General features: G+C 35.4%; 2 protein-coding genes and 1 long non-coding RNA gene across 3 annotated transcripts; 1 reads left to right on the plus strand and 2 right to left on the minus strand.

Moving 5' to 3' along the window:
• Positions 1-23,144: 23,144 nt before the first annotated feature.
• Positions 23,145-23,567, minus strand: LOC145059752 (uncharacterized). Its single transcript, XM_079007544.1, has one exon. It carries the CDS (start codon positions 23,565-23,567, stop codon positions 23,145-23,147), a length of 423 nt encoding a protein of 140 aa, XP_078863670.1.
• An 8,744-nt stretch (positions 23,568-32,311) lies between these two features.
• LOC145058970 (uncharacterized) lies at positions 32,312-33,237 on the plus strand. The gene is made up of 4 exons (XR_013686591.1): positions 32,312-32,411; positions 32,547-32,657; positions 32,855-32,923; positions 33,013-33,237. It is a non-coding gene; the product is annotated as an uncharacterized LOC145058970 (long non-coding RNA).
• A 2,245-nt stretch (positions 33,238-35,482) lies between these two features.
• LOC145059753 (protein FAR1-RELATED SEQUENCE 5-like) lies at positions 35,483-40,148 on the minus strand. Its single transcript, XM_079007545.1, has 11 exons — positions 40,121-40,148; positions 39,939-40,027; positions 39,775-39,781; positions 39,155-39,189; positions 39,015-39,068; positions 38,504-38,606; positions 37,234-38,038; positions 36,926-37,121; positions 36,331-36,747; positions 35,899-36,023; positions 35,483-35,780 (listed from the first exon to the last, which is right to left on the minus strand). The coding sequence occupies exons 1-11, from the start codon at positions 40,146-40,148 to the stop codon at positions 35,483-35,485; spliced, it is 2,157 nt and encodes a 718-aa protein (XP_078863671.1).
• Between the last annotated feature and the right edge of the window lie 31,941 nt (positions 40,149-72,089).

Here is a 72,089-nt window from a genome sequence, read left to right on the forward strand (position 1 = left end):
TTTGTGATCCCTAGATATATTTTGATGCATATTATGATGGTTTATATGGTCTATTTTAAGTATGGTGACTCTTTAAGGTAAACCGGATGGTAGTTCTAGTGTTGGTAAGGGTTGGGCTAAGGTTCTAGAGCTAGGCAGTTGGATGATCAGACGAGGGAGTTCATTTCATCTAAGATTACGCGTTGCCTTGATATGGGTGCATTCATTGACCTTTATGGAGTTCCGGGCATGTGGGGCTCTGGAATACTATGGGGAGAAGGACTTGTTGAGAGCAGACAATGGTTAGCAGATGTCGCTAATGCATTCCACACCAGCAGTTATCCTGGGGGGGGAAAGGTCAGACTTGCTTCCTGTCATCTGAAAAGCAGAGCTCGAGACTAATGGGAGGAGGTTGGACGTTACGTTGGTGATGAGGCTATTGATTCGGTGACATGGGATGATTTTACAACTAGATTTAGGGTTGAGTTTGCACCAACGATTGAGGTGAAACAGTTGGCTCGAGAGTTTCAGGATCTCTGCCAAACTACTAAGATGATGGCTGAGATCACCGCAATGTTTCGAGAGAGGATGCTTTTGGTTACACGGTATGTGGTGGACGAGGAGTTGAAGAAGGCGAGGTATCACCAGATGCTGAGGAGGATATTTAACAGTTTGTGAGCCGATCCAATTGCAAGATATTGGACGATATGATAACAAGAGCCCGAGAGAGGGAGATTGATATTGATATGGAGAGGAAGGGGAAGCCGGATTTGGATCAGGTTTCAGGGGGATCAACAAAGAGGCTAAGGTTGAGGATTGAAGATCGAGGGGCCAACAGGGCTGGAGCAGTTGTAGGAAGTGCGGCAGGATAAACGAGCGACCGTGCAGGGTGGGTGGTTCTGGCTACTTCAAGTGCAGTCGGACGGGTCATTTTAGCAGGGATTGTACTATCACCACCACCACCCTAGGATATCACATGATTCGCTTCCATTGTAATCATAGGGCCCATAATAAGACCCAATGTTAGAGTTTGACTGCAGCACAGCCAGTGTCAGCACCCACTCCTGTGATTCTACGGATGAACGACGACCGCCAGGGTAAGGCGTATGCACTTGTGGTGAAGAGGGGATCTTTCCAGTTGACGGTGTGACATCCCCATTTTCACGGCCAGAAAAGACCGATTTTGTTTATGCTTTATAAAAATCAGAGTACCTCTTTTAATAAAAAATGTTGCGTAATTTGTTCCCAGTAAAACATGATAAATACGTTATCAAAGCATTTCCGAAGAAAAGTATTTTTAATTCATTTTAAAACATTTGGGATATCATCGTCAATACAGAAACATAAGCATAAACAGAACTTAGATTTATTTACACTAGTGATCTACATCTCTTTAATCTCTCAATGTAATGTGACTTCATCTCAACACCTGTAATATAAATAAACTGAGTGGGTCAGGTTGGGATACCTGGTGAGTACATAGGGTTTTCTACCCACAATAATATAATTATTATGTTTAAACAATCAAACAATCGACCCAATTACCCATCCCCATTATCATCTTTACTCTTAAGGATCTATCCTAAGAGTCATCTATCCCACATTTGTTCATTCTGAAGTCCTTTCCTTCCAGAGTTATAGGACTGGCACTAAATCCATAGCTATCAATGCTCGTTCGTAAAGCACTAATTCCATAGTTATTGGGTACTAAATCCATAGCTACCAGTGTTTATCTAATAGGTACTAAGTCCATAGCTACCAGTGTTTGTCTAATAGGCACTAAGTCCATAACTGTCGATGTTATTTGTTAGGCACTAAGTCTATAGTTGGCAATGTTTTCTCACATCATCTTTTATCTCTCATCATTCATCTACCCATCTCATACCCAACATACTTGTATATTTAAAATACGTATACAGTTCAAATCATTTAAAACATGTATAAAAAAACGTTCATCCAGCATAGACAGTGAGTATTCAGATAATATGCACACATAGCACGTAGTTTATATAAAATACATCAGATCTATGTGTAAGATGAAAGTAACTATGCACTCACCTAAGAAGGTGGTGACTCGGTACTCGGACAACGCTTCGTTTACTTTAAAATAATTTCCTTCGATGAAACCTAGTATTATTACCACTAGATTTTAGTCTAATATTTATCGTGACTAATTATTAGTCTTATTATTATTATTATTATTATTATTATTATTATTATTATTATTATTATTATTATTATATAAGCGTTTAAACAATAATTTCCAACCACTATGTACAGACAGGGGTCAGACATAAAACACCGTAGGGCAGGACCATTTTGGCGTATAGCACTTCTGAAATCCAACAACCCTATGCGGCCCTTTAAACCAGATTCCCCGTACCATGAGTAGTTAAAAAGATATTATAACGACACTTATATAAGTCATAATAATAGCTCAAATATTTATTATAAATTTATAATAACCATACTAATTTTAAATATAAACTATATTTAAAATAGGGTAAGCATAACTTACTTACAAGGGGATTTTACCTTGGAGTCGGGCTCTGCAGGGGCAGCACTTCATCGCTAAATCTTTCTAAGAAAGATTCGTGCAGCGCTTCAGTGCTCACCTTACTATACTAAAACTATAGAAAGAGAAGTCGAATCACGAGGGACCGAAATGCTCGGGGGATAAGGAGAGAAAGACTCTTGAATCAAGAGAATGGTGCAAGAAATATGAGAGCCTAAGGCTCTTATTTATACTAATTAAATTTTCAAAAACTACCCTCCATAATTACTTAGTGACATTTTAGTTATATAAACAACTAAACACCCATTTATAATACTATTTTAAATAGATTTAACGATATTTATACTAGACTAATGTCGAAAGAACTCAACATTAGTCTTATAATGACCGCATCGTCGATACCTTTCTAATGATATATACATATGTATATATATGTGTACGTATATATGATTTATACTTTGTTTTAATACGTAAATATGCTATTATAATTTATAACTCGTTCATACGAACTCTGTTTTTGACGTTATTTATATCCACGCGTAGGTTGAGACGTACTTTACAACTTTCGTTTAGACTCCTTCGGCTAATTTTGACTTTATTTTTAAAGTTATATTTTCAACAGGCCGGGACAAGATTAGTCCGTTAAAATCTCATAACTTCTTCATCCAATGTCCATTTTCGTCTGTCTTTTTATCTTTACGCTACTAATAACGAGATCTTCGATTCTCGTTCAGGTTGTGTCGGCTAAAAACTGCTCGATCTAATATTCGAATTTCGGGCTGTACACTGCTAATCCGAAACATCGAAAAATCATAACTTCCTCATACGAAGTCAGATTGGGCGTTCTTTTTATGCACGCTTTTGGTTTAACGTATTCTACGACTTTCGTTTAAATCGCTAAGGCTAAATCTCGCTCTATCGTAAATTCACTATTTACGTTTCCCGGTATCGTCTCGGTTCCGCGGTGAAACTTTGACCGGTCATAACTTCTTCGTTATAACTTGGATTTCGGCGGTATTTATATGTATGGGAACCTTGTAACATATACTACAACTTAGTTAAGATTATTTATTCTAAATAATATTTTGCCAAAAAGTCATTTTCGACACTTATTGCCTCTAAATTGACTAGCCCGGATCTACAGGCATTACAGACGGTCGTGGAGGCTTGCACGACACCTGATGTAATGACCGGTATCTATATTTTCTTTATCTATTTATTATATTGAAGTGTTTACTTATGATGGTATGTTTTATTTTAGGATCGTTCCTCGTGAACGATATTTCTACTTTGGTATTGTTTGATTCGGGGGCTACTTGATCCTTTGTATTGCTTGCGCTTAGCAAGAGGTTTGTCGGTGAAAGGTCTAGTATGCTTAAGAGTCATATTAAAGTGATATTGCTAATCGGCATATGATACTAATGGTTCACACTAACAACAACTTGATATAATTGATTATTTAATAGAAATTGATTTTAATAAATATTCAATAAAACTCTTATAATTAAATTGGAAATTATTTATTTCATGGAAATAATAATTTTCATTAGCAAGTAATATGACATATTATTTCATAATGTATGAATTAATAAGTAATGTACAACATTTTGGACTAGGTAAGTCTTTTGTCTTTTAGCAATAGAAAAAGTTTATATCTTATACACTTTGAGTTTATAAAATATAAACTTCCTTTTCTTTTTCATTCATGATGGCCGAAAATGAGGGAGACATAAAAAGGGATGGCTTTTCACTTAGTTTCCTAAAAAGAAAGGAAGCATGGTGCATGCATGGGGGACAAGTTGCTTTAGGGACATGCTTGTCTAAAGTGGAAGGAACTAATGGTTAAAGGCTTCACTTTAAGACAATATAAATTTGAGGCTTGCATACTTGAGTTTGTTGATCCATTCTAACTCCCCAAAACCATAACCTCCTAAGAGGAGGTTACTCTCGCCCTTTTGTTCTTGTTTTCTTGAAGATTGCTTTCATTTTCATGCCCTCGTTAAGTTCATATTGGTTATGAACTTAAAGCTTAAGGGTTTAAGAGTTTATAGACTAGCATCTGCATCAAGTTGAATCATTGTTGTTGTCTCAAAGGTTCCACATTCTTCATCAACTTCCAAGCCTCCCAAGAGGACCCAAAGAACAAAAAAGGTTGTTATTTCTTCGTTCTTTCTATGGTTGGTATTTTAATATTTTTATGACTTGCAAGATGATCCTTGGTGAGTATAAAATGTTATGTTATGTTCAAAATTTGAAGTCTTTAGTTGCCATGTTTCTCAAGTTTATGAAACTATTTTTGAACTAAACCCCAACAGTCAAAGCTCTGGTGGAGCTTGATTGTCCTTTAGATGTCGAGATTGCAGATGATCGAACTGTCTGGGTAGCGAGGGTTCATCCGGGATGTACTCTTCAGATGTTCAGCGAGCTATGTCTGGTTGATTTGGTTCCCATTCTTTTATGTGGGAACAAGGTTATTGTGGGTATGGATTTGTTGAGCCCTAATGGGGCAGTGATTGATTGTGAGCAACAGTTAGTTAAAATTCAAACCCCAAGTGGGAGAGAGTTAGTGGTTTAGGGAGAAAGAGCTCAACATGGGCCGATTTTGTGTTCAACAGCGAGGGCCAGCCGCTATATTAAGCAGGGTTGTTCTGGATTTGTTGCCTATGTTATGGATGCCTGGGATAAGGGTAAGGTGACTGTGGATGATGTGCCGATTGTATGGGAGTATCCGAACGTGTTCCTAGAGGATTTTTGTGGGGTGCCTCCAGAGAGGCAAGTTGAGTTTAGGATTGATCTGGTTCCGGGTGCGGCTCTAATAGCCAAAGCACCATATCGGTTGGCTCCTCCTGAGATGTGTGATTTCTCTACACAAGTGCAGGGTCTGTTAGACTAGGGATTCATTCGACCGAACAGTCCGCCATGGGGAGCACCGATCTTATTTTTGAAGAAAAAGGATGGGTCTCATCATACGTGAATTCACTAACAGGAGTTAAATAAGGTAACAGTGAAGAACCGTCATCCACTCACGAGGATTGATGATCTATCCGGCCAGATTCAGGGTGCATCTTGGTTTTCCAAGATTAATTTAGGTTTGGGTTATCATAGAATGAGGGTTAGAGACGAGTATGTATAGAAGACTGCATTCTAGACTCGTTATGGTCATTATGAGTTTGTGGTGATGCCTTTTGGGCTCACCAATGCTCCATCTATGTTCATGGATCTCATGAACCGCGTGTGCATGTCGGTGCTGGATCAGTCTGTGATTGTATTCATTGATGATATATTGATCTATTCGACAACCTAAGAATAAATTGAGGAGCATTTGAGGGAGGTGCTAGAGAATTTCAGGAGGGAGAGACTTTTTGCAAAGTTCTCCAAGTATGTGTTCTAGTTGCACGAGGTGCGGTTTATCGGGCACCTTGTCAATCAGAATGGTATTCTGGTCAATCCGGCCTAGGTCTATGTTGTGATGCGTTGGGAGGTTCCGAGGTCTCCGTATGAGATTCGAAGTTTCCTTGTTTTAGCAGGTTACTATCGGAGATTCATCCATGATTTCTCCAAGATAGTTGTTCCTTTGACTCGGTTGACAAAGAAGACGTTCACTTTTCGTTGGGGGCCTAGGCAGCAGGCATCGTTTGATACCTTGATACAGTGGTTGTGTGAGGCACCAATTTTGACCCTACCAGAGCGTGTTTAGGATTTTGTGGTTTATTATGATGTGTCAATCACGCGTTTGGGGGCTGTGTTGGTGCAGATGGATCGCATGATCGATTACGCTTCCAGGAAGTTGAAGCCTCATGAGGTGAATTATCCGACGCATGATTTGGAACTAGGAGCTGTGGTTTTCGAGCTTAAAATTTTGGCGGCATTACCTCTATGGGGTCCATTGTACCAGTTACATGGATGACAAGAGCCTAAGGTATTTGATAGATCAGCCAAATCGAAATCTGAGGCTGCGCCGATGGTTTGATGTGGTGAAGGATTATGATTGTGAGATCCTTTATCACCCGGAGAAGGCTAATGTGGAAGCCGATGCTCTCAGCCACAACGTGAACGCGGCTCCAATCAGGGATATATGTTTGAGTATGACCATGATTACTCCACTATTAGAGCGGATTTGTGAGGCTGAGATCGAGGCTATGAAGGAAGACTAACGGAAGAGCGAGCATATTGTGGGTCAGGTGGCTTCCTTCGATTATGATAGCTGTGGATTTTTGACACTTCATTGGAGAGTATGCGTATGGTACTCGGGCGGTGTGCATCTGGTTCGGATGGAGGATGCGCACAAGTCTAGGTTCTCCATTCATCCAGAGGTAACGAAGATGTATAGTGATCTTTATCTTGATTATTGATGGCCCTGCATGAAGAGCGATGTGGCTTGGTATGTGGAGCGGTGCTTGACTTGCAGGAAATTCAAGGCCGAGCATCAGTTACCTCACATCAAGATGCACCCGTTGGAGATTCCTGTATGAAAATGGGAGGAGATTACCATGGATTACATAACAAAATTTCCTCGGACTGCGTGCAGAGTGGATTTTATTTGGGTCATCGTAGATTGAATGACCAAGAGCGCGCATTTTGTCCTGATCCAGAAGAGTATCTCTGTGGAGAGGTTAGCTGAGGTTTACATAAGGGAGGTTGTGGCACAGCATGGGGTGTTAGTTTTCGTGGTTTCAAATAGGGATGTTAGGTTTACTTATAGGTTTTGTAAAAGGTTCCTTGACGAGTTGGGTACTCGTCTCCATTTCAGCACGACCTTCCATCCATAGACCGATGGTTAGCGTGAGTGGACCATTCAGACTCTAGAGGATATGTTGCAGGCATGTGTCTTGGACTTTGGTGGGAGTTGCGATATGTATCTAACGTTAGCGAAACTTTCGTATAACAACATTTATCACGCCAGCAATGATCAGCCTCCTTTTGAGATGCTTTATAGGAGGAAATATAGGACCTCGATATGTTGGGGTGATGTCGGCCAACGGGTTATGGGGAGTACCGAGGTGGTACTCAAGACTACCGAGTTGATCCAGTAGGTTCGGAGTAGGCTCTAGATAGCTCAGAGTCGGTAGAAAAGTTATGTTGACAAATGCCAGTCAAACTTAAAGTTCTAGGTGGGATATGGTTCTCCTGAAGATGTCACCTTGGAAAGGTGTCATCTGATATAGGAAGAGGCATAATTTGGGCCCCAGGTATATCATTCCCTTCAAGGTTTTGGCCCGGGCGGGCCGGGATGCATATTGCTTGGATCTTCTTGATGAGGTCATTCCGATCCATAGCATGTTTCATGTCTCTCTATTGTGGAAGTGCTTAGCGGATGATTTCGCAGTGGTACCGTTGGAGGATATTCAGGTGGATGACCAATTTACTTATAATGAGAGATCGGTGGTAATTCTTAACCGAAAGACGAAAACCTTCAGGAACAAGGTTGTGGAATTGGTGAAAGTTCAATGGAAGCATCACAAGGGTTTTGAGTGGACGTGGGAGCCAAAAGTTGAGATGAGGGAGCACTATCCGGAGTTATTTGAAGCAGAGGACACCGAGGACGAAGTCTGATTCAAGTGGGGGAAAATTGTAACATTCATATTCTAGTATGTCTCCTTTTAAACCCTAAAGTGAAAATTCTTTAAAAGAATTGTTCCATGGTTGGTACGTTGGGCGTACTCTTTGGGTATGCATAACGTACTAGTCTTAAGTTGGTCGCCGACATCACCCACGTACGTTGGGCGTACGTAGGAGTACGCTGGGTGTACACGCAGATTGAGGAAACCTTAATTTTAAGGGTTTACACCATATTTAAACCCCATTATATCCTCTTTTGGACATGTTTAACCAGCCTCTACCTTCCTTTTTCTAGAAATCGAAACCCTAATGTGTTTTTGAGAGTTTTGAACCATAAAGAGTGTTTGTTGGTGGTTTGTGAAGGAGAAGAAGAAGTGGACCACTTGGAGTTGTGCTTGGAGCTTGAGGATCAAGGATTAGCTCATCATTTGATAGCCTTTTGAGGTAAAAACCTCACGTCTTGCTAATCTTGATGCTAGATCTATTTATGTGGCTATTTTATGCTTTGTGAGTCCTTGGAGTGATTGATGAGCTTCTTAATTCACTCCAGAAGTGATTGATCGTAGATGTAGGTTTCTTTTAGTCTCTTTGTCCATAAAAATGCAAGCCTTGTGATGTTTACGGACTCATGCATGTGTTAAGACCCTTTGTTAAGCTCTTTTGAGCTCTAGGGCCCCATTAAGCCATGCATTCATGTAAAGTTGCCAACTTTACGTGATAAGTCACCCTAAGGAAGTCAGATCTGAGAGTTGGGTCGAGGTCTTAACCGAATAAGAGCTTAATGAAGAAAGTAAACAACTGAGGCGTACATTGGGTGTACAAGCTATGTATGCCTCGCGTACTTAGCATTGGGCTTCAAAATTTTGGGCTTTTCGGCTAGGGATTTTTTGGGCCATCATAATTCAATTTTTGGGTTGATGCTATTTTATTGGACTCTTTTGGTTTAAGGCCCATGAAGGGAGTTGTGCCCAATTTGGAAGATTAGGCCATATTTGGGCCTTTTGGATAGTTGGCTTAGGCCTTGGCCTTGGTCCAAGTTAGGTAAAAGGGTAAAAAGGTCTTTTATCGTAGTTTAGACTCTTAGTATGAGTCGGGATCCAATTATTAATTGGATGTTATGTTATGTTGATAGCACAAGGATTTTAGCAGACCAGCAGCCAAAGATTTATCTGTGAGATTCAGCTATTTGAGGTGTGTTAGCTCACTATATTTAGCGGGTCTCGATGACGGTTAAGTCCCGATGACTATATTATATGTTGTTATCTTTGTGATTATCGCATGTATTAGTATGATTATATGTTTATATGCTCATATGTGTATCGGACGATGCTCGATGTCAGGCAGGGCCTGGTGATTGACAAAGCTATGAACTGAGCGGGGCTGGATGTTGGGTGGGGTCCTATGGCTGGGTGGGACTTGATGTCGGACAGGGCCCGATGAAGGGTGGAGGCCCAGTATGTGTTTATTATGTATGGTATATGGTATTTTAGGGAACTGAAACATCCCAAAAATACAGTCCAAAAAATTCATTTTAAATCATTAATATAAACCATAAGTATCATTCATCATGATAAAATCATAAATCATGTGTCTCAAAAATATCATAACATCTGTCAATATATCAAAATCATATGTCAAAACATCATAGTAAATCCTCCCAGGCTAAAGCGTTGTGGTGTGTGCCATGCATTTATCCCGAGCTCTTCCCTTTACTAACGGAAGTACCTGAAACCAAAACTGAAAACTATAAGCATGAAGCTTAGTGAGTCTCCCCAAACTACCACATACCATGCACATAATCACATAATAGCATACATTGGGCCTTGCCTAATACATCAGGCCCTGCCCCGACATCGGACGAATCTGGCAACGGGCCCTGCCTAGTATCGAGCCCCGCCCGGCATCGGACCGAAGTCCGGCATTGGGCCCCACCGGCATCAGACCGAAGTCCGGTATACATATAACATATCAACAAGCATATAACATAAACACATAACATAAACATATAAACATTCCTTGGGCTTGCTCCGGCATCAGACCGAAGCCTGGAACATATAACAAATGACATATAAGCTAAACATTCATCGGACTTTCCCCGACATCGGACCGAAGCCTGGAACATATAAACATACACATGCAAGAATCACAATGACATCAAACGTACAAACATTCCTCAGGCTTGCCCCGACATCGGACCGAAGTCTGAAAACATATAATTTACATCGGGCTAACCCCCGTCATCGGACCTAAGTCCGGCATAAGCCAACATACATACACAAGCCGGAATTGGTGCTTTCGACCCGTTCCTACTAAAGGAAACTCTCCTTGCAAATCTGGCTATGAAATCTCGAGGTGAGGAATCTCTAACTGCCGCTCCAACGAATTCCCGACTATCATTATCACAATAACACTTAGTCAAAATTCAATAATCCTTCTTAGGTTAAAATGACCATTTTACCCCTAGTCAAGGTCAACAGTCTGGTTAAAGTCAACATTCCGAGTTGACTCAACTCGCCAAGTTGACCCATCAACTCATCGAGTTCCATAAATCAAAAACCCTAAAATCACGATCCAAGTTGTCGAGTCATCTCCCTGGCTCACCGAGTTCCCTAGCTAATCATAGTCGCGACTAGGCGAGTCAACTCATCAGGTCATCCTCAGACTTGTCGAGTTCTACCATATTCGGAATTGGGACAAATCGACTCAAATCATTAAGTTCCTACATGGACTCGACGAGTTCCTCTATCTGTTTGGTCCATCTTAATAGATTAAGCCCTACAGTTTAGATCTAAGCTTCTAGCTTCTCATACACATTGAAAACTTCCTTTTAAGGGTAAAGTTTCCAACTTTACCCGTTAATACTCTCATTTGACCGGTTTAGCTCAAACCCTAACTCTTTAGGACTTAGCTCTTGGTCCACAAGTCATCTATACTCCAAACTAAAGCATATAAACTGAGATCTAGGCCTTAGACATCATTTTAACACATAAAGCTTCCACCTTTCACTCCATGCATGGCCTTTTGGAGCTTAAAAGGCCAAAAATAACATCATATGGCTTGCATAGGCTTCAATAGACATAAAGTTTGTACCTTTATGCCATGAAAGCCCTTAATGATTCCAGATCTAATAGTTCACTCACTTGGGACGTCCATATCCCAAAAATCTAGCTTCTTGGACAAAAAAACTCAATAAAAATATGCTAAAGAGATTTAAGAAGCTACTAAGCAAGTTTGAGACTTGATTACCATAAAATGAAGAGGAAGAAACGAGGTTGCTGGATCTAGTATCTCCTTCTTCAGTCCTCAATCTTCTGTTTCCTTCACAAGCTTCAAAACACACAAGGTTTCACTCAAAGATGGCTTATAAGCTTACACAAGGCTCTAGGGTTTCGTGGCTAGGGTTTTGGGACTTGGAGGTTGTAAATGAGGCCGGCATGAGGGGATTAAGATGCTTAAATAGGGTGCAAAACCCCAAAATTAACGTTTCACTTTGGTGGTCCTACTCGTCGAGTTGGGGCTTCCAACTCGTCGAGTAGACTTCAAAACCCGCGTCCCAAATCCATTTCCTACTCGACAAGTTTGGGCCTCCAACTCGTCGAGTTCCTGACAAAAACGAATAAAATTATAATAAAATGCGTAATAGGAATCAGGCATTACAGGAACTCACTAGGCTTTGTGTTTATAGTTTTTAGTTTATGTTTCAGGTACTTCTAGATCGAAAGGGAAGAACCTGGAATGATTGCAGAGCATACACCACTTTATTCCGCATTTTGAGAATTACTCTGATATTTTGTGATGCAGAGATACATTTTGGTGTTTCTTGGTTGTATGAAAATGTATTGGATTACCGTTTTATTAATTTTAAAATGAGATTTTGGGTCATATTTTTGGGACGTTACAGTGAAACTTCACAATGGAAGACTTGAAGAAGAACAATCAGAAAACAAGCTAACTTATTCATATTTAAATTGTGTAGAAGGGATGTCGGTCATTGCGTCATTCGATGTTAAACTTGAGGTCTGAGGATTTAAAAACAATTACATTCTTACACGAACAATCTCAATCGATTAAGACCGACAGAAGGGTGTCGGCACTCGGCAACAGAAGTCAAACGACGGAAGAAGGAACGTGATGAGTAATGATGAGTTTCCATTCGGTCTTGGGTGGGAGATGGTCGATTTTGTTGATATAGCGTGTGTTGTGAATGTAAAGTGTAAAAGTTAGAAACCCTAAAACCAGAAAACTTATTATCTCTCTCTCTCTCTCTCTCTCTCTCTATATATATATATATATATATATATATATATATATATATATATATGTGTGTGTGTGTGTGTGTGTATACACAGACAAACGGGTCCCCTGCGGGAGTACAGGACGAAAATACCAACTCTCCACCCTGGTCCCAAAATATAATGGGGTCTAATCCAACCCCGCCCCCGCCCCCTATTTTTTTTTTCAAATTTGTCCCGTACGGAATCGGAGTCCCACAGGAATGGTGCCCCATATAAGTTTTTGACATAACCCTAGAAACTAGAAGAGTTTTAGGAGAGAGGATAATTTCTTCTATGCCTTTTTAGAGAGAGATAACCGAAAATTTGAGGTTTTATGACCCTTTATATAGTTGCATGGAAAACCTGAAAATCCTACATTTGAACATAAAATAATATTATTTCAAATTAGTAAATATCCAATTTTCTTATATCAATTACAGGCATCCAGAATCCCCTTGTAGAGAACTTCAAAACCATCCAACATAGGAAGGTTTTGGAACTCTCCATTGCTTAACTACTAAATAATTACAATTCTGTTCTTACACCTTTAATTAATTCCAAATAACCCAAAATAAATTTAAAATTAATTCTGATTAAAAATTAAATATTATACTTTCTAATTAATTTATTAACTATAATAAATCAAAAAATTATTTCCTTATTCTCCAAAAGTTATTCTATATCATTTCTAGCTATGAGGGAAACCCAAAAAGGATTTTGTTTTTAATTACATGAATATACCAATTTATTTATGAGCTTAGAGACTTTAATCCAAAAAGTAGTTTCCTTTTTCCTTCTCAAACGTGAACCTAGTGCTTCCATCCAATCAAATATCGTCTTGTTGGTTTCACTATCCCAGAGATATGTTGGTCCATTATGGCCAGCATAGCTATGATCTCGTTGTTTGAGACCATAATTGGTACTTCCTAGGTTGCACTTCATGAAAATTGGACTGGCGAGGATGTTAGGATTTCTCTTTTAGGGATATATTCACCCCTTATTTGTGAGGTGGTTGTTGGAGGTAGGGGAAGGTTCTGACCAGTTGAGATGGATGAAATTATACTAGAAATCGATTTTGGAAAAGAATGCATTTTTGGTGCAAAAATATGTACGCGATTGAAAATTTGAAAGAAGTTTTTCAAGTAATTTTAAAGAGGAAAATGTAATAACACCACTTGTCTCATGGATGATGCCAGATTGTTTTATTAAAATTTAAAAACCTAATTTCTTAACCAAATTAGTAAGTTGTGGTGTGATGTTAATTTTATGATGGTAAGAATTAGAGTGTTAAAGATAATAAAATACGCTGAAGATCTTGGGAGTGCCCAATATCCTATGAAAGCTAATGAAATTTATAAAACTATCAAATAGAATTGGAACTGTAAGCAAGTCTATTTTGGATAATTGGGGCAAAAACAGTATTGAGATGATTGTCAAGTGATTTATACTAAAAAAAATATCAAGATACCATAGGATATTGTGATAATTTAATGTGTAGATATACTAATAATCAAATAAGTGTGAAAAAAGTGTTGTGATCAATTAAACAATCATAAACAAGTAAAATCAAGATAGGAACAACGTGATATAGGAGAAAAACCCTTAATCCTTTCGGATCTCCGGCATAAAACATCGGGAGGTGATAAACTCACATGCCTTAGAACTTATATTAAATCAATAAAAATGGTTACATGTGCTAGCTGGTCTCCGAGAGAAAGTGTTTGTGATCAAGTGTCGAGAGAATCAACGAGAAAATGAGAAGTGAATGTGTTCGTGTGCGTGTGATCATCTAGTCTTTTATAGATAACGATAATAGCTAAAATTCCAAGAATCTTGGGATTCTCCTTGATCTTTGTTTGAGCCGGATTTCTCGACGGTCGTCAACGTTCTTTTAGTATTGACCACATGATATGACTTGGTCTTCTTCTTTTCAGTTAGGTATTAAGCCCCTGCATAAGATAACTAATTTAAATACATACAACATACAATCCATTTCTAACTTAAGCATTACACAGCAATATCGGGGAAACCCTGGTATAGCTCTAGATATTTCTTGTTTACATCCACAAATTGCATGTGAGAAGTACCTAACCAAACCTTAACGACAATCGGAAAAAGGTTCGTAACATTAGTACCTTTTGATTAAAATTACATTATATAGCAATGTTCCTTTCATAAAATCCAATTTTATATTTTTTGACTCGATCAAATTTTAAAATTAATATATTATATTAAAGTTTGACGTTTGAGCACTTAAGAAACATATATAAACTTTTTTAAAAAAACTTTCATTTAATTATCTAAGGTTTGGAGTTTGATAAGTCTCTAAAATCTCCATTTTAAACTTCGAAATTTAATATTTCAAAATTTGTGGTAATTAAGGTTTTTATAAAACACAAATGTTTTTATTTCAAAACGATAATATGTTACATCGTATGTTTATAAGTCAAACTTTGAAAACCAAACACCATGTAATGTTATTTATGTTAAAAAATTATTTAGCATGTGAAATCATATTAAACAACTACAACATAATATCAACATAAATATAAATAACACAAGCTTGTATAATTGCATAAATGAAGCCATGACCAAGTGAATGTTTGTGAGCCATCATACAAGTACTATGTCCTTTGCTAAAGGGATAAAATGGACCAAATGATTCCCATGTTGCTTTTTATCCTCCAACTTTTTTTGACACCTTCTTGTAACAAGAGTTCAAGATTTTATAAAATTGATAAAAACGTTTATAAAATCATGGGTACCACGTGTTTCTCCAAAATGGTTATCAACTTCATTTTGTTAAATTTTATATAAATAAACTAGTCTAATACTAATCTATTACTTACAGAATAATAAAGATGAAACTAACTATAATTTATATACTGTATGAATGAAAGAATATTACAACCATTTTATAAACTCAAACACATACAACAACACAAATGTTTCATGGCTTGTTTATGCAAACAATAATACATTAACATATAAAAATAACATTATTTTTCTAAGACAAATTTAATGACAAAATATGCATGTAAACTTTTGTCACATAAAATAATAATTATAAAGTTATCATATAAAATATGTATGAACTTATTTTTTTTGTAATAAAAACAAGTTATCTATATTTTCCAAAAAACAAATAGTATCCAAATAGTCAAATAATCTAACCAAGCTTGTATGCTGGCTCTGATACTAATTGTTGGGTTTATATTCAAAATTAGTTTCAAAAATTCAAGTTTAGCAATGGAAGTATTTTAAAACAAGTATCATAATTTATTTTCTACAAGGATCATCTTGTAATCAAATGAAAGATTAAGACAACCATAGAAAGAAAAGAATAACAGTCTTTTTAGAATTTGATTCCTCAAGGGGAGGCTTGAAAGTTGATAGAGATGCCAAGAGAGACTTAAAGTATAACTCCTCTACATGTATCCACCAAGTGTTAGCCACTAAAGATTCTAGTCTTCTCCTGTATTAAGTACTTCTTAAACCTCTAAAAACTAATACTAAATTATTCTTAAAAGAGGATCTTATTAAACACAATAATCTAGACAACTCTTTGTAAGAGAGAGGGTAGGGAAAGAGCTTATAAGCTCTTCAATTTCGTAGAGAGAAAATAGAAGAAGATATAGTAACAAATTAACTAGTTATTCATATCTTTATATACTTGCACGAATTTATCTTAAAACCATACTTCCATCAAGTCAAAGCATGGCTCTTGAAACAACGTTCAGGTGTAAGAGGTTGCTTCACAAGAAAACTCACCCATACTATGGGGGGTCTAAGGTTTTGACGACTAAAAGTCAAAGATATTTTGTCTTTTATTCCATATCTTATTTAACATGTACATATACATCATATTGGTGAATTCTAAATAGTCCAGTTAAATTACACAGCATATAAGTCATACCTTATGATTTACTAGTTGTTTTTCTTTCTTAAAAATGTTACTTTCATAAAATATAAATTTCCCAACTAAATACAAGAGATGATAATATTTATAACTAATCAAGTTCTAATAAATAACCAATAAGTATATACTTGCTATAAAGTGTGACCCTATAGGATCATATGTTATTACCAAATATCATTCTATATTGATTCTTCAAGAGCTTTCATTACTTTAATTTCTTTAGTTTTGATTATGAGCTAAGTTCTAAATATTTATGTTTAGAAGTAGATCAAGTTATTTATTATAGATTTATTCATTGAAAGGATATTAGAGTTTGTTTAATCTATTATGTTTTGGCTTGATTAAATATCCATGAATACTATGATTGATGTTTTTATATTTATGAAACTGAGATGCATGAGTTATATTGGCTTCGGATTATGTTGCTTGAATAATAGCTATGCTACCAACATAGGCAATTATAATTAGATGATGGTATGCCTAGGTTAGATATAAGTATGTTAATTTAATGTGGATGATACATAATCTAACAATGCTGTTTTTAGAGGTTATCTCTAGTGATGAGACCAATCACACTAATTAAGTCTTACATGATATGATTTAATAGAATGAATCCAGGAAAGTTATCATTGATGCTAGATAACTAAGAAACATATGATTAAGGATATTGATAATTAATCTATTCACTTTAGGAATCGGTGAACAACTGCTAGCATCTTTTACACTTCATTTGAATCAACAAAAATCATTAACGAATTCGAAATGTAAACAAAAGTATCTTTATTATTACTACCAAAAGTATCTTTATGAATACTATTATTTACTTTGTCTTTTACTTTTTAAATTTCATAATTAAATTCTCTTCTAAGATCTTTAAAACTAGTACAACCCTGTTCCCCTTGAGTTTGACACTCAGTCCTACCACTCCTATAATATTCATCGACTAGGTATACTTCATGGTGGTAACTAGTTTAAGTCTCGGTAATTAGCAAAATTAAAGGACTGTTGTTTAAAATTGCCTCAAATTTTTAAGTAGATTTCACCACATCAATAACATCATGATCTTAAATGTTCCATACATTTGGTCATGGTGGTTTAGACAAAATAGGAGGGGGGGGGGGAGAGTATGTATCATGTAAGGTGAGTCAAAGAAGAGAAATATATATATATATATATATATATATATATATATGGTAAGGGGATGTGCATAACTCTACAAATTTTTAGAATGGTAGGACGAAGGAGCTATATACCCTTAGGGGAAATATATTTGTCAAAAGAAACAGTATTTGAAAAGATGATTTTATTAGTGAAAATATCCAAGACCAATATACACAGCGACATTAAGGGTACCCCAAGAAATATGCACAATGTGGTGCAGGGTATTGATTTGTATAACATGGTAAGTTGAGGGTAACATAAGCACCCAAACATATGCAGGTGATCATCGGTAGGATGGGTCTGAAAAATATGAAAGATAGGAGTGTCATTGTTTATGGTGAAAAGCGATAGGGATTTAATATATAATTGCCAATGTGGAGAGCATTGACCCAAAAATAAGGAGATTGTCGTGAAAAATTAGACTGTGTATGGTATTATTGATTATACAAAGCATTTAAAAACGAAATTATATCCCATTGTGATTTTTGGAAAGATACATTATCATACTCACCGTTGTTGTCAAATTGGAATGATTTTATGTTTCAACAAAGTTGAGTTTATGTAAATGTACGAAAATGTTTAAATTTTGTGAGAACATCATATATGTAATTGAAAAAAAGTAGAAAATGGAGACATCTAAACATCCGAGTGGATAATCTAAAAAGGAACGAGACAAATAAATCAGACAAATAAAATGGAAGCCTAGTAAGTTTGCCTAGTTTACATGCTTGATAAGAAATACAAAACTAGTCATTATTATAAAAAATAAAATGACTAGACTACACCGTATGAAAGGCTCGATCACTAAGATGACTGAGTTATTCATGCCAAAAGAAGGATCTAGAATACATGAGAGATTTAGGAGTAGGAGATGTGACCAGATAAAGGTCATCCACACTATTATATCATAGAAGTATTTTTTTAGTCTAGTAGTCCATCATAAAAAACCAAACTCCTTAACTTTAATATAGCATTTGTTAGTAGAGTAAACTAACGAAAACAATAATGTTTTTTTATTATATTTGGGTAATAAGGACATTGTGTAGTGTATGGGTAGGTAAGGGATATGTATGTAAGAGTGCCCTAATCTTATAACAAGAGTCTTGGATATATTTCCAACTATTGAATGAAAAGGACTCTTATTGCAAAGCATATATATGATACCTTTGTTCAAGTAAAGGTTCAGGGTGGCACCCATGTTCATAAACCTATCATTTTCTAAGTAATCATGAAGGTTTATTAATTTGAGCATCTAAGGAAAGTTGTAGGTTGGTTAGGATGGGTTGCATAAACCATGTCCAAGGCGATGTAGGGCTAAAATAATAGGCTTGGGGGTGTATGTTGGCATGTACATGGGTTATGGGTTATACCTAGAGTGAACACATGGACGAGTCGATTGATCCCCACATACTGTTAAAATGATGCTCAATGGGGGAAAAGACGATGTAGCCCAAGGAGGGGCATAAGGTGTGTTAGCGTTGTCAGTAACCCTATTCTACATAGGTGGTTGTTATGTCAAGGTGAAGATCAACTGGCACTAACTATGGTAGTAGGTTTCTACTTTTTCGGGGCGACTATTGATAATTGTTTTCGTTGTTCAGTTGGCGGTCATTGGTTCTACCATGATTTAGACCATTTTCCCCATAAATATTCAGATTGGTCTTTGGGTTTTAGAATAGTTAGGGAGGAGGGTGAATCTATATGTAGGGATTGGCGTTCAACTAGAGACATTCTTTACTCTTTGAGGAGGAGGAAGGTTCTTCCTTCCAAAAACGTAGAAAGAGGGGACCGACGATGGATCAAGCTTGCAATATAATCATAATTAACGGTCAAACCATTTATCATGTATGTGATAATAATAAATTTAGAGGAATGAAATTGCTTCTTATTTTCTAAATAATAAAAAACGAATACAGGGAGTTCCTTATATAGGAGTAAAAGCTAAAGATAAGCTAAAGATAAGTATAAAGGTTAATAATTATCCTAACCCTTGTACAGCAAGAAACGAGTAAAAGAAGGAAATTAAAATTAATCTCAACACTCCCTCTCAAGTTGGACTGTGTAAATCACGAACACCCAACTTGCTGCAAAGAAACCGAAAACGATCCGCTCCCAAAGCTTTAGTAAATATGTTTGTAGTTTGAAATTCAGAACGTATAGCACAAGGTTTAATTTCGCCATTAGTTACTCGTTCTCTAACAAAATAGCAATCCATCTTTACGTGTTTTGTCCACTCATGATATACTGGATTGACAAAAATATGTCTAGCAGCTTCATTGGCACACATTAAGGGAGTTTCTCCTACTTGAGAAGCATCAAAATCTTCTAGAATCCATCGTAACCAAATCACCTCGCACACGATGCTAGCCATAGACCTATACTCTACTTCATTTGAATATCTAGCCACAACACTTTGTTTCTTCGTTCGCCATGAAACAGGAGATCCACCCAAACTAATAAAACAACATGTACAAGACTTTCTTGTAGATGGGCAAGTCAACCAGCTAGCATCGCAATACGCCACTAAGTTGAGGTTACCAGATGAGGTAAAAACAAACCTTGTCCTGGAGTGGTTTTCAGGTAACGTAACACCCTGTGTGCAGCATCCAAATGTGTTTTCCTTGGTTTGCTGAAAAACTGACTTAACTAGTTCACTGAAAAAGTTATATCTGGTCGGGTAACCGTGAGATAAAGCAATCTGCCCACCAATCTCCTATATTGTGTTGCATAAATTTCTGGACTTCCATCTTCTTTATGGAGACGTAAGTTTTGTTCCATGGGGAATAAGCTGGGATGACTTCCTTGAACACCACAATCGTTTAGTATATCAAGCATATATTTTCGTTGACTGATAACAAAACCTTCAGAAGAACGAGCTACTTCAATCCCAAGGAAATATTTTAGTGGTCCCAAGTTCTTGATGCTAAATTGCGACTGCAGGTATGTTTTTACTTCTTCCAACCTTTTCTCATCGTTTCCCATTAAAAGAAGATCATCCACGTATATGAGAGCTATGAGGTGAATGGACCCGTTTCGAAAGGTGAACATAGAGTGATCTTCCTTAGACTGCCGAAAACCAGTTCCAACAAGTGCATTGGTAAATTTTTGGTACCATTTTCTAGACGCTTGGCGCAAACCATATATCGATTTTTGAAGTTTACAAACTCGATCTTCACTTGGCCTAGAAAAACCTCGAGGGATTGTCATATAGACTTCCTCTTCTAAATCTCCATGTAAGAATGCGTTGTTTACATCCATTTGATGAACTAACCATTGTTTCTTGGATGCTATCGCCAAGGCACATCGAACTGTAACTAATTTTGCTACCGGAGCAAATGTCTCGTGAAAATCTACGCCTTCGACTTGTGTATACCCTTTTGCTACGAGACGGGCTTTGTATCGCTCAACTTTACCATCCGGCCTGTATTTTATCTTGTACAACCATTTTGAATCAATTAGTTTCTTTCCAGGAGGAAGAGAGGTAAGAACCCAAGTTCCATTATCTTCAAGAGCTTGAATTTCTTTACTCATTGCCTCTCTCCAATTTGGGTCAACAATTGCTTGAGAAAAGTGTTTAGGCTCATCATGTGAAGTCATGGCCGCTAGGAAGGCCTTGTGAGACTTAGAAAATTTATTATAAGAAACAAATTGAGATATAGAATGTATCGTTGAGGATTTTGATTCAGGAACATTGGCGGGAACAATGGTGGAATGCTCGAGTGAGGGTGGCAAATCAATGACAAACTCATTTAAATGCTTAGGTTTGGTTTTCATCCTTGTACTTCACCAATTTTATTTTTGTGGAGTCTCATTGATAGTCGATGGTCCAATCTCTTCATGATCTTCAACAATATTGTCACCGTGACTTTGCTCGTTATGTTCGTTTTCTGATGACTCATTTCTAGTTTCAGTCTGATCTGTGATCGGTTCTTCTTGAAAGGCATTTTTCTGGTCATCCCACTCATCTACTTCTCTTTGAATCTTGTTTAAATCTTTAGCAAAACTTGTTTCATTTAAGTCCTTATGACTCCCATAATCCTTTCCAAATGGAAAAATATTTTCTACAAAAGTGGCATTACGACTAACATAGAATTTTTCTTCCTTTAAATCGAAAAATTTATATCCTTTTTGTCCCATTGGGTAGCCTAAGAATACACACGGTTTTCCTCTTTCACCAAACTTTTCCTTATTTCCAACGTTGTCATGGACGTATGCCAAGCATCCAAACACCTTTAGATGATTGTAAGATGGGGTTTTTCCAAGTAGAATTTCATGTGGGGTTCTATTCTCAAGAACTTTTGTGGGTAACTTATTGATGATATATGCTGCCGTTAAAATGCAATCTCCCCAAAATTCTATTGGTAATGATGCTTGAAAACGTAGTGCCCTACCCATTTCCAAAAGATGTCTGTGTTTTCTTTCAACTACGCCATTTTGCTGTGGCGTATAAGGACATGAGTTTTCTAAAATAATTCATTGATCTCTATAGAATTCTATCATATATATATATACTTGAATTCTGAGCCATTGTCTGTTCTAATTCTTTTAACTCTTGTGTCAAATTGTGTCTTAGTCATGTTACAAAAAGATGTGAGTAAACGCCCGACCTCGGATTTATACCTCATTAAATAAACCCAAACTCCTCTACTATAATCATCAACAATTGACAAAAAATAGTGTTCTCCATTTATAGTAGCATTTTGGTACGGACCCCATATATCGACATGTATTAAATCAAAACTCTTTATTGTTTTAGAAAAACTAATGGGAAAAGGTAGTTTGGTTTGCTTTGCTCTAAGACATGAATCACAAAACTGATTACAATTATCTACATCTATTTGTTGTAACCTTTTCAATACTCCCTCTGAAGTGTGTCCCAATCTTCTATGACAAATCATCTCTTTATTTAAAGTTACCATCGCAACCCTACATTCCTTGAACGACTCTAAATAGTAAAATCCACCACGTTCCTTACCCGTCCCAATCAGGTTCCTCGAACATAAGTCCTATATATAACATGTTTTTGGAAGAAAGGTTAGTGAGCAATTTAAGTCATTCGAAAAACGACTTACTGGAAGTAGATTACAGTTGAAATTTGGAACATTCAACACATCTCTTAGCTCAAAGTTATATGAGAGATGTATATCACCAATATTTTCAATAAGGATAGATGTACCATTTGGTATGGTCACAAAACTACTATCTTTACTAGTTTTGGGATTTTTAACCATTCTTTATGTGGGGTTATATGCTCACTAGCCCCAGAATCAATGATCCAAGAATGTGGAGTTGTAATCTTACCATTAATGTAAGCTTTTAGGTTATTCTTACCACTCATGTTAGCCTTAGGAAGGTTATCACCAATTTTCGATGCCCTGAGCATTCTCAAAAGATCCTCATACTCTTCTTTTGTAATTGTAGAAGAGCATGTTTCTTCTACAACTACAGCAGCCTTAGCTTGCACCTTTTGTTTTCCAGCCTGGGTCTTTGCATTTGTGGATTTCGAGTTCCACCACTCCGGGTAGCCGATTAATTCAAAACAGCCTTCAACCATGTGACCGGTTTTGTGACAATGCATACACCATTTATCCTCAGTTCTTCTTCGATTTTCTTGTCTTATACTTGATTGTGGTCCAACTTTATTATTTTGGCGAGGTGCAGATCTTCCTGTTGTTTGGAACACAGACGAATTGGAGTTGTAATTTCGTGCAGTTCCAATCTGGCACTACTGTTCATCCTAGCTAACAAGGTGATAAGCCGCATTTAAAGTGGGCAAAGGGCTACTGCTAAGGATTTGGGTTCTTACAGCATTAAATTCCTCATTCAGCCCCATAAGGAAATCGTAAAGATGTTCTTTGTCATGGAGTCTAGCAATCTCTTTATTGATTTCGCATTTACATCCTTTACAAGAACACGTGGGAATCTGACTTATGGACCGAATCTCATCCCACACACCTCTTAATTTTGTGTAGTATGAGGAAACAGTCATGTTGCCTTGTTGTATGGTAGTGATAATTCTTCGCAATTCATACGCTCGTGAAGCGTTCTCTTTTCCAAACCTTTCTTTGAGATCAAGCCAGATCTCATGGGCAGTGACAACATATTTCACACTTCCTTTTATCTCGTTCTCCATGGCGCTCACAAGCCATCCACGCACCATGGCGTTACATCTCTTCTAGTTGCTCAAATCGGCTGAATCTTCTTGTGGCATGGGTAGAGTTCCGTCAACGAACCCGAATTTGTTTTTGGCATAGAGGGCATTCGACATCTCATTTTCCCAGTCACCATAATTTCCATCAAGTAAGAGATTTTCTCCCACAAAGTTTTGCCCTGGATGGTCTGAACTCACAAGAAAATAAGGAGAAGATACATCGAGTGCAGGCTTCTCTCCTTTGGACGATCCTGATGCGTCCGAGCCTGTCATCACAGATGAATACTAGGATTATATTCCCAGGTTTCACTCTGATACCATAATAAATTTAGAGGAATGAAATTGCTTCTTATTTTCTGAATAATAAAAAACGAATACAGGGAGCTCCTTATATAGGAGTAAAAGCTAAAGATAAGCTAAAAATAAGTATAAAGGTTAATAATTATCCTAACCCTTGTCCAGCAAGAAACGGGTAAAAGAAGGAAATTAAAATTAATCTCAACAGATAATGTTCTTTTCAAGAACTCTACACTCTATATTATTGAGCAAGTCGGATATAGCCTTGGTTTAGCGTATTAGGAGATTATATCATCACCAATCATGGTACTCTATTGTTCTTTATCAAGTTAAATCGACTTCACATCCTTCTTCATACATAACAAAATCCCCAAATTGAGGTAAATGGATTGGGGTGTAGAATTCTTCTTGAATATCATATGGTGAAGGGACCAAGAAATCGTCCTATAGATCCATAGATACCCAATGGAATCAATTTTTGTCCAATCAGGGGTTAGGAGGGTGAGACAACTAAGCATCACTAGAGCCATCAATTCGTTCAATTATGTTAAATCCGATACAATGGGTTTCAAAAAAATCTCTTTCAAACATCATAATTAAGACAGACGAGATCAAGAACAAGAGAGATGAAAGCCAATTGGAATTAGTGACCTTGTAGGGTTTTTATGTGGTACGAGACAACTTGGGTGAGGGGATGGAAGAATCATGGTTAGTCATGCAAGTCGAGGCATTGATCGATTGTGAGAAGGGTCAAAGGAGACAAAAATATAATAGAAACAAAAATAAGGCTAGGGTTTTAGGGCATTTCGCACAAAATACCACACAAAAATATTATTATCTTATGCAACTTACAACTTTGACCATTTTGATTAAATTTAATGATTAACCTTCTACATTTTGTTTTAGCTAGGTATATTTATTGTTATATGACGGGCAATATCAGTTACGAAATCCAACAAACATTTCTCTTTTGAATGAAGAAATTTACATTATTTGAAATGAGCCGATAGTTCAAACATGGTTACTTCTTATGTAAAAAGCATGTGTAAAATGATAATTGCTAGCAGTTATTGAGGGTCGTAAATGCCCACATGCCAATGTTAGTTGTTTCCCCTACGGCCCCTACCCAGCCAAATCGATCAGAAAGAGCCAACTAATTAGTCATATTCCTATTTATATCATTAGATGCTTCGACCAACTAACCACAACTTCGATTTTGTGTCTGTCAATTCGTTTAAAAAAAATAAATGTTTCGTTAAAATAATCAAAACAAGTACATATTTTTCCACATCGATTAAATCCGTCAAACCAATTAGTCCGTAGGAGTGGGGATTGGCCAAGTTCGGTATATATGAGGTGGAGGTTTTTTTTTTCTTTTATTTTTTTTAACAGTTAATTATAAATTTATTAAAAAAAAAATAAAAAACTCTAGTTAGGAACTAGAGCACAAAAACATTGTAAATAGTTTACAGTATATTGCCGAGCAAACCCATTTAAAAGCACATTTTTTATATCTACGAATAGAATCAAAAATATCTATTTTTTTTTATCTTATCACCTTCAAAAATTTTATCATTTCAAAATTACTACATATACCTATAAAATAGTGCACACAAAGGTGAAATAGAACTCGGCAAAGAGCAGAATATCGTCCTCTCACCACGGCATATTCCTCTCACCACGGTATGTCAAGTTTTTGTATGGAGCTCTATAGCATTTTGTCCTCTCTCTCTCTCTCTCTCTCTCTCTCTCTCTCTCTCTCTCTCTCTCTCTCTCTCTCTCTCTCTCTCTCTCTCTCTCTCTCTCTCTCTCTCTCTCTCTCTCTCTCTCTCTCTCTCTCTCTCTCTCTCTCTCCAGACAAAGACCAAAGCTAATATTGGGAGGGATCTCGACTGAGGTGGAACTCAGTATATTGGTATATTCTAAACCACACCCCTCAGCCTTAAAGTCAACTTCTTTGGATTGGTTTGATAGAGGGATGAGCATAAGGACCGGGGAACCGGCCGGAACCGGTATCGGTACTGGAACCGGTCGGGCCACGACCGGGACGTTATTTTTGTGGATTTTTGGAACCGGGAACCGGTAGGAACCGGAACCGATATAACTGAAACCAGTAGAACCGACAAAAACCAAAACCGTATGATGGTAATTTTCGATGACCGGTTCCAACATTTGAAGACACGACAAGAACCGGTATGAATCGGGAACCGGTAGAACCGCCGGGCCGGTTCGGTTCTTGATTTGGCCGAAGCCGGTTCCCGGATCGGGTCGGTTCCGATCAGTTCGGTCCTTTTGTTCATCCTTAGTTTGATAGTGTGACTAAATTTTTTGTTGGTCTAATATATAAAATCTGCAATGGAAATCGAATTGTTGTTGTTAGAAAAAGAAACCATCCAATATTATCTCTAAAAACAAGTTTATAACAAAAAGTTAATAGCAAGCTTACAATGGAGAAAATAAATAAGCAAGTTTATAACTCATAAAGCATAATAATGTAATATTATGCAATAGAAAAATACACATCGTCATAATCATTGAATTAGACAACTATTTAAAGTTCTACATCATTAGAAACTTGAGCAGTTTACTTTAAATCTAGAATATAAGGTCAGATAAAAGATAACGATGAGCAGCGAAACTGGGTATCCGTTTTCAGAATTGAAACCGTCGGTTCCGGAATCGAAACCTCCTTCGACGATTCACGTTTTTCATTTTTACGGAACCGCTACCCGTTGGGTACCCGCCAGTATATATATATATATATATATATATATATATATATATATATATATATATATATATATATATATGACAATCACATACCTTATAAGTATCCTCTTTAATAATATCATTTAAAATTCAACAATTTAAAATAATTTGTTTTGAACAAATGTACATATATAATTTTGGCTTTGAAATTAAACTATCTATTTTTAAAATAAATTTATAGATAATAAACATAAGTTACTGTTATTGTTATGTTCAAGTTAAATTCTAACTCATAGAAATATTTGTTTAGCTATGGATTTCAATTTCTTGAATGCCAACTCAAAGATATAATTTTAAATGTTTTAAAAAATTTAATAAAATTAACGAATCGCATACCTGCTAATGGAACTACTATCCGCCGATTTTGGTTCCAGTTCCAACATTTTAGGAACCGTCGTTTCCGTTTCTTGTTCCGGTTCCAAATAATTAATGCAATACGCTCATCCTTAATAAAAGATACCATTAGTGATGAAATACGAAAGAGAATTAAAGAATAAATCGAAGAGATTAGTTCGAATTCGCATATGAGTTCCACTTATATAAATTTAAATAATACTACAAAGCATAATGTAAATATATTTGTTAAGTCCGGCAGAAACATCCGGTTTAGTTCCAAACAACAAACCAGTCCATATCACACGCTTAAATAAAATCCAAATTAGTCATCCATTTCAATTATTATTAACTAATGTTATTTTATTTATTTATTTATTTATTTTGGCCAGCTTTCGCGCACCAACTAATCCTCGCTACAAATATAAAGCTTTGCGTCATGCCCTGAAACTACCGCAGACGAACTTCCATGGCCACAAGGCTGAGTGGTGCCAAGATTTGAACATTGGTCAATAGGCTATCCACCATATTATTAACTAAGTTTTTTTTGTCCGGAAACCCTCGTTAGTAAAGTCCCCTTTCCAAAAAAAACTTAGTTATTAACTGAGTTTTAACATGTAGAAGCTATGATTAACAAATTAAACGGATATTGATAGTTCAAAATCATAATTATTAATTAATTATTTTCAAATAATTATTAATTTATAGAGTTATATGATTTGCATGTATTTTATAATAGTTGATTAAAATTATAATATAAAATGTTGTGCATATACGGTTAATGTTCTTTATATGTATAAAAAGATAATGATAATGTATATTGAAATATAAAATTGAGTTAACTAAAAAATAACCAAAATCAATTATGTAAATGTAATTGTTATACGATAAATTCAAAGTTCACTTAATATATATATATATATATATATATATATATATATATATATATATATATATATATATATATATATATATATATATATATATATATATATAGGAGGGTTCAATTGAGAAAAAAAAGGTTGAGAATGGGAGAACCATTATCAGCCAATCATTTAATGAGCTTAAAAAATGCACGGTGACTAACTTGTAAATAATCCAAATACATTAATGAGCGGTGGCAAAATTGTAAATAATCAAAAAACATTAAACCGTCAGGGCACTTGAGTAATTTGATATCACGTCAAATATCGACAGAAAAGCACCATTTCCCTCTTCGATACACCATAACTCGAAAACCATTTGAAGAACAATCGACAAGAAGAAACACATTTGCAGAAGCATCAAATAACATAAACGAAGAAAAATGTCTTCCGATGAAAACATGAACGAGACCATTTCCTCACTCTTGACAATGAAAGGTAACCATCGGCGTTTTTTCTCGAGTTTTTAACGATTTCGAATCATTTCTAAAATTATCACTTGATTACTTGAAATTTCTCGTAATGTTCGAAAATTATTAGTTGATTTATAACTAAAAACATTGTTTTCACACTGTTCATTCTTCAAAAAAGGTTGTTTACTTCAATTTTACTTGAAATTTATGATACTCGTTCATTCTCGTAACCCTCCTTCGTTATTACTTTATTTACTTGAAATTTTTGTAAGAATCATTCATTATTATTTGATATATAAATGATTTTACATCATCTCTTAATTTTTCATCTTTATTCAAAACTATTCTGTCAAAATACAAACGTTACTTAACATTTTGCTTATGTTTTCCTAATATTAACTACTTACCCTTACAGAAACGACAACAACAGTGAAGAATACATATAAACGAAAACCAAAAACAAATCAAAAAGGTAAATAAAATATGTTCTGTTTACTTCTGAACACAAGCAAAACTAATATTCATTCGTGAATACGTATAGCTTGCTGCCATACATACATTATTAATATGTGAATACAACAAGAATTACTTACGTATGTTCTATTCACATATGAATATAACAAAACATATTCATATGTGAATAAAGAAAATATGAATACATATGTTTTATTCAAATATTCATTCATGAATATGTATGTTATATTAACATAGAACATAACTTACTGTCATACATACATTATTCATATGTGAATACAACAAGAATTACTTACATATGTTCTATTCACATATGAATATAAAAAAACATATTCATATGTGAATAAAAAAAATATGAATACATATGTTTTATTCAAATATTCATTCGTGAATATGTATGTTATATTCACATATGAATAGAACATAGCTTGCTGCCATACATACATTATTCAAATGCGAATACAACAAGAATCACTTACATATGTTCTATTCACATATGAATATAACAAAACATATTCATACGTGAATAAAAAAAATATGAATACATATGTTTTATTCAAATATTCATTCGTGAATATGTATGTTATATTCACATATGAATAGAACATAGCTTGCTGCCATACATACATTATTCAAATGCGAATACAACAAGAATCACTTACATATATTCTATTCACATATGAATATAACAAAACATATTCATACGTGAATAAAAAAATATGAATACATATGTTTTATTCAAATATTCATTCATGAATATGTATGTTATATTCACATATGAATAAAACATAGCTTGCTACCATACATACATTATTCAAATGTGAATACAACAAGAATCACTTACATATGTTCTATTCACATATGAATATAACAAAACATATTCATATGTGAATAAAAAAATATGAATACATATGTTTTATTCAAATATTCATTCGTAAATATCAAACTCATTTATCTTATACTTACTATTGAATGAATGTAAGAACACTAACATTTCCGATAAAGATTCACCAACAATGAGAGAAACAAGATCAATGCAGAAGAGGAAAAATGCGAAAGGTACAAAATTCCTATCATATCTAATATATTCATATATAATAAAATTGTGTGTATATATATATATATATATATATATATATATATATATATATATATATATTAGTTATATTTTTGAAATAAATAAATATTATTAAATCAACGAGCATATATCATATTCATATATCAGTAACTTATTCAAATATTATATATTTTCATTTCCCAGATAAAAAAGAAACAAAAGTACCAAAGAAAATGAAGCATCAAAGTAGGAAAAGTCCATCAAAAAGGAAAACTCCTGAAAAACAACCACTACAAGATTCAGACTTTGATTTTGAAAGTAGTCATCCATCGAAGAAGGCAAAAAAAAAAAGGAGTCACCAATCAAAAAAGACAAAAAAAACCAATGGTAAAAGAATTTTACTCAATGAAAAACAGATGTTCACTAGCAGTGGCGAGTCTAGAATAGAAAAACACATGGTTCACTAATTTTTATATAGTAAATTTTCTATATAAATTCAAAGATTTTATTGGTAAGGTAGGTCCTAAATTTTTCGTAAGATAGGTCAAAAAAAAAATTCAATAGAAATTTTGCATAAGTTAAAAAAATTAGGTGGGTCATTGGACCCACCTACCATGTGAATAGCCTCGCCACTGCACTAGAGGCATTACTATCTATAATCCTTGGGATGAGCAAAGAACAAAAAGAATCTGTAAGGTCTATGGGTTTTGGAGCTTTGTTAAAAATGAAAATCACGGATATACCACTGAAGCTGGGATTTTATGTTCTTCAAAAATTTGATTCTGAGAGAATGGTGATAGATATTGAAGGAAAGGAATTGAAAGTAACAGTAGAGTCTGTTCATGACATGTTAGGCATACCAATTGGTGGAACCAAACTTACACAACTGGATCAATGACCTAAGGATGATACAAGTTATGATGACTGGAAGCAACAATTTAAAAAAGATTCAATCATCCGACTGAGTGCAATCAAAAATGTTATTGTTTCTACCACACAAGCTGATTTCAATTTCAAATTGAACTTCTTAGTTCTTTTTGTCAACACTTTTTGCGAGTCAACATCAATGGGAAGATGCAACCTGTTTCCCTTGAGTTATATTTCAAGAAAAACAGATACCAGCAACATAGACTGGTGCAACTATGTTTTGGACTGTCTTGTCAGAACAAAAAACTCATACATACCATACTCAGATAACAGCTTCTTTGTTGGACCTTCAGCTTTCTTGGTGGTAAGTTATTATAATGTTTATACTCAATTTTTAATAATATTGATTATTCATAATCTAATAGCAAATATTCATATATGAATAAGAAAAATATATTTGTTCACACATAATGCTTTACATTACTTATTCATTTATGAATAAGTAAAAAATAATATTAGTTGTTCATATATGAATATCAATTAGTTATCATTTATGTGCAGTTGTTCTATGCTGATAACATCCACTCGGAAGCTTTAACAGTAACACGTAAACGTCCAACAATTTGTTATTAAAGTTCAGAGAAGATTAGATATCGAGAGACATTTGAACAAGAAAAAGGTAGATTTGGAGTTGGAGAATTAAACGAAGAATATGTTAATGAACAAAATGAAGGAGATACAGATCTCGAAGACAGTGATTCTGATAAAGATGAAGATCATTCTGTTGAGGTAGTTAGTTTTAACATGTTAATAATATATGATTACATTAAATTATTATATTAAATTCTAATCATATACTTCTTTTTGTTACATAGGCATATGAATCAAAAATATCAAAAATGATTAATAGTTTTGAGAGGATGAAGGAAAAGCTGAATTCAAAGCTTAATGATGCGATGACAAAGTTCCCTGAAAAGGAAAGTTTTAGAATTTTCAAAGAAAAGATGAAAAATATGATTGTTGAAGAAAAAACTAAAAGCACAACACTTTTTAATTTTCCAATTAATGAAATTGGAGTTGAAGGAATCAATTTGACACCAATAATGGGTCAAAAAACAAATGATCAAACAGAAAATGAAGATAAAGAGGGAAATGGTGAAGAAGACAGTGATAATGGTGCAAGTCAACCAGAAGTAGATTATTTGTTTGATTCAAATGAAGCAGATATTGAAGGAATAAGGAATGATGCAGATAAGAATCAAAAAGAAGGTGAAATTAGAGTAAAAGAGAAAGATGCAAAGAGGAATGAAAATCAGAATGATGAAGAAGAAAAAGATGATCATGCTGAGGAAACAAATAATCATGAAGAGACTATTCAACAAACTAAAAATCAAAATTTGTTGGATAAAGTTGTTGACAACATTGTGGACAATGTCCTTGGAATTAGAGTTTCAAGTTTAAATAGTCAAGAAGATGAAATCTGGAATCACCCTGAAATGAAAACTATTTTCGATAATATTGATATAGGTAAATTTTGTCTTAATTTTATTTTAAAAAAATATATAAAAATATCAATACACAATAAAAATTTTGTTTGTTAAATTATGACCAGGGTCACCAATGAGTACAGGTAAAACTAATACTCTTGCAGAAAAGGAAAAATTAGAAGGTGTCCATGAACAAGGAACAAAAGTTGAAAAAACAAAGGGAGATGATACAGGTAAATGAATGATTTAAAATATATTACAATATTTATATTGATTTTTTTAATAACATTGTTTATTCATAAATGAATAATATACTATATAAATGAATAAAAAATAAAAAATATTCATATATGATGTATATGTTTCAGGCAAGGAAAACTCTGAAGATAGAAATGAAGGAGGAACGGAAGCTAAGAACACGAAAGATGGATGTGAAGAAAAACAAACAGAAATTGAAAAAGGAAATGCAGAAGATAGAGGTAAATAGTTGATTCACTAATAAATGAATATAGTAAGTTTTATTATTCATAAATGAATAACACAATATATGAATAAATAAAAAATATAGTATTACTTATTCATAAATAATAATATGTATTACTTATTCATAAATGAATACATTACTTATTCACATATGATGATATGAATTACTTAATCACATTTCTTTATCTTTCAGGAAAGAAAAAGTCAGAAAATCAAAACAAGAAAGGAGAAAAAGCTGACAAGACAAAAGGAAATAAAGGAGGTAACAATTTGGATAAACATTTCAAAATATAAACTCAAATATTATAATTAACTTACAACTATTTGTATGATAAATCTCCTGGCATGCAGATACTCATCCAAGCTTTAGTCTAGGTCTCAGTCAAGATTCAGATCAAACTTCAAGTAAAAAATCTAATGAATCTTCACCAAAAAAAGCACTTACAAAGAAACAAATCAAAGACGACCATCAGAAGGTTGTTATCAGATTAGCAAAGAAAAATGTTCTTAATCCAAATCCAATCTCTGTATCAATTCCTACTGAAGTAGGACCATCAAAGCATGATCTGGATCAACCAAGAGAGAAGAAGTTTGCTGATGCTTTCAAATCACCTTTCAAATGCAGAATAACAAACACAAAACCCAAACTAACACATCAGGAGAGTATTGTCTGTGAATGGTTGTTTAACTTACAAGGCAATACATCGTAAGTAACTTTATTTTTTATATATATTCATATATGATTATTATATAGATAATAATCTATGACATTTTGATTATATATTTGCAGAGATGTGGTTGTCCAGACAAAATATGGTCAGATAGCAGAAATAGCAGTTATGGAAAGTCTATATGCAAACACAGAGATTTTTGGAGAAGTTTTAGACACTTGGTCTGATTTACTTAACCACCAACAACTGGAAAGGGATTTTGGAAATTCACCATACAGACTCTTCTTGAAAGTTGGAGTTTCTGTAAGTTTATGTTCTAACCTTAATTCCTTCCTTATTCATAAATGAATACACCAATATGATGTATTCATTTATGAATATTATATTTTTTACAACTTAAATTGACATATGATTATACAAATATGATGTATTCTTTAACATAATTATATATATTCAATCGAAATTCACATATGATTATATTGGTTACAGACTGCTTATCTAACTTCAACATTGTCTGATGAAAGAAAGTATGAAAAATTCAAGGAGAACTTTCATGACAGTACCAATGGGTACAAAAAAATCTTGAACATAAAAGATATTGACATGGTATGTTAATTAAAGTTGTTTTTTTATATATATATTTATCAACAAAATACTTACCATTATATACATAAAAACAGGTATTCTTTCCAGTTGTTAAAAGTGCTCACATTTTTGTGATTGTCTTCAACTTAAAGAAACCGTCAATTGAAATTCTAAACAATAGTGCAGTTGAGGGGGATTATGAAGGGAAATACGGAGTAATAATGAAACCTTTGGTATGTACCCAGTTCACAACAACATAAAAGAACCAATTTATTACATATCTAACTTTTATTTTATTTAATGATCAGAAAAATTTGTTTGTGAGATACTTTAAAGAAATAAACCATCCAAGAGCAAATGCAATCTCAAAATAAAGTATCAAACCCCAACGACTTGAAATGTCATTGAGAACAGTTAAAAACAAAGTTGATTGTGGGGTCTTTGCAATGAGACATATGGAGACCTATATGGGACAACCACTCTCAAAGTGGAAACCAGGTCTTCATAAAGAAAGTGCAGTTCAGCAAACTACTTTAGAGAAGCTCAGGCAAAGATATGCACACATAATGCTAACTTCTGAAATTAACATGTTGAAGGCTAAGGTGTTGGATCTTGCAGAAAAATATCAAAAAGTTGAATTCAAAGTGCGTACTGATCATGCATACAAAGCTATGCAAGCAATTCAAAAAAGGTTAAAAGAATATTAATGATTGCTTGTGAAGATGAAAGAATGTTGAAGTGTGATGCTATAGAACAGTTTGTGTTGAAGATGAATGGATTTGAAGTACATGTAAGATGATTCTACGAAACAAGTTTTAAATGGTTTGTTAAATATTGTTGAACATCGTTTTAATATTTTGTGAAAGTCTTATGAACAACTTTTATTATCTTGTGTTGAATGATTATGTAATAGAAACAACTTCGTTTATTTCTGTCAGTTTTTTATATTTAAATATTTTCAAATTTTATTTATGTTTATTCATAAATGAATACGAATATGATATCTTCATTTATGATTAAATTAGGAGTAATATGTCAGTATAACAAAGTTCATATATGAATATAACAAATTTCATATATGAATATAACTAACTTATTAGTAGAAACAAGTTTGCTTATTTATGTCATTTTTTTATATTCAAATATTTTCAAAATTTATTTTTATTTATTCATAAATGAATACGAATATGATATATTCATTTATGAATAAGTTCAAAGTAATATGTTAGTATAACAAAGTTCAGATATTAACATAAAAAAGTTCATATATGAACATTACTTATTTATTAGTATAACAAATTTCACATATTTATATTCATTTATAAATAATTCACAATATCAATATAACTTATTTTATAGTAATTTAAAAAACAAATATCAACATATCAATTTACCATATCAATATAAATGTGTATTATTCATACATGAATATTATTGTTTATTGTTTTTATCTGCATATATTCATAAATGAATAAAAAAAATCCCTAACTGTCTTTTGCTGATTTAGCAGCTCCAACTCTTTCTGGACAAGTACGTAAATTGTGTGGAACTCGCTTTCCACATCCTCAACACATTCTATGTTCTTTTTTAGAATTTTCATATGCTACTTCACCTGCACTTGGAATTCTTTTCTTGATTCCAGTACCTTTATTGCTTTGAACTTCAGGAACATGAATATTAATCTCTTCTGGAATAGGAATAGTAACACCCAAAAGCTTGCATACGACTTCACCATCTGTCTTGCTTTTCAATCCAGGAGAAATATAATCACTCTCAAATTCCTTCAACAACATTTGTTGTTTCTCAGCAAACAAAGTCAATCTCTTTTTGTCATCTCTTACAATATCCAAACATGATTCAAAACTATAATATGAATCATTGACTAGCTTTACATTTTTCACAATCACCTGAATCGGATTGAACAGAACTAAAACGATAATTTTTTGATATCACATCCTTTCTCCATCTCTTCAAAATGTACCTTTCATGAATTTCTTTAACACCACATCTCATCATTATTGTAAAAGCATGTCTGCATAAAACACTCATACACTTAAAATGTTCACAACTGCAATTTATTTCTTTCTCTTCAGCTTTTATTTCAACCTGATACAAAAACAAAATTTACACATTTACATTCATATAAGACTACTCATATCAACACTCATATATATTCATATATTCATATAATATTCATATATTCATATAATATTCATATATGAATATTATTACATTTTTCATAAAAAACAAGTAAAATTACCTTAAATTCATTTTTAAAATCACTTTTACTATTGTTGTGCTGCACAATGTAAACTTCCCGACCATCTTCAATACCAACATATGAGTACGTACAGAAAAAACATGCTTTATATATTTGTTTTTGCACCTCAAAAAATAATGTACTTGTATAAACCTTTGATGCTTGCAGTTCTATTTCTCGAGGTGTTTGCATTTTATATGATGCTTTCTTTGATGCCCTATCAAGCTCTCGTTGAGTATTCCTTTGCTTTTGAATGGCAGTGTCGTAATTCATCATGAAATTCAAAAGTAAGTTCCCACTTTCTGAATATGTATTAAAGAATGAATTCATACTCTCTGACCTCGATGTAGTCTTCATCAAACCACACATTGTAATATCACTAAAATATCCAGGTATCCATGAATCACGTATTGTAAACATGTCTTTAAACCATCTTGTGTCTTCAAGATTGAATTCCTTTATAAGCAAACCCCACTTCACCTCAAAAACATCAGGTTTCATATTAATGTCCCAAACAAGCTTCGAAAACCTTTTTCTAAAGTCTGTGTTTGTAAATAAATCATCTGATATCTGTATTAAAACAAAAATATTCATAAATGAATAAATAATAATAAGTAAAATAACAATCAATATTCATAAATGAATATACTAATAAGTAATATATTTCAAATATATTAAAATAATACCTTTTTTTCAACTTTTTCATTATATGCCACATACATAATCGGTGCTTTGAATTACGAAACACATTCTCAACAGCTTGTTTTATTGCAGCATCTTGATCAGTTAAAACAAGTGTTGGTTCTTTCCCATGAGTTTTAAGAAATGCTTTAAGCAACCAAGAGTAAGACTCAATGCTTTCATTGCTTAGCAACCCAGATCCAACAGTAACCGATTTTTTATGATGGTCAATAGCAGTAAACGGAACAAAAACCATTCGATACCTAACACACAAAAAAAATGTTCATTAGAGTCAATTTTTGATGTATTAATAAGTGAATATAAAAATATTTATATATGAATAAGCTATAAACAAAAGTAGATAAAATAACTTACTTGTTTGTTCGGAAAGTCGCATCAAACGAGATAACATCACCAAATTCAGCATAATATGCCTTCTCCATTTCATCAGCCCAAAACATACAGTCCAAAACATCATCTTGACAATTAAACTCAAATGAGTAATTTGGATAGTGAGCTCGACGGTCATTCATTGTGTTTACTATCATTTGGGCATCTTTATAACCAATAACCCTGTTGATATCTCTCCTTAAATTTTTATAGTCAACTACTTTGGGCTTTACAAACTCATACCCACCTCTCAGACTTGCCCTCAACTTATGAGCCATAGTTGGACCTATTTTTGATGTGGAAGCACGCACAATAAACTCTTTTTCTGAATATGACATTTGTCTCGCCTTTTTTAAATCGCTTCTCTTCTCAAGTGGATGTTTGTGAAGTTCATCAAACTGAAAAACTTTATAATCTGGAGTTCCATACACAGATTCAAATATAATCTTTGCTTGACAACCAATAGCTCTTGAATTTGAATTTCGTTTCCTCCTAACACCACTTGTACCTAATGTTTCACAAGATTTCTTTTTCTGTTTACCACCATGATTACATATAACATGTTTCTTCTTTATAATCTTGTTATCAAACCTTGACTGTGTGCTCAGTCTAACATCAAAACCACCAATTTCAGCATACTCAGAATACATTTTGATAGCCAACTTTAATGATTTGAAGATTAAACCCTTAAAAGGAATAAGTTGAACAGGTACATCTGGCTTATAGACATGTTCTCCAATTATATCATCAAAATATTGTGCATCATGTACTGAACTTGAAGATTCACCACCTAAAATAATAATGCATGAATAAAACAATAATATATATATATATATATATATATATATATATATATATATATATATGAATACATAAAACTCATATAAATAAAACAAAAAACATTCATATATGAATACATAAAATTCATGAGGATTCAAAATATATATAATAAAACATAACTTATTCATATATGAATAAAACGAAAAAAATAATAAATTCAAAATTACAATTAATACACGTTTATTCATAATATGAATAAGACAACAATTTATTCATTTTAACATATTCATATGTAAATAAAACATAACTAATTCATATATGAATAAAACGAAAAAATAATAAATTTGAAATTACAATTATCACACGTTTATTCATATATGAATAAGACAACAATTTATTCATATTAACATATTCATATGTAAATAAATGATAATCAATAAAATTAAAAACAACAAAATAATTCAATAACTGATACCTTCAAAAAATGAGTTCTCAACATCTTCTTCTTCACTCTCACTCATAGAAGAATACAAATCACCGTCAATAACACTAGAATTCGACATAATACACCAAATGATCTATATAAATAAACAAAAACAATTTTAATATCGAATATATCAAATATATCTCACAAAAAAAGTCGTAAATATGAAAACCTGGTTAATTTCGAATATATCTCACCTCAACGTACAAAATATCTGAAAGAAACTTAAATCATATATGATCATATGATGTAATTAAGCAATCTCTCTCAGTATAGAACGTAAAAACTACAACGATATAACTGATGGAATAAATATATGAAACTACTTAACAAAAATCAGGTGAAATAACTCCAATACATATTCGAAACTTGATAATCTTGATAATGAACTCCGATGAAACAACTCCAAAAGGAATATAATAATCGTAATTCAAAATAAATTATAAAAAGCAATAATCTTGATAATGAACTCCGATCTATCCGATTCAAACGATATACATACCTGATCAAATCGAAAACTCAAAACGAAGTAGAAAACTGAAACACAGATGCGAAACTTCACAATTAATTGAATGAAAACGTATAATTGCTAACGAGTTATATAAATAACTCCGATCTATCCGATTCAAACGATATACATACCTGATCAAATCGGAAGCTGATAAAGAAGTAGAAAACTGAAACACAGATGCAAAACTTCACGATTAATGGAATGAAAACGTATAATAGCTAACGAGTTATATAAAGAAAATAATCTTGATAATGAATTCCTCATATTCGATTCAAACGATATAAAGATATCATCAAATTGGAACTTGATAACACGAACATGTAAGTTCTATGTAAAAAAGTTACTAATTTACAAATATACCCTTAATGAAAATGGACACGCGTATTTTTTTAATTTGAACATGTTAGATAAATGATTGGCTGAGAATGATTCCCCCATTCTCAACCTTTTTTATTTTCTCAATTGAACCCACCTCTCTCTCTCTCTCTATATATATATATATATATATATATATATATATATATATATATATATATATATATATATATATATATATATATATATATATATATATATATATATATGGAGTGGTTCAAATGAGAACCACAAAAGATTAAGAACCCTAAAAACTCACATTTAATAAGTAATATGTATTGTGAATATTACTAAATATATTAAAATCTTAATTTTTGTCTGTTTGTTAAGTAAATGGCAAAATCATGTTTTTTAAGTCTAATATTTTCATTCATACCATCATTCTATATTTTTAACCCAAAATTTATGTAAAATGCAAATTTACACAGTCCATTTACAGTATAATAGACAAAATTCACAACTTAATACTATCTATTTTACACTAATTCACAAATTTAATGAATTCAAACCCAAACTTTACCACCACCACCATTAGCACACGCTGACACCGACCACTTTTGCCAACATTGCAACTATCTTTCCTTGAAAATCTGATCTGCATATATAGTCATGCAATGAGAGGGTAAATACTACATTCATAATTTAATAAACGTTTTAATTCACTCATATTGAATTTAATACAAAACAATTAAAAAAACTAATGCATTCTTACGTACTTATACAGCACAAAAAATAAACATATTCTAACATTAATACAGAAGTTCATTCATATATTTTAACAAAAAACTTAAAAAAAATCACTTAAAGTTGCAATCAGTTCACAAGTTAATATAACCAATTACCGTTTAATATATAAAATTCATAGCTTAATATATTAAATTAACAATTTGATACACTAAAATGTCATATTCTTATCTTAAAACTTACATTTACACTTTCAGATATCAGTTCACAGGTTAATATAATCAATTACCGTTTAATACATACAATTCACAACTTAATATAATTAATTCACTGTTTAAACAAAAAATTCATAGCTTAACGCAGTGAATTTAAAGTCTTATACACAAAAATCACAGTTTAATACACAAAATTAGGAGCTTAATATAGTCAATTCACAGTTTAAACAAAAAATTCACAACTTAATGTAGTTAATTCACAGTTGAAAACACAAAAATCATAGCTTAATACATAAAATTTATAAATTATTACAATAAATTCACAACTTAATAAACAAAAAGTATAAAATTCACAGTCATATTATCAACTTAAAACTCTTAATACAATCAATCATAAGTTTAATACATAAAATTCACAGATTAATACACAAAAACTATATATTCACATCCATATTATCAAATTAAAGTTTACATTTATACGTTCATATATGGAAGTATGTCTATGTATTAATTTGTGAATTTAATATAGCTTAAAATATAAAAAATTGCAATTTAATACAATATATCCATAGCTCATTTACAAGTATAATACAGTTAATTCACTGTTTAATAGCCAAAATTCACAACTTAATATAACAAATTCACGGTTTAATACACAAAATTCACAGCTTAATATAACATTACCGGAAAATCACTTCTTGTAAATCTAACATTTTGTTTTTAACGATAACGCTTGAAAACCACATGAAATGATTGCCAGAACATATCTCTGCCGAAACTCGTGACCAAAAAGCACACATAGTCGTGTTGAACTCACCGGGACGCGTAAACAGTAGTTAGAAAAGATTTGGCAACGATGAAAGAAGTCGCCGGAAGAGAAGAGGGGGAAGAGATCTTGCAGAAATCTTAGATCAAATTTCGTTGGCAATATGAGGACGTGATCCAGATCTGATACATTCGAGATCTACCGTATTTTAGTAAAAATCTGGTGGTTTTGGCGGCTGTCTAGAGCAGATCTGAAGAAAAAGTGGTGGCTCGTCGGAGCAGATCTGTCATCGAAGGAGGACACAGCGACGACTGTGGTGGTTCACCATAACAACGACAAAGAGGAGGGTTCCAGATCTGAAACTTCGATGACGTATTTAAGTGTTATCGCCGATGGTCGGAGGCTGGGATGTGGAGGCGTCGTCATCGGCAGTAACAGTGGTGAAGCGGCCGTCGACAATGGTGGATGTGGTGGTGTTCATCGGAGATGGTTGAAGGAGGTGAGAGGATATTTATTTTGTCTCGGGAGAATAATGAAGAAATGGTATCAGATCTAACATATATAATATGAGTGGTTCTTAGGTTCTTAACCTTTAGTGGTTCTCATTTGAAGATATATATATATATATATATATATATATATATATATATATATATATATATATATACTATCTTATAAAACAAATCTCACTATTTCTAAAAATAGATTGAATAAAATAATAATATTTTTTTTAAGATGTCCAAATCATTAAGCTAATTGTACAACTAATCACTAATAAAATAATATTTAAATTTAAACAAACTCTTATAAATCTTCTCTTCCAAGGTTATGACCAGATTTTTTTTCATCCAAATAAATACACAACACCCTATAATTTGGTCATTTCATGAATTTTCTTTATTTTTAATATGACATGTTTCCTAAAACAAACTAATGATTGAATTAAAAATCAAGTGTGTTGTAATAATAATAAATAAAAGATGTTATAAAAATCAAGAATCGTGCTAAGCATATTTTTTTTTCTTTTGTTAAAAGCATATAATAAATAAAAATTAAAGATTTTCTTAGTTTTTTATATATTTTTTTGCTCAACTAGATTTGACTTTTTAAAATTTTTGGCCAGTCATTTTTTTGTTTTGAAAATTTTTGTAATAAGAAATATAATTCAATATAGGATCTTATAAAGTATGATGCTACATAATTTAGAAAGTATGATGTTATTTCTTTCATTTAGCCCTTAGACAATCTATAAGAAATCTTATAGTGAAAAAAATTAGTAGTAATTGGTACTAATATTTTGGCCAATGTTATAGATTTTTATCACATTCATACGATTTACATATTTAACTATGCATCATTTTTATCTCAAAAAAATAAGATAAAGACTTTCTTAAAATAAATTTGAATCAAACTACTTGCAATGAACACAAACAATTAAGCATATTCGATTCAGAAGTTCATTAACACAAATTAAGATTCTTTTTTTTTTTTCACATAAAATCATCAGACATCTAGAAAAGAACATCAAAAAATAGATGTTGAATTTTCAACAACTTTTGGCTAATTTTCTTGGCACCTGACTAACTTCAACACTTATATTAGTCCTAAGTGGAAACCAAAAGAAGATGCTAATCACTTTCACCTCTAACTTATCTTTGTAATTTACAATCATTTTGCAAGCTTACCCAAAACTTTATGATTTTCAATGCAAGGCATGTTACATTCTTTATGAACATTCTGTTATAGAGCAATTAATCCAACTTCAACCTCGTCTTCATCTGATCATTTAAATAATAAACTAACCTGTGAAAAATGTTACAAATGAGATATATTAAAAGTATTTGACACATCAACCCGTATATTCATAATATGTTAAACTTAACCCAAATTTTGAACTGTATTTAAAAGAGTAAGATAAACAAGAGAGTATTTAAGTAATATTTTGACCTGGACACTCCAGCAAAAAAAACATGTCAATAATTATCAATCTTTTATTCTACCTTTTGCAGCTCAATTAAGATGCAACTATGATAAATATTTACCAATCTTTAGACTAATTTGTTAACATAACTTCTAACAAAAAGAATAAAATAAAAAACTTTTCAAATGGATGCACAGACACATACTCAGATAAAAATTAATAAAATTGAGGAATCAACACTGTATGAAGCTCTCCTTGAACTTGCAATATTAGCAAATGGTTATGAATGAAGTTGACGCACTCGATTGAACCTGCAACATTAGCAAATCTTTTCGACATTCTTACATCCTAACTTTCAATTCAAAATATCAAGTTTTGAAGCAAAATAAAAGCTAACCTCTTGAAATCTAAACATGTCAATAATTATCAATCTTTTATTCTACCTTTTGCAGCTCAATTAAGATGCAACTATGATAAATATTTACCAATCTTTAGACTAATTTGTTAACATAACTTCTAACAAAAAGAATAAAATAAAAAACTTTTCAAATTGATGCACATACACATACTTAGATAAAAATTAATAAAATTAAGGAATCAACACTATATGAAGCTCTCCTTGAACTTGCAATATTAGCAAATGGTTATGAATGAAGTTGACGCACTCGATTGAACCTGCAACATAACATGTCAATAATTATCAATCTTTTATTCTACCTTTTGCAGCTCAATTAAGATGCAACTATGATAAATATTTACCAATCTTTAGACTAATTTGTTAACATAACTTCTAACAAAAAGAATAAAATAAAAAACTTTTCAAATGGATGCACAGACACATACTCAGATAAAAATTAATAAAATTGAGGAATCAACACTGTATGAAGCTCTCCTTGAACTTGCAATATTAGAAAATGGTTATGAATGAAGTTGACGCACTCGATTGAACCTGCAACATTAGCAAATCTTTTCGACATTCTTACATCCTAACTTTCAATTCAAAATATCAAGTTTTGAAGCAAAATAAAAGCTAACCTCTTGAAATCTAACTGTTAGTTGGCCATATTTCAATCATGCTAGATGAGGAATTTAATTCCACTGGGTTCCTATGGGTTCTTATGAATCGCATCATTCATGGAGTTCAACATTCCTTCTAAGACTAAAGGGAATTCAATTCCATTCATTTCCTTATTTGTTAAAACACCAAAATAGCACCATTATAAAAGAAATGTTAGTTGTATCAAATAAAAACAAGGAAACCATGCATGTCCCCTTATACAACATCTTTCATTTAACATAAAATTTATGTATGCCCTTTTCTTAACATCAATTCTTTTTTTTTTCTCTCTCAACAAAATCTCGATAGGAACCAACCTAAAGAACTTAGGTATTTTTTTGTTTTATTAATTAATTGTAAGCAATGTTCAACATGTTTTGCCCTAAATTTGCAGGTGACGTAGAACTAAAATAATTAGGATTTTATTTTTTGTTTTCTTGAAATAGTCATTTAATAATTTCAAGAGAAGCATCAGGTTTCTATCGAAATTACCAAACCAAGAAGGAGAAAAAGAGAAGAGTGGAGAGGAATTGTAGCAAAAAAGAATACCTACAGAAGATGAAAACGAACTCAACGATTGGCATTTTATGGAAGCGGTGTGCCATTGTTATGCTCCAAGTAGGAGAAACACACAATCAAAGGGTTTGCGAAGCTATGGGTTTAGAGAGAAAACTAGAGATAAGGAGCATAATCTTCTTCACAATGCAACCATTGATAACTAGGAAATAAAGTATTAAGGTTTAAGAATAGCGAAGAAAGATAAGGGATTGGCGAGATTTATTGTTTCTACAAGCAACAAACCAGCGGGATTTATGGATGTGAGAACTAACAATATCGTAAATAAGTGTGATTTTAATGGATTTCAGATGAATTTCTTCAAGATTAATTTGCATTATACATAGAAATACCAAAATTAGGGGATAAATGAGAGAGAAAATAAAAGATATACGCATGACTGGTAAAAGTAATTAGCAGGGAACTAAAATAGTGACACGTGATAGAATGGATTCTATAAAATTGCCAAGTTGAAGAATGAGGATTCTTTTATTAGGATAGTGTTAACGTATCCCTCTAGGAATACATTAAAAATAACAAAACTACTATCTTTAGGATGGCCTAGTTAACGATCGCTACCCGTCCTAGTGCCTAATTCGGGCCCTTGCTCTTGTGGTCTAGCATTAGGACCTTGCTATTTGGCACTCTCACGCTCAAGTCCAATTCCAAACGATAATCTTTGGTCTATAATAAGCCAAAACACAGATGGTCACTTCCGAGAGTGACAAGTGTAGCGCTTAGAGCGCGGTCCTCTGTCTCATCTACACCAATAACAAATGATCACTAGCGGTGCAAGATCGACCAATAGGAGTCCTCCACATCATGTCGGCCCACACATGACAAAGGATATTGTTGGGATCATGCTCTAAAGATGACAGGTATAAAAGGAACCATTATCCTCCAGAGGAAGGGATCACCTCCTTCCATCGAAAACCCTAATCTCTATATACCCACAAACACGCTCATACTAACTAGACTGTCGGAGCTTCGTCCCAGGACCACCTTCCAAACATCGAATGACGTTGCTTCTTCATTGTTGTGATTACAAGGCTTAACCCAGACAGAACCACCATGATACGACGTTAAGCTTGGAGTACATATCAAAACATTTGGTGCTATTTGCGCATGTACTCAAAGTTACACAAACTTGATACAATATTAGATGTCGGCAATGACGGGAGAAGGACATGTGGCACCCGTTGGAGGAGAGATATGTCTGCTCAGGTCTATATCGTTGCTCGACGGAACACACACATCTACATCAGACGGATAAGCCTCCATCCAAATGTCAATTGTACAAGCACCAGGATCCACGGCGGGCACTAAAGTGGCGTCAATAGTTGCCTTATGGTGAATGCTGTTGGATTAATGTCTAAGTCCATAACTATAATTGGTAAGACTTGACCCGACCCGGCATGGTCCATTTGGGTTGCATGGCATCATGCATTTGGATAGACTATAATGAGAGAAATAAGACACTTATGGTTATTAATATATTATAAGTTCTAGTATATTAATAATAAGAATAATAAGATTATTTAATTAGCATTGATCAAGAATTAATCTAGGATCAATTAAGTAATCAAAAGAAGACTAATTAAATATATGGGTTAATTGTGTAAATCATCTATACTTATATAATGGGCTAATGCTCCATGGATTATCTAGTTGGGCTAAAACCCATATGATGCTCTATGGTGCTTTTGTACCCATAGATCATGGAAATGAAAGGCCATGCCAATTAGGGTTTAGATGGTGTAACCCTAACTATATATGCATCTTATTCTTGACCAAAATCGCCACTAGTATCATGCTAGAGAGGGCTAGCCGATTTTCATGAAGTGTAGAATTCTCTCAAGTTATTCCAAGTGTATTTGGTGTTTTGTGAACCATTTGAGGTGTCACACTTGAGGCACTTGGCAATCAAGCTTCATGAAGACTTTCTACATGAAAGAGGTATGTATTCTATCTTGTTATATTCATTGTTTTGTATGCTAGATTAGGATAATACCTTGGATGTTCATATTTGTATGCATAATAGAGAAAACATAGATCCAAGGTATTTAGGGTTGCATGTACACTTAGGAGTGTTAGAATGCTCAAAACCCAACAGTGGTATCAGAGCCTAGGCTTGTTTTCTAGTTATACTTGCAAAAGTAGCTAAAAAATTGAGTTTTGATGCTGTCTGCCCAGCAGACTCGCCGAGTCCATGAATGGACTCGCCGAGTCCAAGGCAAAATGCATCCAACTCGCTGAGTTGGTTCGTGAACTCGACGAGTTGGACCCCCAGACAGCATAAATTCGACTTTTTTGGCTGGAATTGGACTAGGGACATTACCCTAAGATGTTTTTGGACTTATAAACTTGTTTTTGATGTGGTAATGTTCATGCTAATCCAATTTCAAAGATAATTGTCAGTAGATTCATGTTTTGTATTAGTTTAAGGTTTAGACTAATTACATGAAAAAGTTTGATTTGAATTATCTTGTTCTTATGAGTTGCTTAGGTTAATAGAAAAGTTGAGTGAAATAGTTGTTTTCAATCCAAATTAATCTACGAGTTGATTCTAAAATGTGTTTTTGTAACTTGTCCTCAAGTTATATGAAAAGTCACATTTAAGTTTCATAAAACTCATAAAAGTTGGCAAAGGTTACAAAATGAAGAGTCTAGTTCTAATTAAATGGTTTTATGACTCCATAACTTGTCAATTTATGGAGTACCAAGAATCTCTTCATTAAATAATAAATAAAAAAAATGTAACCTTAATTAATTCCATAAGTTATAAAATAAAGAAAAGTTAATTCTTTTATTAGTTTAAAGTCTTCCATAACTTGTCCTCAAGTTATGGAACTTGAAGAGTTTTTGGATTAAAACTACTTTAAACACATAAGTTATGGAATTAATTAGTTTTGAATAATTTCAAAACTTGCCCTCAAGTTTTGGAATTTGTAAAGTTTTCTCTTATGAATACTTTAATTCCAAGTTAGCCCTTAGATTTTTAAAAGTTAAAATTCAACCCTTATACTTTATAATATTATATATATATATATATATATATATATATATATATATATATATATATATATATATATGTATGTATGTATAAGAGTAAAGTCAGTCTTACCGTTAGTAGGCCACATTCACGAAGCCGGTCTATAAGGGGGTATAAGGTTACTGCCTATAAAATGGCAGTTTAATGGGTGTCCACTCTCACCCACCGCTTCCGTGACCGGTGGAGGGTCGTTAGCCGAACGGGTTTGACAGGACTATAATTATTTGTTCATTAAAAGTATTAATGATAAATACTTAGTAACTAAACACTTAATAATACCCAATCTTAGTTACTTAGGAAAATGTGAATAAGGTGCTAATCCATGAAATTACACTTTGCACTTTGTTTAAGTCGGTTAGTGGAGCGTGTGTGGTTAATCGACACACTAACTCATATTTAACAAGGTAGGCAAAGGGTAACTTAATGTTTATCATAGTATCGATGGAGCCTGTGTGGTTAACCGACACATCGATTGAGGGGTAAACACTTAAGGGTACCAAGTAATTTGCATGGTTACTTCACACCTTGTTTTGTGATCCTCGGCATCCCAGTCACAAAACCTGAAGGGCACACTCGATATTGAAACATGCCATTGAACAGTTCAATGAATCTCAAAGATCTAGGAGTTTCAAATCCAATTAAAACCTAATAATACATTTCATTTATCGTGGTGGAAATTGGTGAATCGTCATTCACCTACCTTCAAATATTTTATAGCTTGGATTACGACATCCCTCTTCTAAGTTATAAAATAGTTTGTTGGGTCCTAGCCTTAATATTTCATATTGGGTGTCATATTAAGGACTTTAAATCAACTATCTTGAATATCTCCTAAAAGATGTCTGGTTTAGACAATTATGATCTTCCCAAATCTCTTGAAACAAGCTTTCCTAAATGAAGATGATGTCCCATGGAAATCATACTTCCTTCACCTCCTCCAATTATTCTCCCTAACCCACAAGTTCTTGAAAAGTTTAAGGTCACTCAAGCCCTATTGGCAAGGCAAGGTCTAGGTGTGGTCACATCTTGGAGATGTAGTCACATATTGACAAGCCGGGAGAGTTGGGTGTCAAAGTCTTGAGAAAGTTGGTGGCTCAATCATTTTCTAAGTCACATAGTGAGTTTCTTTGGAACTCCTATGAAACAGACCACGACAAGACCCTTAATGATCTTATCTATTTGCTAAGATCATCTTCCTAAAACTTTATGGACATTGACCATGATGACATTGGATATCCAGTAAAGCTCTCTCTTCCCATTGGAAAGGGATTGACCATAGTCAACTAGGTTGACCAAATGGTAAAGAGAAAGGCTAAGTCTGTGATAGTCCCATGTTCCATTACCAAAGCGTCTATATGTTAAATTGCCAAAGGAAGGGGCATTCGTTGCGAATCTGCAAATTTACCTAAGGGTGTTAAAGTCAATAAGTTTAACTTTACTTCAGGTAAAGTCCACTATCTAACTCTGCTAAGTTTCTATTCTGAGATTCTTCATACATGATGTGAGTGGGTCACATGGTGATGTTTTAAGAATCAAAGAAAAGTGAAGAAACTTAAAGAAAAAGAATATGCTGAATCTGATCGCGTAGATGGATTTCTATCGCATAGTTTGAAAATAGGATTCTTGAGCTACTTCTTAGGAATTATGAGATATTGCTTAGGAATAGATAACAACAAGTTTTCATATGGATTGTAAGGATAAGTTCTTTCGCAAAGTTTTTAAAATAAAAGGAAAAATGTTGATTTTATTTATTTTAAAATATCCTTACAATGGCATCTGTGAAAATTTTTGTTGCTTATAATATTCCATTAATAGCAAGAGTGGAAATATGAAATTGATTCTTTCATTTGTGGTAATGTCTAATTTACCAAATAAGGAAAGATTCTCATCACCCAAATTTCAATTGGACCGGAACTTGGAATCATGCAAGTTGTATAGCATGATGAATGAGAACTTTCAAGTATTGGAAAATTAAGACTAATTACATATTCACATGGATGTGTGAGCCAAGTAAAGGACTAAGGGATCGAGTACATATTCTTGTGCACTGATTAAGTCCACCACAAAAGATTGATAAGACTATTCGTCATGATTTACTTAAGCTCAGTAAATATGGTTATACTTACAAGCTTAAGTGTAATTATGAGACATTGGAAAAGGTTCCAATGTAAGGCAGAGTGAATAAGAAGAATCAAATTAGGCAGAAGGATAGAAGTTTCTCAAATCTAAAAAGATGGGAGAGTACTTTAGTATCAGTTTTTATCATCATCTTAATGATTTATAGACCTTATCACAATTCATCCTCTAAGTGCTTTCTTATAACTAAGAAGAGGAGCTATGAATTGTTGAAGTGGTTAAATCAAGAAGATGATTCATACTTCGTTCCAAAAAAACAATTCTTAGCGTCATACTCCAAGATTATAACTTGAATGACATGTCTAAAAGAAGGTTTAAAACACTTGTCAAATGTAAGAGTAAAAGTTTTCTACTCTTGTACATTTGAAATTGGTAAGTTTTGATGTTTTGGATAAAACAAAGACCAACTTTAGCCAATTTTGTGACGTGTTTGTCTTGATTAGAATCCACACTATCTCTTGAATAACTGACAAGAAAGTCTTATATGTCAAGAGGACAGTGGGAGTCTTAAAAGTCTTGAAAGTCTCAAGAACTAATCAAGAATAAAACCTGAAGTTCTTCACTAGCACACGACTTGAGGTTTATAATCTATCATGTTGACATATTTTGTGCCCATTCCAGTTAAAGTTGGCTTTGCATATGAGTTCTTAGAGTTATCAATTGGTTGCACAACAACTTGGAAGCAATGGCAGGCCCTTGAGCTGCCAGGTGGCAAGAAATTAAGATTGAGTTCAATCCATATGAGTTTGGATTTGTCATTATCCTTGTTTTGTTATTATGGTTTTGACAAATTCATATGGGTAGGAACTCATACACCATAAAAATCTAAGTGTCATAAGGTTTCTCTCCGATTCATGAAAATGATGGCGAGGAAACACTTTCACTAAGTAGATTTTAGCTAGATAGCAATTGCGATATTTGCATTCTCAAAGTCGTTAGTGGAGCGTGTGTGGTTAACCGGCACACTAACCTGGACTTGTGAGAAGTGGCAAAAAGGTCTAACCATTATGATTACGGCATCCCTCTTCATAATTGTTTAGACACACCTATGAGCTATCCAAGGGAAGGTGTATGATTTTGATAAAGTTTTATCAAAACAATCTAGTATCAGAAATCTGAACTTTGGTAAGAAAGTCAGTTGATTTCAGAGTACATGTCAAAGCTAGTGGGAGCATAAGTGTCATGCTAATAATCATAATGTTAGTGGGAGCATGATAATTATGATAAAGATTGGAAGTTAGCAATGTTAATTATAGAAAACAAAAGTTTCAGTTGGGAAAAAGTTGTTTTGCTATAATTAAGGGAGAGGAAATTATACTTCATCTCAAATCTATAAGCTTAGATTGTGAGGTTTTAATCATTTAGTCAAGGATATATATATGAATTTCATGTTGGAATGGCTCAACATAAGGAAATTCTATATATGGGTCCATTATTTGAGTTCTAAAATTCAATTATGATTACGACATCCCTTTTCATAATCTAAATTATGAGAACTTGGTAAATATAAATGGCAATGTTATAGCAAAAGACTGGTTTAGTCTTTATGTGAGACATCATGAATCGTGTCCTATATGCTTCGGATATAGGATCGATTACATGTGCTACATTCATCATTTCTAAAATTTTCCAAATGCCTGGGGCATTAAGAAGGGAAAAGGTCTAGAATTGGATATGACTAAAAGGATTAAACAGTTGTCGAGGACAATCTAAGGTTTACCAAAGATTGGTTGCTCAAGGACAGTTGGAAGTATAGTGATAATTCTGGAAGGACCATATTGACATAAGGAGGCAACTCTTGTTCAGAAGTGATAGTCAAAATGGAATCTGGAAATGTTTCAAAGTTAGAAATTATTCAATCTGTGTAAGATTAGGAAACTTAATGCAAGAAGGATGTTTCCAAGGAGCTGATCTCCTTTGGAATGCTCTGTAATGGTTGTTGTCAAGTCTTTCTGACTTTGTGCATAATCATTACAAGATGATCAATGCATATAAGTTTAGAATCTAACAGATTTCAGTAAATGGCATGAATTTGGAATTCTTGCATTTGCAGTAAGGATTTGAGACTGTGAAAGGAGGATCATTAGAGTTATGTTCAATTGATCTAATTCACAAAGTAAAGATCATAGACAAACATAGTATGCATACTTGGTGTATGGCATGACTAGTGCTTAGAAAAGATAGTGTACATGCTTGGAGCATGGGACAACTATTGTTTTAAATTCAAGAATAAAGTTGATAGCTGAAACAGTATACAATGAATAATGTGTAATCATATGGTGATAAATAAAAGGTGTTTTATTTATATTCATAAGTTCTGAGACCATATTGGATTCGATTATTATTGTGTTTCATTTAGCATGTTTTGACTTCCAGAATAAACTAGGTTATTCTTCCGGAATGACTAAGTTATTCAAACCATCCACAGTCGGTCATATGTTGGAAGTAGATATGAATTAAGACTGTCATGGGTTGGCTTGTAGAGGTCTAAGATGTTGGACAAAGGGCTACAACACTCATGAGTGCTCATAAGTTCTGAGTATTGGATTCAACCCGCGCTCATTGGAATCACTTCATGGATTTTATCACGACTGATCATGAGACGATAATATCTTATATTCTTCAAACCTATAGATATGAGTTGTTACTATGAGTTGATAATACATTGATTGCACAAAAACGCATTGGTAACTCGATGTTATAAAACGTGTCTTTGTGTATGATTCAACAAGTAGTAGAACAAGCCATATGAGTCGAAGTTTATCCATTCCTTTTACCTTCGAGATAAAAGCGATATCTGTGGGCCAATCGATGATTTGATGATGACAAGTAGAAGTGCTCAGCCGGGCCAGGACTGATTTGATTAGTTCAACTAGTCAGTCGTCATAAATCGGAAATTGGGAAACAACAAATGGACAGAGAGAATGATTATAATCCATGTCTCAGTCCATATGATATCTAGAATTGAGGAATATATGATCCCTTATCTAATGGACAAGTCATTGACAAAGGTCAGTGTTTATCTACAAGGTCAGAGTTTGACAGAAGCTTTTGAGAGCTATGATTGCCAGTCAGTTCTTGAAGTCATACGCAATAATAGTTTTAGACTTATCCAAGTGGGAGACTATTGGATTAATGTCTAAGTCCATAACTATAATTGGTAAGACTTGACCCGACCCAGCATGGTCCATTTGGGTTGCATGGCATCATGCATTTGGATAGACTATAATGAGAGAAATAAGACACTTATGGTTGTTAATATATTATAAGTTCTAGTATATTAATAATAAGAATAATAAGATTATTTAATTAGTATTGATCAAGAATTAATCTAGGATTAATTAAGTGATCAAAAGAAGACTAATTAAATATATGGGTTGATTGTGTAAATCATCTATACTTATATAGTAGGCTAATGCTCCATGGATTATCTAGTTGGGCTAAAACCCATATGATGCTCCATGGATTCTCCATGGTGTTTTTGTACCCATGGATCATGGAAATGAAAGGCCATGTCAATTAGGGTTTATATGGTGTAACCCTAACTATATATGCATCTTATTCTTGACCAAAATCTTCACTAGTATCATGCTAGAGAGGGCTAGCCGATTTTCATGAAGTGTAGAATTCTCTCAAGTTATTCCAAGTGTATTTGGTGTTGTGTGAACCATTTGAGGTGTCACACTTGACGCACTTAGCACTCAAGCTTCATGAAGACTTTCTACATGAAAGAGGTATGTATTTTATCTTGTTATATTCATTGTTTTGTATGCTAGATTAGGATAATATCTTGGATGTTCATATTTGTATGTATAATAGAGAAAACATAGATCCAAGGTATTTAGGGTTGCATGTACACTTAGGAGTGTTAGAATGCTCAAAACCCAACAACTGCCACCCGTCACAACATAGAAACTGGTCACAACCACGACCACAACACCACATATAATGGTGAATGTCACACCCCAAAATCGAGAACGGCGGAAACATTCTGGGGCGGAGGACGTCATGTAGACAGGTACCGAGGCCAACTTTTGAGAAGATGGAGCGCATCCAAGACTCATCTTATTATTTTGATTCACATTATGTTTTTGGTGTCTATAACTGTTCAGAACACGCTTGTATTAAAATTATATATTTAATGCAATGGATGATGTTGTTTGCTTGTTTACTTTTACTGTGTTGTGATACTCTACATGACGTCCTCCGCCCCAGAACGTTTCCGCCGTTCTCGGTTTTGGGGTGTGACACATTGGTATCAGAGCATTGTTTATAGTGAATCAAGTATGTCAACCCATAAAAGATATACTAAACTATAAACCCATTAGGGATTAAAGCACTCTGACCAAGAGTGTATACTTTAAATATTAAAATATTTAATTAAGTATACTAGTCTGCATTCATACTAAAATCGGTGTCACAATGACAAGAACAAAAGTATTACGATTGTTAAATATCACAAGTGAGCTCGGGGATGTATGGTTAGTCCTGGGAATGGCATAGCCTGATCAACTATGCTGGTCCGAGGAGTGATTAGCATATGCCCTAGAATGGTTGTGATATGTTAACAAGTCTAAAAACTTACCAACAATACCACAAGAAGATCAGTAGAACCTAAACTTAAAATACTATAGGTGTATTTTGTACTACTAGCTACATATATACTATATTCTTATACCTCTCTTCTCGCGTAGATTTAAATGGTTGGATTCCATCACGGCGACCCGTACTTTCCAAATGAAGGCAATGCAGGGTGGATCGAAGAAGAGCCCGAAGATGAGCATCCAATTCCTTTGGATGATCACCTCGCAGAAGGCTTTTCTGATGAATCCGACTCCGAGCCTGAAGTCAACAACCTACCGCTAGTAGGTCAAGCCCCGAACAGCTTTTCCAGGTCCTACACCCTTGTGGGCAACCAAATTGAATCGCTGGAGTGACGAACATGGTCAACCCTCACCTTACTTTAGGGAATGAAGCTTTTACAACATCAACGAAGGTGGTTCTGCTGACCGAGCTCTTCCCGTCATTATCCGCAGAATAGCTCGTAATGTTGAGCAAGGTCGAGCAACCATCGACCGGGTCATGGAGATTGATGCCAACTCTGGTGTCAACACAGTCCGCATCCACCGTCTTGAAGAAGACATGGAACGGACCCAAAGAACCAATGAAACCCTGCAGCAATAGCTGGCTGCCTCCCGAGCTGAAGTCTTGGACCTTCGAGCCTGCCAGAGGGCTCAGGAGCGACACCTTCAAGAGGTGTTTCGTCAAGTGTCAGACCTCAGGGCTCGCCCGAGGAATTCCCATCGCCGTTAGATGATGTCTAGTACATCTCTATCCTTTAGTTAAGGAATAGCCTTTAACATCTGTGCTCTAAGTAACACTTGTCTGTAAATATTCCTAACTTTTAGTACTCTAGTTAGGAATCTAAGAACTGTCAAACTTTTCCGTATGGTATGATGTAAGACCTACAGTTAGGTCGATTTTCGCTGAACTTATTACATCGATAATACCAGTATTATTGACGTCTATCTAATCTGTGGGAAAAATCTGTACACTTGTGTTTTCCTACTAATATTCTTTTTTGTGATCTCAAACACTCATTCAAACTATGGGGCTATGGTTAGTTAGTCCATGTGTCACTCTCACCTTACTTATAAATTGATTCTTACCACTTTGCTTATCTTTATAAACTTATAGCTGAAAGATACCTCCTCGCAAATCTCCCCGAAATAACCCTGCACCTCCACCGCCTCCTCCGCCTCCGGTCATCGATACTGCAGCCCTGAATGCTGTCGTAGCTGCAGCAGTGGCAACTGCCATGGCTCAGTATCACTCTTCAGACGCCAGTAGAGGTGGAACCCCTGTTGAATCAATTCCGGTTGAAACCCCTGTGCGCTCGAGAGAGTGCTCCTACAAGGATTTCACCAACTGCAAGCCGAAGTGCTTTCATGGGACCGGCGGAGTCATTGCCCTCTCGCAATGGTTCGAGAAGACTGAATCAGTCTTCGAAATCTGTTCATGCCCTGCTGCGAGCAAAGTCAAATATGCCGCATGCACCTTTGAAGGAAAGGCCCTAACATGGTGGAACAACCATGTTAAGGCACTAACTCTCGTGGTCGCGAATGACATGGGTTGGGAAACCATAAAGGTCCTCATGATTGAGGAATACTGCCCGAGGGGTGAAATCCAAAAATTAGAGCAGGAGCTGTGGAGCCTAACCATGAAGGGCTCCGACGTAGTCTCTTATACCGCCAGGTTCAGCGAACTGGTGGCCCTCTGCCCCAATATGGTTCCCACTGAAGGGAAAAAGATCGAAAGGTACATATGGGGGCTAGTGCCTCCGTATCAAGGGAATGTCCTATCATCAAACCCTACTACCTTCAACAGTGCCAAACGATTGGCACAACGACTCATTGACCATGGAGTCAAAACCCCTGCAACAACAACAACCCTAGCCGTCTCAGAACCCTCCAAACCCGCTGACACAAAGCGGAAACTCTGGGAGGAAAGGAAGAAGACAAAACGAGCTGCCAAAAAGCAGCAAATTGTGGCAGTGCATGCCGCAATAACCCCTGCTGCTGCTACTGCTCCGGTGGGAAAGTATGCTGGAAGTTTGCCCAAGTGCAATAAATGCAACTACCACCACAATGGCCCCTGCCATGAAATGCAGTGCTCTAACTGCCACTATAAGAGGGACTGCCCCAAAGCGAAGAATGCTGGAGGAGCAGGGAGGGTACTAGCAATAGGCCATGGGGAAGCAGTTGCTGGCCCGATAGTGGTGACTGGTACGTTCCTCCTCGATAACTCCTATGCATGCATTCTATTCGATAGTGGAGCAGAGCGAAGCTTTGTGAACCTTAAATTTGCTCGCATGCTTAAACAACCACCACACGCACTCAAAGAACAATTCACAGTAGAAATGGCTAATGGAAAAATAGAAAGTACGAATAACATATACTTAGGTTGTACCCTAACTATAAATAACCATTCATTCCCAATCGACCTCATGTCGGTCTCAATAAAAAGCTTCGACGTTATCATTGGCATGGATTGGTTAAGTCTTCATCGCGCCGACTTCATGTGCTTCGAGAAAGCAGTCCGTCTAAACCTCCCGTATAATGAAACTCTTATAGTCTACGGTGACAAACCCGGTGCGAGTCTTCGTATTATCTCAAGTATTCAAGCACAAAAGTATCTGCGTAAAGAATACCATGCATTCCTTGCTCACGTCGTCGATACGAGCTTCGAGACGAAAGAACTAAAGAACATCCCAGTAGTGAGCGACTTCTCCAACATTTTCCCAGAAGAGCTACCTGGATTACCTCCGCAATGACAGGTCGAGTTTAGAATCGACTTAGTCCCAGGAGCTACCCCAGTAGCCAAGTCGCCCTACCGTTTAGCACCAGCTGAGATGCAGGAACTCTCTGGTCAACTTAACGAACTGCTCAGCAAGGGCTTTATAAGACCAAGTTTCTCACCTTGGGGAGCACCGGTCTTGTTCATTAAGAAGAAAGACGGATCATTCCGTATGTGTATCGACTACAGAGAACTCAACAAACTGACGGTCAAGAATCGTTACCCTCTGCCTCGCATAGACGATCTATTTGACCAACTGCAAGGGGCGAACTATTTTTCCAAAATTGATCTGAGATCCGGATATCACCAGTTACTAGTACTAGAAGAGGATGTGCCAAAGACAGCCTTCCGAACTCGTTACAGACACTACGAGTTCGTGGTAATGCCATTCAGATTGACCAATGCGCCTGCAGTTTTCATGGATCTGATGAATAGAGTATGCCGACCTTACTTGGATCAGTTCGTCATCGTTTTCATTGACGACATCCTGATCTACTCCCGAAGTAAAGAAGAGCATGGCGATCACCTGCGACAAGTTTCTAGGAACCTTACGAACAGAGAAACTATATGCGAAGTTCTCTAAATGTGAATTTTGGATCCGAAGGGTCGAATTCCTAGGACACGTGGTAAGCGAAGAGGGAATCCACGTGGACCCATCCAAAATTAAAGCCATTGAGAACTGGTCAGCACCGAAGACGCCTATAGAAATTCGTCAATTTCTAGGTCTCGCTGGCTACTACCGCAGGTTCATACAGAACTTCTCCCGAATTGCGAAACCTCTTACAACACTGACCCAGAAAGGCGTGGCCTTCGACTGGGAAGAGAAACAGGAGAGAGCATTCCAAATGCTCAAGCGAGCCTTATGCACCGCACCAATACTATCCCTCCCCGAAGGAATAGAAGTCTTCGTAGTCTATTGCGATGCATCGAATCAAGGGCTCGGGTGTGTTCTGATGCAGCGAGGTAAGGTCATCGCCTACGCCTTGGGACAGTTGAAGACACACAAAGTTAACTACACTACCCATGATCTTGAACTAGGAGCAGTGGTGTTTGCTCTGAAGATCTGGAGACATTACTTGTACAGAACGAAAAGCACTATCTTTACCGACCACAAGAGTTTGCAACACATTTTCGATCAGAAGGAGCTTAACATGAGACAACGATGGTGGGTCGAGCTACTCAGTGACTACGAATGCGATATTCGTTATCATCCGGGTAAAGCCAACGTAGTAGCAGACGCCCTAAGTCGGTAGGAATATTCTGATCGCAGAGTCAAGTGATTGTCAATAACCATCCATTCACACTTGTCTAAGCAAATTCAGGCGGCCCAACTGGAAGCCCTGAAACCTGAAAATGTGACGAGTGAATCCCTTAGAGGGATGGACAAGAATTTAGAAGCCAAGGGTGACGGAGCCTTATTTTTCATGAACCGGATCTGGACACCGAAACATGGAGGTTTCCGAGACTTGGTCATGACCGAGGCGAACAACACTTGATATTCCGTCCACCCAGGTTCAGATAAGATGTATCTAGATCTTAAAAAGCTATACTGGTGGCCTAATATGAAAGCAGAGATTGCTACCTCCGTAAGTAAATGCCTTACTTGCGCAAAGGTTAAGGTCGAGTACCAGAAGCCCTCCGGTTTACTGCAACAACCAGAGATTCCCGAATGGAAGTGGGAGCAGATCACTATGGATTTCATAACCAAGTTGCCCAAGACAACGGGTGGACTTGATACCATATGGGTCATCGTCGATAGATTGACCAAGTCTGCACACTTCCTGCTTATCAAAGAAAAGGACAAGATGGAGAAACTTACGAGAACCTACATTAGGGAAATCGTACGGCTACATGGTGTACCTATGTCCATTATCTCCGATAGAGATAGTAGGTTCACCTCAAGATTCTGGCAATCACTACAACATTCCCTAGGAACAAGGCTGGACATAAGCACAGCCTACCATCCACAGACCGACGGACAAAGTGAGAGAACAATCTAAACCTTAGAAGATATGCTGCGTGCTTGTGTAATCGACTTTGGAAGAGCTTGGGATACCCATTTACCCCTCGTCGAATTTTCCTACAACAACAGTTATCACACGAGCATAAAGGCAGCACCATTTGAGGCCCTCTATGGACGAAAGCGCAGATCCCCTCTATGCTGGGCTAAGGTGGGTGATACCCAGTTAGCTAAGGGACGAGTTCCCGAAAGCACTCTCATGGGTACGGAGATCATTCGGGAAACGACAGAGAAGATCGTTCAAATTCGTGAACGATTGTAAGCCTCTAGAGACCGACAGAAGAGCTACGCTGATAAGCGAAGAAAACCTTTGGAATTCCAGGTAGGAGACCGAGTCCTTCTCAAAGTCTCACCCTGGAAAGGCTTGATACGCTTCAGTAGGCGTGGGAAGCTTAATCCAAGGTACATAGGGCCTTTCGAGATTCTCGCAAGAGTCGGCCCCGTGGCTTACAAACTCAACCTACCCGACGCCCTTCGTAATGTACATTCTACATTCCACATATCTAACTTGAAAAAGTGTCTGTCCGACGAGACTCTTGTAATCCCACTCGACAAGATCGAGATCAACGAGAGCCTTAACTTCGTGGAAGAACCGGTAGAGATCATGGACCGTGAGGTCAAACAGACGAAGCAAAGCCGTATCCCGATCGTGAAGGTTCGCTGGAACACCAAGCGAGGACCAGAATTCACTTGGGAACGCGAGGATCAGATGAAACTGAAATACCCTCATATTTTCGCTTAGTTATTTGTAACTTCTTATTTGCGTAAATTCTAATTTCGGGACGAAATTCCTTCTAACGGGGGGATGATGTGACAACCCGAAATTTCCACTCAGTACAAACAATACCACTTCCATAGAAGTTATAACAGTCATAGTCAATTTTCAGACTTTTCGTATAAGTTGGAATAATTGAGGGTTTACACTTCAGTAAACATCAAGAGAGTGGATGCACTATGGTTTTGTGCAACACTGTTATTCCAACACTCTGTTATATTAGAAATCATTTCAGGAATAAAAATATTTTCTGTCCAAAATATCTCAGGACTATAAATAGATTTCTGAACCAAATTCATTCATTATTCACATTTCCAACTAGAGAAAAGCCATTTTCTCTCTCATGGATCTTCGGGTTTTCATCCCAAATCGTGAGTACACTTCTCTAGTTGTTTTATAATGCTTATTATATGCTTAATAACATAGATTAGATGTCAAATATGTGAGATTCGGGAGTTTACCGCCCAAGAACGTTCTTGGGGAGTAAACTCCAAAATGAGGCTTAAATGCTATCTATTCCCATTTCCTTGATAAGTAACTAGCTTAGGCTTGTATGTATGTATATTTGAGGCTAGAAAACAATCAAAAACACCAAGTTTAGGGTGTTCACGGCCCAAGAACTTCTTGGACCGTGAACTCCAAATTCAAGGGCCAAAATGTGCCCTAACCACTCCTAAAGCTTTAGAAATTAACCCCCATTTATTCCTAGCTAAATTGTGGAGTTTAAGACATCAAAAGCACCCCTTAAAGTGAGTTTATGGCCAAGGGAATACTCATAGGCCGTAAACACCAAGCAAGGGCACCAAAGTATGCCTAGGGTCCTCATTAGCCTTAAAAAAATGCCTAGAAACTATCCTACTTGTGCTTGGGACTTGAAAGAATAAAAATACCCATCCCATGAGAGTTTACGGCCGTAAACTCTAAGGGAATTGGCCTTGGGGCTGTAAAATCCTCAAGGGAGTGTTTCTATGCCCTAAACTAGCCAAAGAACTAAACCACCAAGTAGAACTTATTCTAGAAATCAAATAGCACTTCAAAACACCATGTACCACCAAGTTGAGAGCTCACGGCCATAAACTCAAGGGTTTACGACCATAAACTCCTTGTGTGGAGTTTATTGAGGAGTAAACACTTATACAAGGTCCTTGGAAGCATTAAACGCCTTTAGCCTTGTCCCATAACAACCTAGAAGCAACCATTAGGACCTATAACACTTATACAAAGTGTTTACATGTTCCTGAGTGTCCCAACAAATTTTATTAGTTATTATTTGGCTAATTAGTTATATATATGCTCATTATATGATAACTAGGCTCGTGCGTGTGAACAAGTCTCCGTTTGCCTCCTAGCACAGTATCCGACACTTCAATCCAATCCACTAACCACAAGTGAGTTCATACCCCTTTAATTAACCTTTGAAATACTTTTAATGTTTTAAATGCTTTTATGGGGGGGGGGAATACAAGTTAAATACTTATATTTATTACATCAATCACATATGTTTAATAACTACAAAACCAATGATTTTATTACTGTTCAAACTGTTTATCAAACTGTTTTACTTCAAACTGCTTTACAAACTCTTTTATATATCAAATACTTTTATTTAAACTTTGTTATATTTCTTATAAATTGCATGCCCATATATGTATAGATATATAAGGAATGCTTAAAGGGCTTAGGCAGGCCATCCGCCCTATTTCCTTTTTCTCGATTTGGATGTGGTCTGGTGGGATTTCGGGTAGCCGTCCGAAGGTCGTTTCAATATTAATTATATATCAAATGTACATATATAGACATAAAAGTACTTCCATATTCATGCGTATTAGTCACATCATTAGTAAGTTACCATCGGGGTAACACACGATCATACTACTAAAATTTCTAGATCAATGAGTCAGTTCATTCATGAGTCAATACTTATTACTAAGACTACATATACAACTATACTAGGACGAGAACATATACAACGATACTAGAACTAGTAACATTACATTACATATACATGAATACGTTAACAATTGTGATCCACTGTATGGGAGCATGCCTTAAATGTCATGACCCGAGTTGTAGCCAGAGTCTCTTGAAGGGAGAGCGTGAGTTTGCGTATAGATCTATACTGGATTGACTATCCTACACCTTGCTGCTAGCTATAGCCGGACCAGCAGGTCTGCGGGTGCCAAACGTCATACCTTATTTTTCGACTATACGTTGTCGTTTTTACCAGTCTATAGCATGGTGCAATTTATCACATGATACCTTAATATAAATCCGTTTTAAGGTAGTTAGTAGAGCAGTAGTTCCTATAACACAACACTACAGTACTACAATAATTTACCCATTACATATATTTAGTGATTATTTCACTTAAACATTAATGTACAACATAGTAAAAGTAAACAAGCAAACAACATCATCCATTGCATTAAATATATAATTTTAATACAAGCATGTTCTGAACAGTTATAGACACCAAAAATATAATGTGAATCAAAATAATAAGATGAGTCTTGGATGCGCTCCATCTTCTTAAAAGCTGGCCTCGGTACCTGTCTACTGATGACCTGATAATACAAGTTATTTTGAAAGAGTTTATCAGCATTAAGCTAGTGAGTTCATAAGTATTTTAGTGTCGGTGTTTGTTATCAAAACGTTTGAACATGTCTCAAGTATAAGTTTGTAAAATGTATGTAAATGTTTGTAAGTGTTTGTAAAAGTTTGAATCTCTCAGAAAAACCTATATTTTCTATTAAAGTAGCCTTCTACCAAGGCTTAACTGTTTTGTATGCTCGTTTGTTGTAAAAGTGTGTAATTTACCAAGTGTAACTATCATTTAACAAAATATAGTTTGTACATTAATGTTTAAGTGAAATAATCACTAAATATATGTAATGGGTAAATTATTGTAGTACTGTAGTGTTGTATTATAGGAACTACTACTGTACTAACTACCTTAAACCGGATTTATATTAAGGTATCATGTGATAAATTGCACCATACTTTAGACTGGTAAAAACGACAATGTATAGTCGAAAAATAAGGTATGACATTTGGCACCCGCAGACCTGCCGGTCTGGCTGTAGCTAGCAACAAGGTGTAGGATAGTCAATCCAGTATAGATCTATACGCAAACTCACGCTCTCCCTTCAACAGACTCTGGCTATAACTCAGGTCATGACATTTAAGGCATGCTCCCATACAGTGGATCACAATTGTTAACGTATTCGTGTATATGTAATGGAATGTTACTTGTTCTAGTATCGTTGTATATGTTCTCGTCCTAGTATAGTTGTATATGTACTGTTAGTAATAAGTATTGACTCATGAATGAACTGACTCATTGATCTAGAAATTGTAGTAGTGTGATTGTGTGTTACCCCGATGGTAACTTACTAATGATGTGACTAATACGCATGAATATGGAAGTACTTTTATGTCTATATATATGTACATTTGATATATAATTAATATTGAAACGACCTTCGGACGGCTACCCGAAATCCCACCAGACCACATCCAAATCGAGAAAAAGGAAATAGGGCGGATGGCCTTCCTAAGCCCTTTTAACATTTCTTATATATCTATACATATATGGGCATGCAATTTATAAGAAATATAACAAAGTTTAAATAAAAGTATTTGATAAGTAAAAGAGTTTGTAAAGCAGTTTGAAGTAAAACAGTTTGATAAACAGTTTGAATAGTAATAAAATCATTGGTTTTCTAGTTATTAATCATATGTGATTGATGTAATAACTATAAGTATTTAACTTTTATTCCCCCATAAAAGCATTTAAAACATTAAAAGTATTTCAAAGGTTAATTAAAGGGGTATGAACTCACTTGTGGTGAGTGGATTGGATTGAAGTGTCGGATACTGTGCTAGGAGGCAAACGGAGACTTGCTCACACGCACGAGCCTAGTTATCATATAATGAGCATATATATAACTAATTAGCCAAATAATAACTAATAAAATTTGTTGGGACACTCAGGAACATGTAAACACTTTGTATAAGTGTTATAGGTCCTAATGGTTGCTTCTAGGTTGTTGTGGGACAAGGCTAAATGGGTTTAATGCTTCCAAGGACCTTGTATAAGTGTTTACTCCTCAATAAAATCCACACAAGGAGTTTACGGTCATAAACCCTTGAGTTTACGGCCGTGAGCTCTCAACTTGCTGGTACATGGTGTTTTGAAGTGCTATTTGATTTCTAGAATAAGTTCTACTTGGTGGTTTAGTTCTTTGGGTAGTTTAGGGCATAGAAACACTCCCTTGAGGAGTTTACGGCCCCAAGGCCAATTCCCTTAGAGTTTATGGCCGTAAACTCTCATGGGATGGGTATTTTTATTCTTTCAAGTCCCAAGCACAAGTAGGATAGTTTCTAGGCATTTGTTTAAGGCTAATGAGGACCCTAGGCACACTTTGGTGCCCTTTCTTGGGTGTTTACAGCCTATGAGTATTCCCTTGGCCGTAAACTCAGTTTAAGGAGTGCTTTTGATGTCTTAAAGTCCACAATTTAGCTAGGAATAAATGGGGGTTAATGTCTAAAGCTTTAGGAGTGGTTAGGGCACAATTTGGGCCTTGAATTTGGAGTTCACGGTCCAAGAAGTTCTTGGGCCGTGAACACCCTAAACTTGGTGTTTTTGATTGTTTTATAGCCTCAAATATACATACATATAAGCCTAAGCTAGTTACTTATCAAGGAAATGGGACTAGATAGCATTTAAGCCACATTTTGGAGTTTACTCCCCAAGAACGTTCATGGGCGGTAAACTCCGGAATCTCACATATTTGACATGTAATCTATGTTATTAAGCATATAATAAGCATTATAAAACAACTAGAGAAGTGTACTCACGATTTGGGATGAAAACCCAAAGATCTGTGAGAGAGAAAACGGCTTTTCTCTAGTTGGAAATGTGAATAATGAATGAATTTGGTTCAGAAATCTATTTATAGTCCTGAGATATTTTGGACAGAAAATATTTTTATTCCTGAAATGATTTCTAATATAATAGACTGTTGGAATAACAGTGTTGCACAAAACCATAGTGCATCCACTCTCTTGATGTTTACTGAAGTGTAAACCTTGAATTATTCCAACTTATACGAAAAGTCTGAAAATTGACTATGACTGTTATAACTTCTATGGAAGTGGTATTGTTTGTACAGAGTGGAAATTTCGGGCTGTCACAGTGAATCAGCAGTCATGTCCATCGACTTCTCAGTCTCAACCTTCGAATTCTCAGCCATAATCATTTTAGCTGCAAGCTAGGATGAACATTTGGTCCCCAGGAACAATATTGTCATCCGTGCAACAACTCTATCAATTTTCTCACATATTTGGCATGTCACACATTTCGCCCTTCGCACGGAAACCATCGATGTTCAATCCCTACATCCAGGAGCTGCAGGGAGCTATTCCCAAGGTGCTACCATTGCAGGGGTCCAACCCTCATATATTATCGATATTGAAGTCTAATACTCACTCGTCATTGGCACAACAACTCAATCCCCATGCACAACAGTCACAAGGGACGGATATGTACATGATCTACCATGTTAAGATCGAGCTTATAGTTGCAACAAAGCATGAAAATAGGCTCACAAAATCATCCGTAGATATCACTAGCATCGATGTATAATCAGACGTATGCCAAACCTTATTACGCTCAACAATTCATGATGTATGGTGGATTTACATACCCACAGATGGAAAACCCGATGGGGAATACCGCTGCCTCTTTGTATCAAGAACTCTTACAATATGAGATCACACACTCAGCGATTAAGGAAAGGTAAGGGAGACACAAAATCAATCATGGCATGTAAACAAAAGGAGGGAGAGTCAATAACAGTATATTACGATAGATTCACCCTACAACAATAGATGTCCGGTACCACGAGGAATTCTTTGTCACAGGCGCCTTCACCCGTGGTTTACTCCCCAAGCCTCTATTGAAGAAGATGCATGGGATGGTACCATAATCAAGGGACGAACTCAAGTAAAGAGTTGAGAAATATCTTAGGCAAATCAAGGGTGAAGAGAAAAAAGAAGCCAACATAAAGGTTGTTTCCATTGCGTACATAAAACAAGAAGAAGCAATCTCTCGCCATAATACTGGCCATTGAGAGCGGCGATACGGGGTCCATGAAAAGCACAAACAACATTCGCAACATTCATCCTGGAGATATCTTCTATTTAGCAAAGACGAACACCAGAATCGTCGAACAAAAATACATGCCATCGAGAAAACGCCACCAAAGGTAGAAAAAGAAAAGGGCGAGTATTGTGAGTATCATAAAATTAAAACTCACAACACTAGAAAATTCACGGTGTTAAAGAAAGAAATTGAAGAAAAGCAACTAAAGGGAAAGCTCTTTGACGAAGCGGATGACGAAATTTAGGTATTATCCAGGCCCCATAAGAGAAGAGAGTACCTCACGAAGCGGAGAACGAAATTTAGGTATTATCCAAGAATATACTCAACATAAAATTCTCGATAGAAGACCCCACCCAACTGGGATCCCAGGGATCCATTCCTGATCGCTGGCTACATATGCCAAATGCAAGTTCATTGTATTTACATAAACGATGGTAGCAGCACCAATATAATATATGAACATTGTTGCGGGAAGCTACCTACCTTTTGGAAGGAAGGTCTTAAACATCCGACAGGCGGTCCACTCGTAGGCTTCACCGGATATAGCCTATGGCCACTGGGCACCATACATCTACCACTCACAATAATTAGTCACGATGGGAAGGATAAGATCACACGGACGATTGGATTCTCACTGATACGTTCTCTAGAAGAGCACATTATTTTGATCGGGCGACCTGCACTTTTTCAGCTACATGCCATATCCTTAACAATCCATAGTTCCGTCAAGTTTAGCACATGCGTTGGGTCATCCACAATCATTGCTACTAAACCACGTGTGGACCACTGCCATCAAGTCATTCCGCACTAGATCTGTTGCGAGTCTCGAAAAAATCAAAGGATGTTTGCCACACAGAAAAATACATCATTCACATGGATTATCCAGAAGAAACAATATCAATAGGCGCCAACCTATCGAAACAATCCGAAGAAAGATTAGTTGGACTCCTGAGATAATACTCCAAGGTATTTGTCTGGCAACCTACGACCATGATGGGAGTTAATCGTGAGGTCATCGAGCACAACCTAAATGTTATTCTAGGAAGCGTCCCCATCAACCAAAAAAATAGAGGACAAGAGGGTGATAGAAACAAGGTAATAAATGCAGAAGTAGCAAATTTGGTAGAAGCATGCATTCTCCAGAAAGAAATTTTCCCTACCTGGATAGCAAATCCTATGATGGTGAAAAACATGATGGATTGTGGAAGATGTGTATCGATTACTCCGACCTAAACAACACATGCCGAAAGAATCACTGCCCCTTAGCAGAGATAGACAAAAAAGTTGAATACTTCGATGGATGTTTCCTCAATGCCTTCAAGGGTTATCATCAAGTTAGATGAGAAGATGAAGATGAAGATAAAACAACCTTTCATATCGATCACGACACCTTTTGTTACCAGAGGATGCCATTCGGCCTCAAGAACACCGGGGTGACATACCAGCGCCTGATGGACAAAGTGTTTGCAAACCTAATTGGAAGAAACGTTGAAGTCTATGTCGATCACATGGTTATCAAAATCCATAACGAAGCAGCATTGCTTCGCAACATTATAGAAACCTCTGAAACTTTGACGAAGGCATAGATAAAGCTCAACCCGGGTAAGTGTACTTTCGGGATGGAGGAAGGCCAATTCTTGGGTTATTAGATAACCAAAGAAGGAATTTCGCCAAACCAAACCAAGATACAAGAATTCCTCGACTCTAACACACCTCACAACCTCAAAGGTGTAAACGAAATCAATGGAAGGTTAACGAAATCAATGGAAGGTTGATTCACCGCCAAGTCAACCGAGAAAGATCTCACACTCCTCCAAACACTAAAAGGTTGCATTGATAAAAATTAATTCAAATGGAACGCAGACGCCGACAAGGCCCTGAAGCACCAGAGAGAAGCTTTACACCAGCTTCCAGCCATGACCTGCCCCTACTAAGAGAAAATTTGCAAATATGCTTGGCATCATCTGACGAGGCCATGTCAATGGTACTACCTGATCTTATAGAAACTTGCGCACGCGTTAATCTACGTAGCCGAGCATCTTAGGTGCTACATCCAAGCCTGTAAGATTGAGGTCCTAACCAGTTACCGATTAAAATAAATATTGTTGAGACCAGAGAGATTGGAACGCCTAGAAAAATGGGTGATCAACTTGGACGAATATGACATAGATTATCACCCACGCACCAACAGCCAAGCCCAAGCTTTGGCAGAATTCCTAGTCGAGATTCTTGAAACACTAAAAAATATACCAATAGTCATGCAAATAGATCCCTTAGAGCCAGACGAAAGTTGAGACATTTAGGAACTACACAATAATGGAGCTGCCAACAAAGAAGGATTTGGGGCAGGACTAATTCTTAATAACCCCAGTGGTGATGAAATTACATATGCCATGCGATTCAACTTTTAGGTATCCAACAATGAGGCCGAGTATGAAGCACTTATAGCAGGTCTCCGACTAGCCCGAAAAGTCGGAGCGAAAGGACTTGTAGCCCTTAGTGATTCCCTCCTCATCACTAATCAAATCAATGACACATATGAAGCCAAGGACCAAAGAATGAAAAGGTAGTTGTACACAATGTGAGAGTCAGCATGCGCATTCAAAATATTTTCAATCAAATAGCTCCCCCCGGGGAAAAATTGTGTGGGCCAATGCTCTTAGCAAACTGGCCTCGACATCTTTCGATTATCTAACCAAGAAAGTCTTAGTAGAGATTCTCTTAGAGAAAAGCATCGACAACAAGCAAGTTGATGTTTTCATAATAGATCCTGATTGGACTAAGCCCTTTATAGACTACCTCATACATAGGGTTCTCCCAGTTGATCCCACAGAGGCTAGGAAGGTAAAGGTCAAGGCCCCACAATTCGCTGTAAGGGACACACAATTGTACAAGGGGGATACTTGGCACCATGGCTAAAATGCATCACCCACTCCAAACAGGGGAAGCCGAAGCACATAAAGGTGCATAGGTACTCATCAGGAAGATACTCTGCCTAAGGGTATATTGGCCAGACATCTACAAGGATGCAACCAATCACATCAAAAGATACCCGAAGTGCCAAGCTTTTACTCCTTTCCAAAACCAACCTGCGGTGCCATTAGCCAACATCAACAGTCCCAGGCCCATTCATCAATAGGTCATAGATATTGTTGGACCATTTCCGACCACCCCTTGTGGAGCCAAATTCTTGTCTGTCGATGTCAATTATTTCACTAAGTGGATGGAGGTCAATCCGCTGACAACCGTTACGAGAAGACAGATTTAACATCCTAGAAATCAAGGTATAATTTTTATTTTTCAAAACCAAACTACAAACAATAAATTTTTACAAAACTTAGTTTCCATAAGTCAAAATCACAAATTAGAGTGTCTCAAAATCAAATCTCATAAAAAAACTGAAGGGTATGCACGATTAAGCCTTCGCCTTGTCTTGATCATTTGATGTACTTGAAACATAAAACTTAAACTGTAAGTCAAAGCCTAGCTAGTTTCCCCCAAAGTAACACACACAACTGAACACATAACAACATGCAAATATGATCATTTAGCCTGACTGGACCGCCTTGCAGGGCCTACAGTCTATGTGGACCGCTCTTCAGCCCTTTGGCCTAACTGGTCTGCCTCTCGGGTCTTAAGTCTATCCGAACCGCCCCTGGTATCTTGGCCTTCTGCAAAAATCAGGACCGCCTCAACCCAACACAAACCGTAACATGTCAACATATGAAATACTAATCATTAACCAACAAGTTCAGATAATCTGACAGATATACCAATCTAACATATACTTAGTGAACACAAGTAATCATGCAGATCTACCAATGTATCGCATAACCAGCCCAACATCAATCCAATATATCAGTATACATGATCTAGTGCGCCGAAATTGGTGCCTTCGACCCACAAGTACAGTGAGAAAAACTCACCTCACAGTCTGAAAAGACAGTTGAACAGATCACAACTCCAGTTGTTGACTCCACAGGTCACCTATGAAACAAAAAATAACCTAGTATCAAACTGCTGCTCAAAACACCCAAAATACTCCTAAGTCAAACTTGGTTAAAATCCTAGTCAAAGTCAAGTCAAAACTTCAAACTGACTAAGTACGTCCTGTGTACTCAATCACTATGATGGGCGTAGTCATGACTCACCCAAGCTAGGGGGTTCTAACCCTGTATGTGCATCGCACCTCTTGGTACTCCCATTGTACTTCACCTGGGTCCAAATCTTCTTATTAAGTGTTTATTTCTTAAAGACATTACATCCAATTAATATCCAGACCCAAAACATCATTCTACTTCATACAGTTTCCACCTTTATGACTTCCCATGGCTAGAAAAACGTCCAGAAGCTAAAATCCTAACTTAATAATCCATTAAAACATCATAACTCTTGCATGAAGGGGATAAAAGGACTAATATCACATTTTTATGGTTCCTAATAGCTCTATAATTGATAAAGTTTCCAACTTTATCCATTAGGATGGTCCAAAAAATCAAGATCTAGTCTTTAAGTATGAAAGGCACCAAAAATGCATCTTTCCCAATGTAATCCATTAAGTCCAAATCTCCAACCTTCAGATATAAATCAATATGATGTTTTGATGGATAATGTGACAACCCGAAATTTCCATTTGTACGAACATCATCTATTCAATAGAAGCTAGTTCAGTTTCAGTGATTTTCATACTTTTCCGAGCAAGTTTGTGTACATTAGGGTTTATGTTTAAGGAGATATCAGGAGAGTGGATGTTCCTGGTTTTGTGAAATTTGAGCATTTCAAGTTTCATAATGTTACAGTCCAATATCAGGAATAAAAATATTTTCTGCCAAAATATTCCAGGACTATAAATAGTTTTCTGAATTAAATTAATTCATTATTCACAATTCCAAATAGAGAAAAGCCATATTCTCTCTGACGGATCTTCGGGTTTTCATCCCATATTGTGAGTCTACTTTACTAAATGTGTTTCAATACTTGTTAGATGCTTATTAACATCAATAACATGCTTAGATTACAAGATCCGGGAGTTTACCGCCCAAGAACGTTCTTGGGGAGTAAACTCCAAAACGGAGCCTAAAGGCTTCCTAGTCCCGATTCCTTGTTAGACAACTTGTTTAGGGGTTAGTGTATAAACATTTGGGACTAAAAAGCAACCAAGAAACACAAGAAATTGGAGTTTACGGCCAAGGAACTTCCTTGGGCCGTAAACCCCTTTTTAAGGGACATAGATGCCCTAACTCACCCCCTTAAGCCTAGGAACTTTACCCTCAAATGCTTGTGCCTATTTTAGACATCAAAACCCTTCAAAATCTTAAGTTTATAGGAGTTTACGGCCAAGAACCCCTCTTGGGCCGTAAACCCCTTTTTCTAGGGTAAAAAGCATTCCAAACACACCTTAGGCCTTAAGACAATTTACCTTGAACACATGGGACTTGATTGATGAGCAAAAGACATCATAATCACTCCTTTAAAAGGAGTTTACGGCCAAGGAACATATCTTGGGCCGTAAACTCCAAGTGAAGGCACACAAGTGTGCCTCTTGTCCCCATTAGCCTTAGATAAAATCATGGAAGCCATCCTTGATGTGTAAGTGCCTCAAAACAATTAAAAGCCATCACCTCATAGGAGTTTACGGCCGTAAACTCTAGAGTGAATGGACTTTAGGCCGTAAACTCCCCTATGGAGCATTCTAGGGCCTTAAACTACTTCATGTGTTATTCCAACAAAGCTAGGAGTGTACTAGGATCAAGATAACACTTTAAAACACCCAAAACCACCATGTGAGGAGTTCACGGCCATAAACCCATGAGTTTACGGCCGTAAACTCCAAAGGGTGGGGTTTGTTGGGTGGTGAACTCTTATGCAAGGCCATTTGATGTTTCAAACCCTTTTGCCTTGGCCCGTAGCAACTTAGATGCAACCATTTGGACCTTAAACACTTATAAAAAGTGTTTACATGTTTCCTAAGTGTCTTAACTTATTTAC

Source organism: Lactuca serriola, chromosome 6, assembly GCF_051521515.1.
Source record: "Lactuca serriola cultivar US96UC23 chromosome 6, Lser_US96UC23_V15, whole genome shotgun sequence".
Classification (NCBI taxonomy): Eukaryota; Viridiplantae; Streptophyta; class Magnoliopsida; order Asterales; family Asteraceae; genus Lactuca; species Lactuca serriola.

Bases quoted from the DNA above. Each gene is read 5' to 3' on its own strand.
- LOC145059752 (XM_079007544.1), bottom strand. From the start codon at position 23,567: ATGGTGCGTGGATGGCTTGTGAGCGCCATGGAGAACGAGATAAAAGGA.
- LOC145059753 (XM_079007545.1), bottom strand. From the start codon at position 40,148: ATGTTAGAATATGTTTATTTTTTGTGCT. The intron at 40,028-40,120 runs GTATAAGTACGT...TTATGAATGTAG, and splicing joins ATATGTTTATTTTTTGTGCT to TATTTACCCTCTCATTGCAT. The intron at 38,607-39,014 runs GTATGTATATCG...TTATTTATATAG, and splicing joins TGAGTTTTCGATTTGATCAG to ATCATTTGGTGTATTATGTC.